The sequence below is a fragment of the Panthera leo genome, chromosome C1 (assembly GCF_018350215.1).
Source record: "Panthera leo isolate Ple1 chromosome C1, P.leo_Ple1_pat1.1, whole genome shotgun sequence".
Classification (NCBI taxonomy): Eukaryota; Metazoa; Chordata; class Mammalia; order Carnivora; family Felidae; genus Panthera; species Panthera leo.
In genome coordinates this window covers 75,007,205-75,079,293 of record NC_056686.1, presented here as the reverse complement: position 1 = coordinate 75,079,293, position 72,089 = coordinate 75,007,205, and the positions used below count along the sequence as shown (strand labels likewise).

Here is a 72,089-nt window from a genome sequence, read left to right as displayed (position 1 = left end):
TGCAAACAGCTTGCTTACATTGTTAAAAATGGAAAAAGAAAAAAATTGAAACTCGGAGTGAACAATGAAGAGGTTTAATGAAAACAGCTGCACATTTTTAGTCATAGTCTTGTACTTTGAAGGTGGATTTCTTCCTTTAGAAATAGTACTGGATTAATTGATTTTCACTTCTTGGCTCACACTCATTCCTTAAAGCTTTTTGTGCTAGGTTCTATTTCTACTACTCTATTGCCTCTACTATTATGGAATCACTTCAGTCCAGTTGCCCAACTCGACCCGTCCATAGTGTCTGGAAATTTTGATCGCTCCTTAGAACTCACACCTTTGAATTTCTTATCATGGCACATACTTCAGGCATCTCCTTCTTGTTTGATTTCCGCTTGTCTCCTTGCTAAGAGCTTTTCCTCCTCCTCCAAACTCAAACCAAAAACAACACAAAAGCAAAAAGCAACAATTACAAACAAAACCAACTAGACTTGTTTGGCTGAAAACAGATGGTTTCTTCTAGATACCTCATCACTTAGTACTTCTGAACTTTTTCTCCTATATTTCCTCACATTTTCCTTCTTTATACTTTTTCCCCATCTCCTGCAGCTCTCTTTTTTTAAGCTAGCAGTTATACTGGTACATACAACTATTTTATTTACTTCCATTTTTTCACAAACAGGCTAAGAGTGTTGAGTAGAAATGCCAGTATCATACAGATAGCCAGTTGTAGGGCTGGTACTGAAAATCAAGTCTGCCTTACTTCAAAGCCAAAATGTATATTTGTGTGTGTTTGTGTGCGTATCCATTCTTGCACTGTTTTTATTTACAAAAGTTTATGAGGCTCTAACAAAATTAAGAAGGATGCATCTCAGAGCACACATCACAGTTCGGGTTAGGGATGGCAAAACAATAGTTATATGTCGGTGTGAACACATTGAATTTGCAAAGATATTTTGGAGACTGGGCTCTCCTAAAGTATTAAGATGCCACCCAGATATCATTTGGGAGCAATGTGTAAAATACTTCTATTAATAGAAATACACAGTACTAAATTATTCCTCAGGAGTTCTCAATATTCAGACAAATCTACTCCCTCTCCCATGAGCGACATCATCCCAAAGCACAACAGCTTGTAAGCCTCCAACATCTGCAGACTGATTGTGTATCTTCTGTTTTCCTAGATAATTGTTGTAGATCATCACTGCCAGTTCCCCATACCTTTGTAGTCTAAAAATGATTATGATCCCTGCTTTATACAAATCAGGCAACCAGAAATCTACAAATGTAAGGTACTAATACTGTATTGGATATATGTCAGAATGGAAAGAGACTTGGCATATGAGTCTGTAAAATCATGGAATCCCTCTCTGGGTTCAGGTTGGCCTGGGTATTTCCTGGCTTCCGAGTCCATGATGCTATCTCATTTGCAAAGGATCACCTATGATCTGCTCATAACCAGTTTGTTTTTATTTGTCACCTGAATAGTTTCCAGTGCATTAGCTATAAGGAAGAGGGAAGAAGGGGGTTTTATAATTTTTAAAAAGCAGTTTTACCACTGGCTAATAAGGGAATCCATAATTTTTCATTGCATGATTTTAGTGAAAGAAAAAGCCAAGCAGATGTTGGGTTTTTAGCTTCTGTAGTAAATAACCATGTCTACAATGGAAGAAAATTGCCCTTTATAAGGCAAAGCAGAAAAGCAAACATTTGCTTGAGTATCAGATAGCCTAAAATGCTTTAGCAGGAACTCTTCAGGTTAGAGGAATTGATGCCTAGAAGTTAGAAAATAAATGGTCAAGTATTCTTTAAGAAGTATTTTCACTTACTCCCTCATTCATAAAACAATTATGCACTGAAGTTTTGGTTGAAGGCACTACTATAGCTATACAAAAAAATTCCTTAAAAGTACAGCTACAAGTAAACAATTATGATTTGTTAGTGCTACATAATGACATGGCAAGATTTAACATAATATGGTTTGACTAGACATAGCCCTAAATGAGAGTGAAGCAAGCTGATAAAGGCCAAGCAAGCGTAATATGGCAAATAGTGGTCCTAAAGATTCAATCTAAGGATTCACGGAGGTAAAAACTAAGAAACATAAGTAAGCCAGAAACCAAAGGGAAGGAGTCAGATTTAAACTAGTCAGTAGGTAAAACTCATGAAATGGATTTCCTTATGCCCATTAAACATTTAAGAACCAATGGGGCAGCCTATAATATAGTCCTCCTTAGGGCCTACAGCTTTTTTACTCTGACCCTCTTGGCTGTCCTTTTTTCAAAACTTTCTTCAGAAACTGAGGCCATTTGGGGAAGCAGTACGTCACCAAGTTCAGAAAGTAAAATGACCTTCTCTTCGGTAAGACTGGATATTTCAGTCCATCTCATCTCTTCCCTTGCAGACCAGGGAACATGGCCTCAGAGATCCGCATGCCGGCCCCAGTGTGCCTCATTGAGAACACTGAAGGGCAACTGGTGGTTAATCAGGAAGCTTTGGAGATCCTGTCGGCCACCAAGAATCCTCTCGTGGTGGTGGCTATTGTGGGCCTCTACCGCACAGGCAAATCCTACCTGATGAACAAGCTGGCTGGGAAGAACAAGGGTGAGTGGCGCCAAAAAGCTCCGCCGAGTCCCTTCTGTCCACCTACACTGCCTGCATTGAATGTGGTGATGCAAGGACGGGAAGTTAGAGAACGCGGAGGAATATTGAAAACTGATGTTTGGGTCATAGCTGGCTAATTATGTCCCGAGAAACAAAGGCAGAGGTCTTTTCCTGACATATCACCTCTTTTTTTCCCCTTAGTATTGCCTTGGGAAAAACATACTTTCCAATCTTAAGGAGTAAGACGTCAATAAAATAATTTTTTATTGTTTTTAAAATTTTAGTTTTTGGGAGAGGGAGAGAGAGAGCACAAACAGGGGTGAGGGGCAAAGGAAGGGGGGAGGGAGAGAGGGAGAGGGAGAGGGAGAGAATCTTAAGCAGGCTCCACACTCAGCACAGAGCCCAACGTGGGGCTCAATCCCACAACACTGGGATCATGACCTGAGTGGAAATCAAGAGTTGAACATTCAACCAACTGAGACATCCAGGTGCCCCAATAAAATAATTTCTATATATGCAATTATAAACTATTAAAATTTTAGCAGCATGACATTCTTGTAAAAAGGAAAAACATCAAATTTCCAACCTATGATATTTGATATTTTAATTTTTCCATTCCTCTATTCTAATTCAGATCAATATTGGTTATAGTTTTTGACGTGTCCTCATCTTGAATTTCTTAAACCCAAGTTCAGTTGTCAAGAAGGTCTCCAACTGGCAGATCCCCTCCTCTATTACAACCTCTCCCCTACCCCTTGCAGGCTTCTCTATTGGATCTACAGTGCAGTCTCACACCAAAGGAATCTGGATGTGGTGTATGCCTCATCCCAAGAAGCCAGACCACACCCTAGTTCTTCTGGACACAGAGGGTCTAGGAGATGTAGAGAAGGTAAGGAACAGGAATCCCTTTTGATTCCTCCCCACCTCTGAACATTCTTTACACAGGGAGGTTTTATGTTTTGTTTTGTTTTTCTAAATTTGTACTTCTACTTGACGGAGTATACCTTTTTTTCCTTTTCTATTATTTTTAATAGTCAAGACTTGGAAATCTCAGATGAGAAAAATATATTTATAAGCCAGAATCATGACTGGGACAAGACACTAAAATATGGAGTTAGGAAGTTAACTGAAATACGGAAAAGATGATACAAATAAAACCACTGTCCTAAGTCTGATCCTGCAGAGAAGAGTGATTAGGAGTGAGCTCTGGGTCAGAGGATCTTGGATTCAAATCAGGGTTCTGGCACTTGTAGCTCTCTGACTTTGACAAGCAAAACTCCCCCAAATCTTTTATTTCCTCTTTGGTCTTATCCAACTTAACATTTGAACAGTAGACACATGGACTTTTTTCCAGTTCTATGCTGGTATTTAACAACCAGCCCACTGAGTCCGCGGGGGGGGGGGCGAAGCCTTGACTGGTAGCACCTGCCAGTTTTCTAAATACTCCCATCATGGCTGATTCCAACAAACTGCAGGTTCAGAATAGATGTATACAGTTAGCTCCTGTGACCTAGTAAGAACTGGCTCTAGCACATAACTGAATCTTTCCCTTGAACTTCCCTAGTCTTTTATGTTTTCATTTTGCTTTTGATTTATCACAAAATCAAAACAGTCACCTCATTTTGTGCTTTAGTTTTTCTCATCTATAACAATTGGAGATAGTAGTTATAAAGCTATCTTATGGCACTGTTTTGAGTATTGGATAAGATCAGTAATATGAATTAGTGTGTGTTTTTTAAATTCTTTTTTAAAAAATATTTATTCATTCTGAGAGAGATAGCACACACAGGGGAGGAGCAGAGACAGACGAAGACAGAATCCCAAGCGGGGCCACACTGTCAACATGAAGCCTGATGTGGAGCTCGAACTCATGAACTGTGAGATCATGATCTGAGCCAAAATCAAGAGTTGGGACACTTAACTGACTGAGTCACCCAGGCATTCCTGAATTACTGTGCATTGTACTGTAATAACTAGTCAATAAAATAAATAACTAGTCAATAAAATAGATACATGCATGTGTGTACAGGCCAAATTTGTTTTACACAATTGAAAATCTTGATTTTTTTAATGCCAGTATAATTAATGTATACTGTTATATTAGTTTCAGGTGTTGAATCAGAGATTCAACAATTCTATACATTACTCAGTGCACATCACTATATGATGTGATCAACAATAATGTATACTGTTATATTAGTTTCAGGTGTTGAATCAGAGATTCAACAATTCTATACATTACTCAGTGCTCATCACTATAAGTGTACTCTTAGTCCTCTTCAGCTATTTCATCCATCTACCCACCCACCCACCTCCCCTCTGGTAACCTTCTGTTTGTTCTCTATAGTTAAGAGTCTGGTTTTTATTTTTGTCTCTTTTTTCTTTGTTTTATTTCTTAAATTCCACGTGAGTGAAATCATATGTCTTTATGAAATTATTTAAGAAATTACTTGTCTTTCTCTGACTGACTTATTTCACTTAGCATTATATCCTCTAGATCCATGTTGTTGCAAATGGCAAGAATTCATTCTTTTTTTACAGATGAGTAATGTTCCGTTGTATATAAATTCCACATATTCTTTATCCATTCATCTATCAACACTTGAGGAGCTTCCATATTTTGGCTACTGTAAATAATGTCACACTAAACATGGGGTGCATATATCTTTTCAAATTAGTTTCTTTTGTATTATTTGGGTAAATACCCAATAATAGAATCACTAGATCATATGGTAATTCTATTTTTAACTTTTTTTTAAATGTTTATTTGTTTTTGAGATAGAGACAGAGAGACGAAGCATGAGCAGGGGAAGGGCAGAGAGAGGGAGACACAGAATTTGAAGCTGGCTCCAGGCTCTGAGCTGTCAGCACAGAGCCCAACGTGAGGATCAGACTCACAAACCATGAGATTATGACTGGAGCCGACGTCAAATGCTTAACCAATGAGCCACCCAGGCATTCCTCTATTTTTAACTTAAAAATTTTTTTTAATGTTTATTTATTTTTGAGAGACAGAGAGACAGAGGATGAGCAGGGGAAGAGCAGAGAGAGAGGGAGACACAGAATTTGAAGCAGGCTCCAGGCTCTGAGCTGTCAGCACAGAGCCCGACACGGGGCTTGAACTCACAAACTGTGAGATCATGACCTGAGCCGAAGTCCGACGCTTAACCAACTAAGTCACCCAGGCTCCCCTATTTTTAACTTTTTAAGGAATCTCCATACTTTTTTCCACAATAGTTGCACCAGTTTGCATTCCCATCAACAGTGTACAAGGGTTCCTTTTTCTCCACATCCTCACCAATACTTGTTTTTGTGTTTTTGATGTAAATCTTGATTTTAAGTATTCTAGTTACTCCACAAACTTTGACTATCCATTTTTCAAATACCTAACTAGTTATAAAAGGAAGTGATGAATTAAAAATATATGGTTCTGTATAAAAATTATCAATGTTAATAGAACTATTCTATTCAAAGTTCATATGTTTCTCACAATCATTTTTGTTGGTCTTGTTTAACATTTGTAGGTCAAGGGACTATTTTTAATGATTGCTCATCTGGGAATACCATGAGACATGACTTAAATTTGTTCTTCTAGGGTGACAAGAAGAATGATACCCAGATATTTGCACTGGCAATACTACTGAGTAGTACCTTTGTATACAATACTATGAACAAAATTGACCAGAGGGCTATGGACTTGTTGCAGTATCCTTTTGTGGTCCAAGATGGCACCAAAGCCAGAGAGAACTCTATTCACCAGTTGTGTTTGTGAGTCTTTGTGAATCAAACACAAAAATGAAAACATAATAAGTGTTAAGGTACAAGAAAAAGAGTCCTTATATTTACAAATGAAATGAGGAGTTGGTTAAGACCCAAAGGGGAAATAAAAGTACAGGGAGACATGGAATTAAATATGGGCTTAAAGTAGTCCTATATCCATGAGTTTTCCTTAACTGCATCCCAGCTATGTGACAGAACTGTCAAATCTGCTCTGGACAGTATCCTCACCTGATCTTGATGGGGTTGAAGATACAACTAACTTTGCTAACTTCTATCCAGACTTAGTGTGGACTCTGAGAGATTTCTACCTAGACCTAGAAATAGACGGGCAACCTATCACAGCAGATGAATACCTGGAGAAATCACTGAAGCTAAAGGAAGGTAACAGGGACTTCAGTTTTGGGAAGAGAGAGACAGAATTAATACAAGAAATTACCTCTCATGTATAGGCAGTTAAATTCATTGTCACCTGGCTAAACTACCAAATAAATATTAATTTATAGTGAACTAATAGACTCATCAATATTAAACTGTATTATTCCTCTGTTCTTAGAGCAAATTTTCTTTTCCTTTCCCTGATTAGTTACCTTTTAGCTTTTTGCCTAGGTTCTGTGAACATGTATTGAAATAAATAATCAGGTGGAAGGCACACTTAATTGAAGAGAATAAATTAACACAAATGTTAATATTATACTAAATGAATCCTACTTTTCCTTCCCCAGGCACCGATAAAAGCCTTCAAAATTTCAATTTGCCCCGTCTATGTATAAAAGAATTCTTTCCAATAAGGAAATGCTTTATCTTTGACTCTCCTGCTCACTGGAAGAAGTTTGCCCAGCTTGAGACACTGCGTAATGATGAGCTGGATCCTGATTTTGTGCAACAAGTGGCAGCATTCTGTTCCTACATCTTCAACCGTTCCAAGACTAAGACTCTTTCAGGAGGCATCAAGGTCAATGGACCCCGTGAGTACCTTTTTTAGGTTTTTCCTTCAATTCAACATATAGAATAGGGTACTGTTAAAAGTTTCTCCTTCCATTGTCAATGTTGAAAATGCATTTCACAAAATTCCAGTGCGTACCAAAAATATTTCTAGTCCATTTTTAGTAATGCCTCCAAAGTAGAACAAAATAGAAACATACCCTGAAAAAAAGGTCAAGGTAAAGAAGTTCTCCCCATAAGTGGTCCACCATTGAACTAGACTAACCCACATGGGTTGGCATCATTTGTTTCACCAATAGAGCACATTATATATCACAGCCTTTGGGAGACACAAGATGAGGATATATTCTCTGTAGAAATGAAGTAAGCTCACATAAACATTAAACAGAGGCCCAGGTTGTCTAGAACCCTAAAAGAAATCTAAGCAGAATTTTAGGTCCAGTTTCTCCTACAATCTGTACGTCTCAGAAGTCTGTAAATTATTACTGCACTCTGGAAGGAAGTTGAGTGCAAACAAAAGTATGCAAAGGACAAGGGAGACAAACAGGAAAGTTCCAACAAAGGGTAGAGGAGACGTAATCTAATGTGCTTACTTTGTGCTTTTCTAGAGCAGGATAACACTCATGCCAGCTTTACATACTGAAGTGAAAAACTGAAGGTAATTCTGAAGAGAATAGAAACCTGAGGAAGAGGGAAATAAAGGGAAGAGTAAAGAGGCAAAAGGCCCATAGCCTTCTAATCAAATGAAAATGCCTAACTTTATATAACCGTTTTCTCATTCCACAATGGGAAAAAGATGAAACGTGGATGATCACACACATCTTGAGTCTTCCCCTTTGAATACTTTCTTTTCAATCTTAAAAAGAACAATCTTGCTTCTTGGTCACATAATTTCCCAAAGGAACTTATTTGGGCCACACGAACAGTGTGCAGAATGCTAAGAAAATGCAGGCAATGTGTTGGGAAATTAACATGCACAGAATTACCCAGTGTGCCACATGCCCTCTTTCTTGCAAATAATATAAGCATCTCTTCCCCCTGTGAAGATCTGAAGAGCCTAGTGCAGACCTGTGTTAATGCCATCAGCCGTGGGGATCTGCCCTACATGGAGAACTCAGTTGTGGCCTTGGCCCAGATCAAGAACTCAGCAGCAGTGAAAAAGGCCATTGCCCACTATGACCAGCAGATGGACCAGAAGGTGCAGCTGCCCACAGAAACTCTCTCTGATCTCCTGGACCTACACGGGGCCTGTGAAAGGGAGGCCACAGAAATCTTCATGAAGAACTCTTTCAAGGATGTGAACCAAAAGTTCCAGAAGCAATTAGAGGTAATTATCTTTTTCCCCCCTCTAGTTCATGGGACTTATGAGCCATAAGAGGCAAAGTTGATTTTTATTGCTATGAAAGGCAAACAGGGGATGAATGATGAAAAGCAGTCCTCACTAGACTGAAAAAATAATAATTACCACTTCTGTGATCAAGTTATCACTGTTATTCTGAAAACAAACAAACATGTGACTACTCTGGGCCCTACAGATTCTGAAGCTTCCACATACACACAACCCACCTTACCACGTTACACCTATGTAGAGTCATCTTTTCCCTTAAAACATTTTATGCATAAGGTATTCATTAGCTTTCCTTTTTTTATTAAATAAGCATACAGAATTGCCAAATGGGCCTACTAAAAGATTATGTCTCCAGGTTTAATAGCACATACTATATCATTCCAGCCAGGTATTGCATTCCCCTTACTCACTGGTAACCCCAGAAATGTTGTCAAATAGTAGGTTGCATTTAAAATTAAGGCTTGAGGCTAGAGATCTGTAGTCTAAAGACAACATCCAAAGCAGAAATAGCAAAATAAAGAGGTTTTAGGGGATTCCATACACAAAAGCAAAGTAATTTTTCTACAGTGTATCATCTTTGGAACCTTTCTAGGTTTTGGTGGGAAGGATATAGTCTTACTTGTAGTCCTCCAGTTTCTAGAAAAAATATAAAGATTCTTCTTGAGAACCATTTCTAGAAATGCTGAAGTGCTGCTAACAGTTTTTCCATGGCCGCTTATCCCTTTGAAGACTCTGCTAGAAGCCAGAAAGGATGACTTTTGTAACCAGAATATGGAGGCATCATGGAACCGTTGCTCAGCTTTACTTCAGGCTATATTTGGTCCTCTAGAAAATGAGGTGACGCAGGGGATTTATTCAAAGCCAGGAGGACATTTTCTCTTCATTCAGAAGACAGAAGAGCTGAAAGCAAGGTACTATCAGCAGCCCAGGAAAGGAATGCAGGTATTCTGAGTTTTATCTATCAATTGCAGGAAAGTGTTAAGGGGCTTCTTTCAAAAATCAATGAGGACAGGAAGGAAGTATTTATACTCTAATCATAGCTGTGGAATTAAACTGAAGTATGTCACCATACTCACCAGACTTTTATTGCAACCATGAACATTCACAGTAATGAAGGGACTGTCTTGGTTACATGGCACAGAATCCCAATAATCGAAGCTAGCTTGAGAAAAAATGGTAATTCCTTGGCTCACTTAAACTAAAAGCAAGACATTTAAATGTCGTTGCAAGTATAGCTATGTTCAGGAGTTGAAACAGTGTCATAGATTTCCCCCCTTCCTTCTTTCTTTTCAATCTCCACTTCAGTTTTTTGTTCTGTTTTCCTTACTTTTGGTTTCATTCTCAGGCAGGCTCACCCCGCATGGCAGCAGGGTGACACCAACAGTTCCAAGCATAACTAGTCTTTCCTGCCTTCAGTCTCAGGAGAGAGTATATTTGCCCAGCATCCATACCCGCCTCTAACACATCCGCGTGTTATTTCCCCACCTGTACCCAAATTCTTTGCACCTAGTGGCCTTGGATGCTCTGATTGGCCAGCCCAGGGCTTGTACCCACCCCTGTGACAGAAGAGACTTGACTGGCAGTTTTAGCAAGTATGGGGCTGAGCACTTACATGAAGGAAAAGATCCTGGGACAAAAAAGAAATAAAGGCTTGTAACATTCCTTGTCACGGTTTCCTACTTCTAACTACATGTTTTTGGGGTTCCTAGGCTGAGAAAGCTCTGCAGAAATATTTGCAGTCCAAACAGTCTACAAGTGATACCATCCTACAGACAGACCTGGCTCTCACAGTGAGGCAAAAGGTGATAGAAGGTGAGACGAAAACGAAGGAGATGCAAGACAGACATTTCTACAGATTTTAACTTAATTTCGCCTGGTTCACCTGCGATCAGAAAACTGGAGCAAGAATGCCAAAGATGATTCCTAAATGTGAACAGGGCACATACAGTCAGCTGCAATATGGTTTCCTGGAAGGGAAACACAGTTCCAGGCAATCACAAGAGTGGGAAGCAGAAGGAAGAGGCCCTTTAATCCTAGAGAGGGTTGTCATTTTCTTTTTTCCTCAGAGGCACGTATGAAAGCAGAGGCTGCAAGGATTGAAGCACAAAGGTTGGAGGCAATTCAAAGGTATAACCAGCAAGTGATGGAGCAAAGGCAGCGACTCCATCTGGAACAAGTGAGACAAATGGAAATGTTCCAAGAGTACCAGTTAAGACAACAGCAGAGGGTCCTGCAACTTCGATTCCAGGTATTCATCAATTATTGCATCTCAGGGTTTTCTCACATCTCCCCTCCCTGTATTGATGACAGCAGGAAGCAGTGACAAAGGGGAGGGGCAGCATAGTATTATGGCTCAGGACAAGGACTCTGGAGTTAAATATCCCGGGTATGAATCCCAGCTCCCACCTCCTAAATATATGTTCTGTGCCTCGGTTTCCTCTTGTGGAAAACAGAGACAGTAATAATACCCACTTGATAGGGTTATTTTGATAATTAAGTGAGAACATTTGCGTTTTGAACTGTGCATGGCCCAGAATAAGCACTAATATGTGTGAAACGCCCGGGAGCTTTCTAACCCCTGGTAATTAGCACTTGTTTGTTTTTGTTGCTGTTGGTATCTTGGTCATTGCTCTAGATAGTCTTCTTTGGTTGTGATTACCTTATTAAATTAATTCATCTTTTTGTGTCTATGCCCTGTCCTTGCCTTAATCATCACTGGTTCTGAAGGCCTTTACTTGCAGTTTGTTTCATTCAGTCCTTTACTATTATCATTGCTCACAAAGCAGTAGCTCCTATTTATTTCGCACTATACAAAGCACTTTGCATTCATGCTCTCACCTATCCTGTTCATTGCGAAGCACAAGTATTAGGTCCCTATTTCTGCAATGAGAAAAATGAAGTTCCAAAGAGAGAGAACACAATGTCAATATCGACTCAGCAAGTTACCTAAACTGCCTTCCCAGAGAGGAGGATCTGCAATGGTTTGTTTCTGCAAACCTGGTGGAAAAATCTTAGGTGAATACTCTTCCGAGACAACACTTCCCCAGGGTGGCCCGTCGACCAGCAGGTCCCAGTTTCCCAGGCACAAGCTCCAAGCCCTCTTGAGATTACAGCTCTGCACTGAAGGGCGGTATAGTCAACCTGAGGCTCTTGGTCCCCTCGCTCTCCTTGTACTTCTGCCCCGTAACTGTGAAGACCTAGAAAAAATTGCCTCATCAGAGACTCAGACTCCTCACGTGATTGTAGAGATCACCTACACACCCTCCTACACACCTACACACCCTCCTCTGCAAGCTAGAGCTGACATTCCTTTCTGTATAGATGAGAATTAAAGTTGAGGTGTGACAAAGATCACCTGAGGAGGATGTATAAAATAAGGGGAGAAGGAGGAGGGGGCCTCAGGGTATATTTCTTGGGACACCAATATTTCAGGGATCGGGAGATGATGTTCCTGGAACTAGAGAGAGAGGTATGGGAGAGGGATTAGACAATAGGAGACCAAGAATGAGAAATGCACATGAATGGGAAAGAATTCAGGGACTGTCTTCGGTTATTTACTGATGGATTAAAATAAACAAAGAAAAATCAATGATTTGGGCTTTTTCCCCTCAAGTGATCTGGACATGAGTGTCTGCTAAACTCAATTGTTTTACTTATCACTCTTTAGGAACAGACCGTAAATCTCAATAGGGAAATCGAAGATGAACGCAGAAGACTTCACAACGAAATCCAGGATCTCCAGAGGAATATTGTCTCACAAGATGATACATGTATCTTACTTTAAAGAGCTAAACATCAGAACTAAAGAGAAAAAAGAATGAGAAACTATAGAACTTGGGACAATCACCACTTAAATAAACTTCATAATTATTGTATCAAACTTTTGTACAGTTATATAGTTTCAAGGCTTGTAATTAGTAAAATGTACATTTCAATAATTCCATAGTTTAATTGATTATCGCTTCCTTAAAGAGACTGTGAATTGTGTCATAAGGGAATTTTATCAATGTCTCTATTTGGGGTGATACTGGGTTGGTTCCATCAGGGAAAACTTTGTCTTATAACTCAAATTCATCCCTCCAATTTTCCATTTTTGCATTGGGGGGATTAGAAGTGGCCTAAGGGGTGTTATTCACAATGAGCTAAGTCAAGTAGAATTTGGCCAAAGTCATGGGCTGAGTTGAGTATCACCCCTGCCAAGTGGTCTTATGCTGGATGTCATCAGAGGGAGGCACCAATGGTAAGGACAACTAACCTCGCTTCTTAGGGAAATAATGTATGGTTCTCAAGTGCGTGTAGGCTCTAGGGGCAATGATGTGAATCCTAGGTACAGTTAGTAAACAGTCTGCTTAGATTTTAAGCTGAAAAAAAAAAACCCACATGGTAATAAAATAGGGGTACTCCAGAAGATGGAAAGAACTACCAGCATAGAAACTATGCCATAAGCTGAGGGCTAAATAAGACTTTTCTTTGTTCATCCTCACAAAGGGTATAACTTAAATAGGAAAGTTTATATCATGAGGCAATTTATATTAGACTTAATGACTGTGTGTCACATGTTTATAATCCTTTAAGGCCTATAAATAAAAGGTATATGGAATGCTAGATAAGGTGTCAAAAAATCTGATGGGGATCATTTAATTTTATGCTTACCTTAGTGCTTAAGTTAAATCATTGTAATTTTTTGCAATAACATATAAAAGCCTACTGATTTTTTTCTAAAATTATGGATTGTGTAAACATATTTGTTCGCATATATTTTTAACTGTAAATAACGATTAAATTTTTCAAAAACGTAACTGTACTCCTTTGTTTCTATTTTCTACAAAATTGGAAAAATTTGGAAGGTCCTAAATGTTTCAGACACAAGGTTATCCACTTGTACCCACTGCTCTCTCTCTCTCTCTACATGCACCAAACATGGCCTCTGAACAGCAGGACACTCTCTCATGGCTAGCTTCCAAGACAGAGTGCTCCAAAGAGCAAAATAAGAAATTAAAGATCTCTTAAGACCCAGTGAACTCAACAGCCCTTTCGTTGCATTCTGTTGATCAGGATAGTTCCTAGGGACAGCCCAAGGCAGGAGAAATGAAATCTACCTCACTCTGTGAAGTATGGCAATATATTTGCAGCCATTTTTAATCCATCACTGATTTATGTATAGAGCAAAGGTGGTACATTGATCTCAGCATTCAAAAATTATGTAAGACTGAAGCTGATGGGCTATTTGGAATACTGACTATGTACAGACACAACTGCATTGTTGAGGGATTTCTTACTACTCAGATTCACAATGGAAAGCTGGTTCACAGACTCAAGGAAGTAAAGGCCACTCCTTAGCTTCTGCCAATCCATAGCAAACTGCTATAATGACAGTCTTGTCTGCTGTCCTAGCAGCAGCAAGGCTTGAACTGAGAAGAAGGAAAAGAAGCAGCAGCAGCAGCAAGGGGCGCTTGGGTGGCTCAGTCGGTTAAGTGTCCCACATTGGCTCAGGTCACAATCTCACAGTTCGTGAGTTTGAGCCCCGCGTCAGTCTCTGTGCTGACAGCTCAGAACCTGGAGCCTGCTTCAGATTCTGTGTCTCCCTCTCTCTCTCTACCCCTCCCCTCATTCACACACACTTTCTCTCTGTCTCTCTCTCTCTCTCAAAAATAGATTAACATTAAAAAAAAAAAAAAAAAGGCAGCAGTGGCTGCGGCAGGTTGCCCTTGCGTATGTCACATTGGCGCACTGGCTATAGTTGCTTCCCAAGTGCTCAGCATGCCACATGCATGCCTCAGATTGTGCAGGCAGAGAGAGAACCTGCAGATAACCTTCTCATCACCTGAAGAATTTTGCCTAAGATAGAATGCCAGCTGGACATTCTGAGTCCTGTTTTATTTACGTGGAATTTTAATTGAGATTCTATGTAAAGACATAGGCCTCAACTTATTTACACTCGACTAAAGTAGAGGTCACACGAGAGAAGAACTGCTATTAGGCTGGCATTACAACAACTACTTTGCTTTCGACTTAACCACTTATCTATATTCCTTGAAATTTTCCCCATTTTCACTCACTTGCTATGTATCGAAAAGTGGTTTCTGTTCCTTTTGTAAAAACTCTAATTTTAGGCTGCTTACAGTTGTGTGGTATGGTAAAGTCTCTATGCCCACGTTCGTTACGTCCAAGCATTTATACATTGACTAAACTATCATTGAACTGGCTAAGTCTTCACAATGAGAAATCCAGACCAAAGGCTTTCATGGTATTAGAGGAGTAAGTATACATATAGTTTTCAAGAGTTTCACAATGCCTCTCATTAGCAGGTATATATACACTGTGTACTTATACATAAACACTGTGTCAAGTCTATATATACACACATATGTATATTCATATGTATATATACATATATATATACACACATATACATATACATACTGTGTAGCTACATACACATACTGTTTCAAGCATGCAATATATACATACATATATGTATCTATATGCTGAGTAGCAATGGTTCAAGCTGAAATACATTAGGTGATACATTAGATAATCTTCAAAACTACAATGATTTTTGAAACAGAAATAGCTTTCCAGAAGTGCTTTACTTTAACAAAAGTGGAAAAAGTATATATACATATATATTTCTATGATTATAAAAATAATTCAATCACTGAAAAGAAATTCATAATATACAGAAAAGTATAAAAACAAAATATACCCTCTAATCCTTTGAAACTAGCAAAAAATGCATGGGATATACTTTGTTATAAAACATATTGCTGAACTAGAAATACTGTTAATTTTGGACTATATATCCTTCTAGGAATATATATTTATATATTATTGATTTATAGGGCTTTTTTTTTCAGGGACAGAATGATCTTATACACACCATGAATTATTCTTTTTATTATTTATGTATTTATTTATGCATTTATTTATTTTTATAATGTTTATTCACTTCTTGAGAGACAGAGACAGAGTATGAGCAGGGCAGGGGCAGAGGAGAGGGAGACACAGAATCTGAAGCAGGCTCCAGGCTCTGAGCTGTCAGCACAGAGCCCGATGTGGGCCTCCAACTCACGAACCATGAGATCATGACCTGAGCTGAAGTCAGATGCTTAACTGACTGAGCCACCCAGGCACCCCATGAATTATTCTTTAAAAAAAAAAATGTTTAAGAAAGAGAGAGCATGAGCTATGGAGGGGCAGAGAGAGAGACAAACAGAATTCCAAGCAGGTTCCGTACTGTCATGCAGAGTCCAACTCAGGGCTCCATCTTGCGAACTGTGAGATCATGACCTGAGCCAAAATCAAGAGTCAGACACTTAACCAACTGAGCCATCCAGGTGCCCCCACCTGTTGATGAATTATTCTTCATCAACATTTCCAAATTTGTCTACAGACAATATGTTTATCAGAAAGCAGTTTGAAGGATGCACAAGAAATTCAGCTCTTCTACACACAAAATTCACAAAACATTCAATTGTCCCTGGAATTCTTTTTAGTTCTCTGGAATAAACAGTAGATTGTAATGAATAGGAAAAAGCAGCTGATTTCTCAGCATTAGACCAATTTCAAAGTAGCCCTGCCCTATTGTCACTTTCAGTCTCAACTATATTAATAGAAAATAAAGTTTTAAACTTTGTCTTGAAATTAGAACCACACATTTATGGAGAGACAAGGAACTTTGGAAATTACCAATTGCAAAAAAATTACCAGACAGAAACTTAGGGAGACAACAGGAAAGACAGACAGAATCAATGAGTCCTTGACTAATATCACTCAAATTATTGTGGAATATAACTGCAAACTCTTTTGATGCAATGACCATTTTAAGATCTGAAACTATTTTCTTATGGCGTGGGTAAGAATCCTAATTTATATCAGACTTTATATTATCCAGTAATCCTCCAGTGTCCTGACTTTATTAGATAACTTTGACATAGAAGAGGTAGAAGTTTAGAGCATGTTTCTTTTTGTCTTTCTTTTCTTTTTTTTTTCTTTGTGATTAAGACAAATATTGGTAACTAAAGGTCTCAAGCAGACTTTGTATTAATATAAGGACTTCTAAGAGAAATTTTTTTAACTTTTCAATTAAACTATAACATAGGGACTATAGAATGCTCAGGTGAAAAGTATACAGTCGGTGAAATATCACAAAATGTACATATCCCTATAATTATTACCCAGATCAAGAAAACAAAGACCTTTTTTTGCTAAGAAAAGTAACATTCACAGGTTATGGGAATTAGGACATGGATATGCCTTTGATAGGTCATTTTTTTAAACCTATCACGCTGTTCCAGTATGGATGAGCACTTAAGATATTACACTAGCTAGGGGTGCCTGGGTGGCTCAGTCGGGTAAGCATCCGACTTCAGCTCAGGTCATAATCTCACAATGTGTGGGTTTGAGCATCAGCTTGGAGCCTGGTGCCTGCTTCGATATTCTGTGTCTTCCCCCCCACCGCCGCCCCCTGCCTCTCCTTCTGCCTCTTCCCTGCTAATGTCTTTCTCTTTCAAAAATAAATATTTAAAAAGATACTAAAGTAGCTATATTATAAATAAACACTTCTATGATTATTCTGCTTTGGAGGGAATGTGTATATGTGCCTGTTGACTATATAATTAGGAGGGAAATAGGCAGGCAATTGGCTACTTACACTCAACTTTAGGGTTTATGGCTTTAGGGGTGCCTGGGTGGTTCAGTCAATTAAGTTTCCAACTTCCACTCAAGTCATGATCCGTGGTTTGTGGATTCAAGCCCTGTGTTGGGCTCTGTGCTGACAGCTCAGAACCTGGAGCCTGCTTCAGATTCTATGTCTCCCTCTCTCTGCCCCTCCCCTGCTCATGCTCTTTCTGTCTCTCTCTCAAAAATAAACATTAAAAAAAATTTTTTAAATGACTTCAAATAAAAAAATGACTTCAAATCATCCTCAAAATTATAATGATTTCTAAAACAGAAACAGATTTTCAGGAGTAGCATTTTTACTACCATACCCATTTGTGTGTTTAATTAGCCTATTCATAGTAGATATATCGGTTTACAAATGATACACTCCTGCAAAATAGCCAAATAATGTGAAGAATACATTTTGTAATAAATACACATTTCTGATTCAACAGGCTGTGCATGACACCCTATGAAGAGGAGGAGCTGTTTGGCTTCAGAGAAGGAGAAAAAGAGGAGGGAAAGAAGGAACGGACGCTGATTCTGCCAAACCTCTCTGAAACATGCTGGGCACACCACCTCAGCAAAAAGTGGCATCACTGTAATAATAACAGCTCTCCTCAGTTGCAAGGGGTTGATACTCTCCTTCATGTTTGCTCATTACTCCCACAGTGGGAAGGATTCCCATATTGGAGAAGGATTTTTTCCTAAGTAGCTGGTCCAATTAATGATCTAACTCTGGTGTTTAGGTTCTGGCTGGCACACCTCAAGTAATATTGGGAAGCCTCTCTAACTACCAGACTCCAGGATATCCTTAGACCTTGAACCCTTCAAAGAGCACTCAGGGGATCTAGATCAGGGAATTCAGAGCCTTGTACACTTCCTAGTATGAGCCTTTTTCTTAGATTATGCTGTATCTATTAATTCTGTTTCATCAACACAAATGCTGGTTTTGAGATCCTTGGAGCTATAATAATGACAAATAGGCAAAATGCAAGTCAATTGCTTTTAACAGTGGATTTTGACTGACATGATACCAAATTCATAAATTTGAAACTTCCTTAACCTTAAATGAACTATCCTTGAAAAGTTTTAAAAATGTATAACAGATACATGCAATTTTACAAGAATCTACCCACATGTAATATTCACCACCTGGAAACCAATGTCAAGTCCAAACAGTTACTGTTTTAATTTCACAGTTTGGATCTTGAGACCAAAGGTGAAGATGTTCTTTCCAACTGGCCTCACTTACAAATCACTAAATCTGTTCTTGGGGAAAGAGGCCAAGGCAAGCGAAGGAAAGACCGAGTCTGGGCAGTCCCTGCAGGTAGTACCTGTGGTCACCATCGACGATGTGGCATGAAATGAATAGAAGGAGTTAGGTGTAAAAGAGGAAAAAAGGTACAGTCAGCTGAACCTGTGCCAAGGAACAAGGAACCCAAGTTTTTCTCAGAGAGTGACATAAAAGATCTTTTTCTTTTTCATATTTACAAATAGGTGATACCATATTTGGAAGGAAGCTATTTTTGTTCTCTAACCATTCATCCTACAAACAGGAAATCTTCCTAAATTTTCATCTTAGTGGTCTGCCATTCATTTCCCTTAAGGCTGCTGCTGATGAAACCTTGGCTGAGGACAGCAGGAGTTCTCATTACTGCTTCCAATATGGCCTCTGCTGTTACTCACAGTTTGGTGGCCTCCTTACCCCTGAAAGTCCACTATACCTTCTCTGACACCACCCAGTGAGAAGGGGGAAGGGTGCCTCATGATCACACAAAAAGAATGAGAGCCTAGGGGAGCCTGGGTGGCGGGGTTGGTTAGGCATCCCACAGGTCATGATCTCACTGTTTCTAAGTTTGAGCTTGGGATTCTCTCTCTGACTCCCTCCCCCCTCTACTCTCTCTCTCTCTCTTTCAGTATAAATAGAAACTTAAAAAAAAAAAAAAAAAGAATGAGAGTCTACATTCCTAGTGGATTTTCTGACACCATTTAGGCAGTGGATAATGGTACCTCTTTACTCCTAGGTGAGGCAGAAGTCTAGGCCTTTCCTTGCTGTATGGGAGTCTGGAGGTTGGTCCACAGATTTTACTGTGCTGTTGGGCTGGAACAAAGTGCTTTGTCTAGAATTTTCTTGTCTTACCAAGTTGCCTCTTTTGTAGGCCTCTGGCTAAAGAAAATGTGCTTTGCTGAGGTTTTTTTGTTTGGGAGCCTACTGATATTTATGGGTTGTCAGCTTTTCCAGCACTAAAACTGGTACACAGCTAATTTGCCTTCTCCTCCCCTTCCAGAATCTTCTAAGGTTTGTTATGCCAACAATATCCAGGACAGTTAGTGGTAATTAGTGGGGGGAATAGGGAAAGCATTTCTCCTTTATCTTTCTGGAAACAGAAGTCTTCTCCTCAACACTGAATATTTTTTACTTAGGGTAAAAATAGTGGGGAAGATAAAAAGGAAAAGGCGCAGGAAAAAAATCCTCTCTTGACCCGTATTTCAATCACAACACAATCTTTTGCTCCTTTTCAAAGCAATATTTTGACAAATGGCATCCCCGTTTTTGAAGATTTTGAAATATGACACATACGTAAGAGTGCACAGAACATAAATGTAAAATATACAATATAAATATAATTTTAAAACAAATACCTAAATTACCACTAGGTATAGAAATTGAACATTTCTAAAATTCTAAAGGCACACATTTCAACTTCTGACAACCCTGCTAAGGGCCAACTAACATCACACATTTCACAATCCCTTTCTAGGATCTGATCATGTACATCTGAGCCCTAAATAACATTATTTACTTTGGCCTGCTTTCAGGCTTCACATAACTAGAATTACATTGTATGCATTGTATCTTGCTTCATTTGTTCAATAAGCTATTTGTAAAAGTCTCCTAGTTCATCGTGTGAATTGTAAGCTGCAAACGTTGAGCTGTACGAAGATAATTTATTCATTCTACGAAGATAATTTATTCATTCTACTATCAATAAGTATTTGGATTTTCAGGTTTATTTTTTATGAAATAGTAAAGATTTGTTGAACACAGGTATAAAACTCCCTTGCATAATAAACTCAGAAGTGGCATCCTTGGTCATAGAGGAAGGTTTGTCTTGGTATTGCTGAGTAGAAGGACCAGAAAATGCTTTCTAAGCTGTACCAAAGCCTCCTGAATAAGCTCTCTCTCCGGTGTCCCCTCTCTATTCCCCCTCCCTCTTCTCCTCCCATCAGGGTGATAGAACTCAAGCACAGCTCTGAACGTGTCTAACAATCTTCAAAGACTACCTGCCCTGGAATAAAGTGTATGATCCAGGTAGCAATTGATATATTTTTTAATTTTTTTAATGTTTATTTATTTTTGACAGAGCGCGCAAAGCGGGGGAGGAGTAGAGAGAGAGGGAGACACGGAATCGGAAACAAGCTCCAGGCTCTGTCAGCACAGAACCCAACATGGGGCTGGAACTCATGAACCGTGAGATCATGACCTGAGCCAAAGTTGAACATTTAACTGACTGAGCCACCCAGGCACCCCAGCAATTGATCTTTCAACCTCAACCTCAAAGAGCCCGCTGGCTACAATAGACTCCAGCTGATTCCTAGCATTTACTCACTACCTTTACATATTTGCTCATTCCCTTCCTTTGCTTTCCAATCTCTGTTTGATGAAATCAAAGTCGTCCTCCAAGATCCAGCAGAAATGGTACCTTCTTGTGAAGCCATCTACATACAATTTTTCCAAGTACAATTAATTGTTGCTCTGAAAAAGACTCAAATGTTTCATTTGTAACATATTAGCACTGATCACTTCTTATTTAATTTACAGTATCTGCCCCTTCAAGGTATGGTTTTACCAAGAGTAAGAACTCTGCTTTGGTCGTTTTTAAATATCCATTAACAATGAGTTCCATATTGGGTTACACGCACTAGTAAAATGTGCCCTGGAGCGTTGCAGAAGGAAAAAAAAAAAAAAACACCTCATTGCCCAATTTGAATAATCCCAAATAAAGACAACTGAAAAAAATAAGAATTTAATTTCACCATGATACTACCTAAGAAGAGTACACTTTAATATTTAATATGAGGAAGTACGGTATACAGGCTCGTTGAGGTCAACTTTCCAATAAGAATGTGATTAATAGCATTACATAATACATCAAAAAAAAAGAGATTTTAAAACAATATGAAATTTCATATTGAAATTCCTTTTATATGGTGGGGTACACTGTTATGATACAAGTTTGTCACATTAGGAACTTTAAAAAGCTATGAAAGTGAATCTCTAATATCTAAATGTTGGTACTTAGTTTCTACCTCATTATTGTCAGTCAATTTCACAAAAATATACTGGTGAAATTGGGTAAATCCTTAGTATCTTCTCAATTCACTCAGAACATTCTGGACATAAAAAAGCAGCAGACGAACCAGAGACCACATGGGTCTATTAAAACAGCTCCTACCTATGTCCATCCAGAAGACAACATAATGTCGTGAAAGACTAATTTCAGTTCCTGTTCTGTTGCTCAGTATAAGGGAATACAATTTTAAGATGCATTCAAATAGTTCACCTGTATGCCTCAACTTTATATGCCAGAATTATTGCTCAAACTGAAATTCAAATATGACAGGAAGGAAGCACCCTAACAGAACTAAAAACTGGAAACGAAGATAAAATGTTTGTAGCATTTGTCAGCTTAAAAAAAAAAAAAAAAAAGTTGCTTATGATTCCTTTGCTCGTTTTAAATATTTAGAGTTTTTATTCGTTATTTTCTTTAAAGCAGAACCCGAAATTATATAAGCTTCATGATACCAAAACTCATATGAACACGTAGAGTAAAATTCAAGAAAAATATGCAACAAAATCATAGTGATTACCTCTGGACTGTTAATACTAGGTGTTTTATAAACGCATGTGCATATATGTATTTTATTATGAAAACAATACTCACGTTAACTACAAGCGTACTTTTTAAGGTAAGCGTGAGAAGAGAGAAAAAATAAGAAATAAGTAAATATTACAACCCCCACCCCAAGCCCATTCAAGGAAACCAGCCCCAAGGCATCCCGGGAAACCAGCGGTTTCCGGAGGAGCCAGACGCTGGCGGAGCGCGCGAGGGGCGAGCGAGAGCTGCTGAGAACTTGTCCCCTGACCGCAGCGCCAGCGCCGCGTAAGTTCGCTCCTAAACCCCGCTTTCCGCGCGCGCTTCGGCTACCAGACTAACAACACAGGCCCACGCGCAGGCTCCGCGCCGCCCGCGGGAAGGCAGCGGGAGGCCGGCGCGGGGCGCTTTGCTCCCGCCACTCGGCGAGTGCGCGTCCACGCGGGCGCCTGGGGGGCGACGGCGCGCGCGCGCCACCGTCCCGGGAGGTGCTGCTCCCCCTCGGGCGTCCCGGGGAGCCCGGCGCGGGAAAAGGACCTGTGCCGGCCGCCGTGGCTGCGGAAGTGGGGGCCGTAGCCTTCCTCCGGCTGGCTGGCGGACAGACCCCCGACCCCTCCTCGCAGGGACGCCCGGTGGGGTCACTCCCTCCGGGCAGCCCCTCCCTCCTCAGGCCGCCACGACGGTCCTCAGCTCCCCAACAACTTCAATCCCAAAAGATGGTTTCTGGTTTATTTTGTATTGACTATATTGAATTACATAGAGGCTACAAAGCTGTGTTATATGGAACAATTCAGTCTCGTTTACACTGATCAACTGTTAAAAAGATAAAGTTTATTCATGTTTATGTATCATGTTCTTTTTAAATACATGGTCCATGCACAAACTACATCAGAATTAAGTGGTTGCAAATACGGATGGAACACTTTAAAAAAAATTTTTTAAAACATTTATTCATTTTTAAGAGACCGAGATCACGAGTGGGGGAGGGCAGAGAGAGAGGGATACCCAAAACCCGAAGCAGGCTCCAGGCTCCGAGCTGTCAGCACAGAGCCAGACAGGGGGCTCGAACCAAGAACCGTGAGATCACGACCTGAGCCGAAGTCAGAAAGCCTAACCAACTCAGCCACGCAGGTGCCTCATGGATGGAACATTTTTAATCATCACTCTAGATTACTCTTATGAAAAGTTTCTTTTGCAACTGTTGATTGGCTACAGATCTAATAGAATTATCTCATTCTACTTGCATAATTTGGCGTTAAACGCTTCTTTGCTTGGATATCTCAGCCCTCCAATAATATTTAATGTTATTGATCACTGCCTCCTTCCGGACATCCGCTCCAACAAGGCTTCTGAGGCATGTTCTCCTGGAACTCATAAGACCATTTCTGACCACTCCTTCTCAGTTTCCCTCATGTCTTATTCTGTCTGTAGTAACACCCAAAATATTAGTGTTCTCAGGGCTCCATCACCATTCCTTTGCTTTTCTCATTCCAACTTTATGCATCCTCTGGGCAAAGTGTTATAAGGATATTCCTACTGTTTCCATGCATACACTAGAGTCTTACAGATATAGAATGCATGTGTATCTAACTTCCCTGGGAGAACTTTCTCCTAAGCCACACATTAGTTCATGATAGCAATGTTTATTTAGTATCCTGTATGAACTGAGAATTGGCTTCACATCACAGAACAATACATATAGCCTCTGCCCCCTTGAACTAACTATCAGGAGATACCGATAAGTATTATAAACTGTGAATAAATGCTTTTCTATCAGGAGATACTTGTATTCAGGGTTATGTAATTCCATTTGAATGTTCCTTGAATATACAAGAAATTAAACATTTCTAGAAAAAATTCAACATCGACTGAATTTTATTTTTGTTACTTTTTGCTAACAAAGTTATTCAAGCTAAAAACCTAGGAATCATTTAGATACCTTCTAATCATCTTAATCCTTTAAATCATTCTATATTCTGTTACTTTTCAATTTTAACTCTCTTCATCTTTACTAACTTGCTCCTTCTAGAAACTTTTTTTGCTCAGTTTTCTTTCAGTGATATTAGATTATCCTTTTTTGAGTATAGTTGTCACACAATGTTAGTTTTGGGTGTACAACTTACTGATTTGGCAAGTTTATACGTTCTGCTATGTTCATCACAAGTGCAGCCACCATCTGTCCTGCTACATTGCTATTACAGTATCATTGATGGCTTCTTTTGAAGCTGTTCCAAAAAATAGATACACAAAGAAAACTTCCAAACTCATTCTATGAAGCCAGGATTACCTTGATTCCAAAACCAGACAAAGACCCCACTAAAAAGGAGAACTACAGACCAATTTCTCTGATGAACATGGATGCAAAAATCCTCAACAAGATACTAACTAGCCCACTGGATTCGAAAATACATTAAAAAAATTATTCACCACGACCAAGTGGGATTTATGCCTGGGATGCAAGGCTGGTTCAATATTTGCAAAACAATCAGTGTGATACATCACATCAATAAAAGAAAGAATATGAACCACATGATCCTCTCAATAGATGCAGAGAAAATATTTGACAAAATACAGCATCCTTTCTTGATAAAAAACCCTCTAGAATGTAGGGATAGAAGGATCATGACTCAGGATCATAAAAGCCATATATGAAACACCCACTGCTAATATCATCCTCAATGGGGAAAAACTGAGAACTTTCCCCCTAAGGTCAGGAACACGACAGGGATGTCCATTCTCACCACTATTATTCAACATAAGTGGAAGTCCTAGCCTCAGCAATCAGACAACACAAAGAAATAAAAGGCAGCCAAATTGGCAAGAAGGAAGTCAAACTTTCACTCTTCACAGATGACATAATACTCTATATGGAAAACCCAGAAGATTACACCATAAAACTGCTAGAACAAATCCATGAATTCAGCAAAGAGCAAAGTCTCAGGATATAAAATCAATGCACAGAAATCGGTTGCATTCATATACATCAATAATGAAGCAACAGAAAGAGAAATCAAGGAATCGATCCCATTTACAATTGCACACACACACAAAAAAAACATAAAATACCTAGGAATAAACCTAACCAAAGAGGTGAAAAATCTATACACTGAAAACTATAGAAAGCCTATGAAAGAAACTGAAGAAGACACACAAAAAATGGAAAAACATTCCATGCTCATGGATTAGAAGAACAAATATCGTTAAAATGTTGATACTACCCAAAGCAATCTACATATTCAATGCAATCCTTACCAAAATAACACCAGAATTCTTCACAGAGCTAGAACAAACAATCCTAAAATTTGTATGGAACCACAATAGACCCGAATAGACAAAGCAATTCTGAAAAAGAAAACCAAAGCTGGATGCATCACAACTCTGGACTTCAAGCTGTATTACAAAGTTGTAATCATCAAGACAGTATGGTACTGGCACAAAAACAGACTCATAGATCAATGTAACAGAATAGAGAACCCAGAAATGGACCCACAAACATATGGCCAACTAATCTTTGACAAAGCAGGAAAGAACATCCAGTGGAATACAGTCTCTCCAGCAAATGGTGCTGGGAAAACTGGACAGCAACATGCAGAAAAATGAACGTGGACCACTTTCTGACACCATAACACAAAAATAAACTCAAAATGGATGAAAGACCTAAACATAAGACAGGAAGCCATCAAAATCCTAGAAGAGAAAGCAGGCAAAAACCTCTTTGACCTCGGCCACAGCAACTTCTTACTCAACACGTCTCTCAAGTCAAGGGAGACAAAAGCAAATATGAACTATTGGGACCTCATCAGGATAAAAAGCTTCTACACAGGGAAGGAAACAATCGGCAAAACTAAAAGGCAACTGACAGAATGGGAGAAGATATTTGCAAATGACATATCAGATAAAGGGTTAGTATCCAAAATCTATAAAGAATTTATCAAACTCAACACCTAAATAACAAATAATCCAGTGAAGAAATGAGCAGAAGACATGAATAGACACTCTTCCAAAGAAGACATCCAGAGGGCTAACAGACACATGAAAAAATGCTCAACATCACTCATCATCAGGGGAATAAAATCAAAACTACAATGAGATACCACCTCACACCAGTCAGAATGGCTAAAATTAACAACTTGGGCAATAACAGATGTTAGCGAGGATATAGAGAAAGAGGATCTCTTTTGCACTGCTGGTGAGAATGTAAACTGGTGCAGCCATTCTGGAAAACAGTATGGAGGGAGATTCCTCAAAAAATTAAACATAGAACTACCCTATGATGCAGCAATTACACCACTAGGTATGTATCCAAGGGATACAGGTGTGCTGTTTCTAAGGGGCACATATACCCCAATGTTTATAGCAGTGCTATTGACAATAGCCAAAGTACAGAAAGATCCCAAATGTCCATTGATGGATGAATGGATAAAAAAAGATGTGGTATGTATGTATATATATACACATATATACATATATATGTATATGTGTGTATGTGTGTGTGTACACACACACATACACACATAATGGAGTATTACTTGGCAATCAAAAAGAATGAAATCTTCCATTTGCAACTACATGGATGGAACTGAGGGTATTATGCTAAGCGAACTTAGCCAGAGAAAGACAAATACCATATGACTTCACTTATATAAGGAATTTAAGATACAAAACAGATGAACATAAGGGAAGGGAAGCAAAAATAATATAAAAACAAGGAGGGGGACAAAACATAAGAGGCTCTTAAATACAGAGAACAAACTGAGGGTTACTGGAGGGGTTGTGGGGGGGGGCTAAATGGGTAAGGGGCATTAGGGAGGACACTTGTTGGGATGAGCACTGGTTGTTATATACAGGGATGAATCACTGGAATCTATTCCTGAAATAGTATATTATAATCAGGAATTATAGTACTATAAGCTAACTAACTTGGATGTAAATTTAAAAGTAAATAAGTAAATTTAAAAAATAAAATTAATTTTTCAGGTGTGGAGTTTGGTGAGTTCTTTATAGATTTTGGATACTAGCCCTTTGTCCAATATGTCATTTGCAAATATCTTTTCCCATACCACCGGTTGCCTTTTAGTTTTGTTGTTTCCTTTGCAGTGCAGATCTTATGTGGATCTTGAGAAACTTAACAGAAGACCATGGAGGAGGGGAAGGGGAAAAACAAAGTTACAGAGAGGGAGGGAGGCAAACCGTAAGAGACTCTTAAGGACTGAGAACAAGCTAAGGGTAGATGGGGGGTAATGGTGAGGGGAAAGTAGGTGATGGGCAGGGAGGAGGGCACTTGTTGGGATAAGCAATGTGTGTTGTATGGAAACCAATTTGACAGTAAATTATATTTTTAAAATAATAATAAAAAAATAAAATTAATAAAATAAAAAAATAAAAAACAACACCCAATTTTTACCTGGGCACATGACACATAGGTTGCAATGACAATGAGAAATTAGAATTTCTAATTTAAGTAGAATAAGAAATTACAACTAGAGAGATTAAACTCCCCAGGCTTCTTTGCAGATAATCTTGCCATGAGATGTAATTCTAGTAAATAATTGTAAGGAGATGTTATTATACATAATCATTTAAGAAATGTATTAAAGGGAGGAAACATTGCCTCTTTTTCCCTATATTCTTCTGCTGAGTTGAAGGTACATGTGAAGATAAGAAAATTTTGACCATGATGTGGCATGTTAAACAGCTAAGGCAGCATATGAAAGGAACCAGGGATGTTCAATTCTTATAAGAGAGGGGGAGAAAAAAAACACATACACACACATTAGGCCACCACGGCCAGCTGAATGGGTGCGGACTGCACGTGCATTGGACTCTAAAGTAAGGGGAGCCAGGGACCAGGAACAGGATGAGTGTCAACAAAGCCTAATCACAGGAGCAAGCTCTTAGGGCTATAAAGTATCAACCTAATTCCAAGACATGACCTACAGAAAAGCCCATATTCTCCATGAAGGCAAAGCAGAAGGAATCAGAGCTCAATCCCAGTATAAGGCAGGGGGAGCTGACAAGGGGTTTTATCCAGTAAAACAAGCTAATCAGAAAGGTCCAAAAGGGGGACAGCTGTAACCCATTTGCAGCAGCCCTTTCGGAACAACTTTTGGGGAGTGGCCTCCCTCCCTGAATCCATGCTGGTGGTTGGGGCCATGCTGGAATGTCACAGGCATGAAGGACCCCTGGGAGCAAGGCAGTGGGAACAAGGCCTCCCACTGATCACAAACCCTGGCTACCCAGTGGGGAATATTGCTCCTGAAGGCAGAATTGGAGTCAGTGGCCTTGCCAGGGAGGTGCCAGGGCCTGCTGGCCAGGTGACCCTCTAATAAGTGACACCTGGGGGCCCTGGCTGCTGGAGAAGCCTGTGACCTCTCTAGTGCACAAATCCAAATGGGGATTGGCTGTTGCCAGTTTAAAGCCACCCCTCAGAATGATTTTCACCAAGTGAACTTCCTCCACCCTGGAGTCTCTGAGGGGGCTAGAGACTGGCCCAAGCCCCACAGACAAGGAGGGCTTAGGCTGCCCCAAGCCAGCTGATGAAGTGTCTACTACCTATGTGTGGTCTGAGCGGGGCAGGGTAGCCAGGCACCTGGAGCAGGGTTAGTGCGGGCAGAGGCTGACTCACAGGGCACACTCTTGGAAGTACAAGTCATCTGCCTAATTCCAAGCCCTAAATTACACAAATGTGCACATTCCCCCTGAAAGCAGAGCTGGAGGAATCTGGATTGCCTTACCTGGTTCTGGATGGACTGGCTAGTGCACTGACCTTCCATTAAGATATACCTGGGAAGGGCGCCTGGGTGGCTCAGTCGGTTAAGCGGCCAACTTGGGCTCAGGTCACGATCTCGCGGTCCGTGAGTTCGAGCCCCACGTCAGGCTCTGTGTTGACAGCTCAGAGCCTGGAGCCTGTTTCAGATTCTGTGTCTCCCTCTCTCTGACCCTCCCCTGTTCATGCTCTGTCTCTCTCCGTCTCAAAAATAAATAAAAATGTTAAAAAAAAAAAAAAAAAAAAAGATATACCTGGGAGACTTGAATCTTGGAGAAGCCAGGACTCCATTATGCAGCAGGTTCAAACGGAACCTGTCGCCCAGTAGCACCTGAAACCTCAGGATTTTCAGGAGATGGGCTGCTTCCACCGTGGAGGGTACACCAGTAGTCACGGAGAGTCGAGCTCTACAGGTCGGGAGAGCCTAGGCGCCCCAGGCCAGCTAATTGGGTGCTTTATGCGCGTGCGCAGTCTGCAAGGAGCCAAGAACCAGCAGCCGGCAATTGGCCAACTAAACATGTGCATATCACAAACTCTACCTACCCAATGGGGTATAGTTTCTTTGAAGCCAGAGCTGGGGCAATCTCCGTTGCCTTCCCAGGTTCGGGCGGCACTGCCTGGCTGAGATTCCTCCCGTGACAGACTCCTGCAAACCTTGATTGCTGGAGAATCCTTGGATCGTATCAGGCAGCCAGTCTAAATGAGAACTCACTGTGGCCAGTTTAAAGCTACTGCCTCAAAAAGGTTTCAGGATATGGACTCTCTCTGCCCTGGAAGCTACGGAGGTGGCTGGGGCCTGGAGGAAGTTCTACAGGTACGGAGGACCCTGGCTACCTAAGGGTAGCTGATGGGAGGCTTACTGTGCATGCGCAGGCATTGCAGGGTAGCATAGCCCTGGGCCTTGGAATAGTGCAAGTGTAGGCAGGTGTCCGGTCTCAAGAACAGGCTTTTGGAGGTGCAAGGCAGCTGTCTAATCCTACGCACTAGGTACCCAATAGGGAATATTTCTGAAGGCAAACTGGAGATTTTTCACAGCTGCCTTGCCAGGGAGGGGCCGGGCAGGCAGGATAGGGTATCCTCTGTTAGGAAAAACCTGGGAGTCCTGGTTCCAGGAGAAGCCTGGGTCTCCATTAGGTGGGAAGGCCACATGGGGACTGACTATTGCCAGTTGAAAGCTCCTCCCTCAGAAAAATTTTCTTGTGGTCAACTTTCTCTACCCTGAGACTATGCAAGTGTTTGGGGATCAGCTTGAGCCACACAAGCATGAAAGGGACAAGCTGTCCGAAGCAGCCTATGGATTGCATAGTTCACATGCATGTGCCCTTGCAGAACAGGGTAGTCAGGGGTCTGGATAAGAGTGTCAGGATAGGCCAGGTGACAGAAATGGGCTCTTTGGGAAACTAGGCATCTGCCTCATTCCAAATATTAAACTACACAAACGTGCATATTCTCTCTGAAGGCAGACCTGGAGGAATCTGGGCTGCCTTGCCAGGCAGACTTGTCATGATATCCTCTAATAAGAGACACCTGGGACTCTTAACCGGTGGAAAAGCCCAGAACTCCATCAGGCAGAAAATCCAAATAGAGACTGACTGTCACCAGTTTAAGGCTCCCGCCTCAGAAAGATTTTTAATGACCCAGTTTCTTCCACATTTGAGGTTATGCAGGTGATTGGGGACAGGCCTGAGTCTCTCAGCTGCCCAAGGCTGGTTGACAGAGTGTGTACTGTTCGGACATGGGCCAGAAGGTCAGAGTAGCCAGGGACATGGATCAAGCAAGTGTAGAAAAAGGCTGGGTCACAGGAACAGGTCTTAGGCGTTGCGGGCATCGGCCTAATTCCAACCTCTCACTTAAACAAATGAGCATATTCCCCCACCTGAAGGCAATACTGGAGGATACTATGCTGCTGACTTGCCAGGGAAGACGTGGCTGGCTTTCCAGTCTATTCCAATAAATTATACCTTGGAGCTCTGGTGGGGAAAGTCTGGTCTGCAATCAACAGCAAGTCTAAATGGAAAATGACTGTAGCCCACTTGCAGCTGCCACCTCAAGAGTAGCACCTTTTGAGATGTGGGCTCCTTACATCCTGGGAAGCAATACAAATGTTTGGGCCCAGGCCCTAGATTCCCAGTTCTAGTAAGTCCCAGCTGCCCAGTTTACTAAAGGGGTGTGTACTGTACATACACTTGCAGCTCATTTCAGTATTGTCAGTGATGTGGAATATAGCAAGGGTTGGGAGAGGTTGATCACTAGGAGCAGAATCTTGGGTAAGTAAGGCATCTGCCTAATCATAAGCCCTAAACTACCTACTGGTTAATATTCCCCCTGAAGGCAAAATGTGAGGTTACTGGCGTGGAGGTGCTTGGCTGGTTCATCCTGGTTTCCTCCAACAAGAAATACCTGGGATTATGGGAGAAGCCTGGGACACAATCAGACAGCAAGTCCATTGGCACCTGGGTGGCTCAGTCGGTTGAGCATTTGACTTCAGCTCTGGTCATGATCTAGTGGTTCTTGAGTTCAAGCCCCACATCAGGTTTGCTGCTGTCAGCCTGTCAGCACAGAGCTCACTACAGATCCTCTGTTCCCCTCTTTCTGCCCCTCCTCTGCTTGAGCTCTCCCCAAATAAATATTTTAAAAAAAGACAGCAAGTCCAAATAAAGACTGACTGTTGCCGGTTTAAAACTGTTGCCTCAAAACAATTTTTAGCAGGCTCTCCATCCTGGAGTCTATACAGATAGTTAATCATGCGCCTGAGCTCCACAGGCCTAGGGACCCTGGATTCCCAAGGCCATAGGATGGAATATGTACTGTGTTTGGGAGAACAAGGCATCTGCCATTCATAAGCTCTAACATACCCAGTGGATAATGTTACCTATGAAGGTGAAAGAGGAGTTTACTTGACTGTCTTGCCAGGGAGTTGAGTGGACTGGCTATAGTAACCTTCAAAAGGAGACACCTGTATGCCTTGATGGGCATAGTCTCATGGGAGTAGGTAATGGCAACCTGGGTAACTTCCATTTCTGAAAGTCGATTTGTATCGTGTAACCTAATCGTGGGTTGAAAATCCAACAAATTCTCAGGGATGATACAAATGCTTTCTTTGACTTAACCTGGAGCTTGATAACTAGTGTTCTATACAGGATCAACAGTTCTTATTATTTGTTATATGCATGAGCTTATGCTACCTCAGTGGAATTGAGACTTAATTAGGATCAAACTTACAGTCCCTCCCCAACAGGAATAACATATTAAGGGGATGGTACTTAGGCCTGACCCAGACCCAGCTTCTCCCCACTCTCAGTGGGATGGTACCGACGATATCATGGGAAGGTATAAACCCTGGACACTCCCACTTTTCATGTGCAGTCATATGCAAATATTGGACAAACTCATCAAAGAGCACCCTAAAGTGGTAGAGAAATAGACATAGTACTTGTTGAAATTGTTAAATATGAAATCTTGACTCTTCATAACTAGGGGTTTTCAAAAGTGGACCCTTTCTCTTTTATAGAACTGCTTAATGAAGAACTGCTTAATGAAAGATTTAAAAAACTGAGCAGTAGGGGTGCCTGGGTGGCTCAGTTGGTTAAGCCTCTGACTTCAGCTCAGGTCATGATCTCACAGTTTGTGGTTTGTGAGTTCAAGCCCCGCATCAGGCTTTCTGCTGTCAGCACAGAGCCTGCTGCAGATCCTCTGTCTCCCTCTCTCTCTGCTCGTCCCCAGCTTGCATGTGTGCATGCTCCTTCTCTTAAAAATAAACAAGCATTTTAAAAAGTCTAAAAAAATAATAAAAACTGAGGAGTTGCATTTAGAGATACATTGACTAAAAGAAGAAATTGAAACAACTAAAAAAATAAGTGGTTATTGATTTCAAAGGTCATTGATATGTCTGGCAGTGTTATAATTGTTTTACTATTTGGTGTTGGGATAAAAATTTTCAGTTCACTAACAAAACAGGTGTATATTTCCTGGCACGGATATTATAAAATGAAGTGTCTTTTATATTAATAACATAATACTGTAGCTCATTTTTGAAGTCTGTACGTCCTGCGACTTTCATTCAACAAGAGTTCAAAAATAAAGAAATTGTAACAAAAAATATTAGTATATTATAATTATTAATATTATCAGCACTTTGCTTAATTTCTCTTTTTATATTTAATACACATTTGTAAAGTCTATTCGACTTTATTGCAGACCTTATTGCAGAGTTTTCTTCTTTGTAAAATAATAATCTTCTAAATACAAGTTGTTAGAACCATGGATTTATAGACACCATATTCTAATTAAATGACTTTCCTGTTTTTGTCCAATGGTCATAGGTGAAAACAGCACAGGGGAACAGCACAGTGAACACTCAAAAATGTTCACTGACAGGCTAAGCTGATAGAGAATGTGACTCTTGATCTTGGGGTTGTAAGTTCAAGTCCCATGCTGGGTGGAGAAATTACTTAAAAATAAAATCTTTAGGGGTGCCAGAGTGGCTCAGTTAGTTATGCATCCCAGTCTTGATCTCAGCCCAGGTCTTGATCTCAGGGTCATGAGTGCAAGCCCTACATTGGGCTCTGTGCTGGGTGTGAAACCTACTTAAAAAATAAAATAAAATCTTTAATAAAAAATGTTGGAATCCTTCTCTATTGGAAGTTTATCCTCCTATGATGTTGGTTCATCAGTATGGATTTGGTCAGGAAAAAAGGGCTACCACCATGCATTAGAGAATTAGGGAATTATGTCAATATAGGACTAAATGATGCAGGAGATCTGGGGTGTGAAGGTCTGTATAGGGGAGACATGGTGGGATAAAGAGTTACTAAGCACTTCTGCCCGAAGCTTTTGTGCAGCTATAAAAAGTGGAGTTTGTAAGAAAGTCCAAAAACCTGTGCCCATCTGACTATCAACATAACACTGGAGAGATCTTCTGAACAGTTGCATCTGACCAGCACTGTGAATGAAGAAGCCAAAATTGCTCTAGAATAATGGTGTTGGCTCCCCATCTGCCTTCCAAATAACCCTTGAAACTTGTATCTAGAATGTATAAAGAGCTCTTACAACTCAATAATAAAAAGAGAAATTACCCAAAGAACACATGGGCAAAAAATATGCATAAACATTTCTCCAAAGAAGAAGATATACATGTGGCCAACAAACACATGAAAAAATGCTCAACATCATTAGCCATTAGGAAGATTAAATCCAAACCACAATGCGATACCACCTCACACTCACTAGGACGGTAATAACCAAAAAGACAGTAACATGTGTTGGTGAGGATGCAGAGCAATTGTGACCTTCATACATTCCTAGTAAACGCAAAGGGGGACGGTCACTTTGGAAAACAGACTGGCATCTTCTCAAAAGATGAGACGTACAATTCTCATATGACCCAGCAATTCCAATTCTAGCTGTATACTAAGAGTAATTAAGTCAGGCACACAAAACCTCATATTGTATAATTCCATTTATGTGAAGTTAAGGTTGAGATACATTTAATTTGGTTTCAGTTTGGGATGATGAAAAAGTTCTGTAGATGGATAGTGATGATGGTTGCATGACAATGTGAATGTACTCAATGCCACTGAACTATATATTTAAAAATGGTAAAATGGTAAGCTTAATGTTACATGTATTTTACCACAATGGAAAATTAAAGAATCTGTTTACAGCTTTATTGGGCCAGCAACACCTAAATGGTCTGTTTTATGGTAGAATCCATTGAGTCCATGGTCACATGAATTTAAACTCATTCTGTATTGTATCAGTACCCAAGTTCATCTGCAAGAATTGAAGAGAAGCACACCTTGAGAGGAAGCCGTTGATGTTATGTTGTCCTCCTGGTATCCAGTGTAGAAAAGGAGCTAGCCAAAGAGCTATGGCTTTAACAGCAAATTAATAAGATGACTTTTAAGAATGAGCTACTTTTATTTTCTTATCATTTTGATGTGCTAGAACATGTGTGGAGGAAAAAATAAAGAGTCAATATAAGTTGAAGATAATATTGATAATATTGAAGAATTGAACATGCTGAAAATATTGAAGAGTTGGGGGTGCTGAAAATAAAACTATCTGATTCCTAATCAAAGTACACCTCTGGCAGGTCATTAGTGCAGTTTCTGTTTTTTTCATACTCTAGGAAATGTAACAACCAAGACAAAGGAGGTTGGGTTTAGTGATGTCTCTAATTTCCTCCCACTGAAGGAATTGTGTGAAATGATAAAATGTAGTCTAAGTGCTGCACTCTACTTCTATATTTGTGACGTGATTGTTAGAAACAGTATTTTGAAAGAGTAGTGGAGATGAGTAAGAAAGCAGGCACTCTTGCTGGTGTATGTCTTGAGCTAGGAGGCTTAATGGAACCCATGGAACTGAATGTGAAATTTCCATTACATTATGAGCTCTTTATGGTGAAGAGGACAAACACTTAGGTCTTCAGGTTTTGTATTAGATTTGTTTTATCATCATTATTGTGGTAGGAATACTCAATATGAAGTATACCCTCTTAACAAATCTTTTTTTTTTTTAATTAATTGTCAAGTTGGCTAACATACAGTGTGTACAGTGTGGTCTTGGGTTTTGGGGGTAGATTCCCATGACTCATTGCTTACATATAACACCCAGTGCTCATCCCAACAAGTGCCTTCCTCAATGCCCATCACCCACTTTCCCCTCTCCCCTGCGCCCCCCATGAGCCCTCAGTTTGTTCTCTGTATTTAAAAGCCTCTTATGGTTTGCCTCCCTCCCTCTCTGTTTGTAACTATTTTTTCCCCTTCCCCTCCCCCATGGTCTTCTGTTAAGTTTCTCAAGTTCCACATATGAGTGAAAACATATGGTATCTTTCTCTGACTGACTTATTTCACTTAGAATAATACCCTCCAGTTCCATCCACGTTGCTGCAAATGGCAGGATTTCTTTCCTTCTCATTGTCAAGTAGTATTCCATTGTATATATAAGCCACATCTTCTTTATCCATTCGTCAGTTAATGGACATTTAGGCTCTTTCCATACTTTGGCTATTGTTGAAAGCATGGCTATGAACATTGGGGTACATGTGCACCTATGAATCAGCATTCCTGTGTCCTTCGGATAAATTCCTAGTAGTGCTATTGCTGGTCATAGGGTAGTTCTATTTTTAATTTTTTGAGGAACCTCCACACTGTTTTCCAGAGAGGCTGCACCAGTTTGCATTCCCACCAACAGTGCAAAAAGATTTCTGTTTCTCCACATCCTCACCAGCATCTGTTGTTTCCCAAGTTATTAATTTTAGCCACTGTGACTGGTGTGAGGTGGTATCTCAGTGTGATTTTGATTTGTATTTCCCTGATGATGAGTGATGTTGAGCATCTTTTCATGTGTCTGTTGGCCATATGGATGTCTTCTTTGGAAAAGTGTCTATGCATGTCTTCTGCCCATTTCTTCACTGGATTATTTGTTTTTCCAGTGTTGAGTTTGGTGAGTTCTTTAGAGATTTTGGATACTAACCCTTTATCCAATGTCATTTGCAAATATCTTTTCCCATTCCATCAGTTGCCTTTTAATTTTGTTGATTGTTTCCTTTGCAGTGCAGAAGCTTTTTATCATGATGAGGTCCCAATAGTTCATTTTTGCTTTTAATTCCCTTTGGAGATGTGTCAAGTAAGAAATTGCTGTGGCTGAGGTCAGAGAGGTTTTTTCCTGCTTTCTCCTCTAGGGTTTTGATGGTGTCCTATCTCACATTCAGGTCCTTCATCCATTTTGAGTTATTTTTGTGAATGGTGTAAGAAAGTGGTCTAGTTTCATTTTTCTGCATGTTGCTGTCCAGTTCTCCCAGCACCATTTGCTAAAGAGACTGTCTTTTTTCCATTGGATACTCTTTCCTGCTTTGTCAAAGATTAGTTGGCCATATATTTGTGGTCCAATTCTGGAAGATATACATGTGGCCAACAAGCACATGTTCTGTATTCTATTCCATTGGTCTATGTGTCTGTTTTTGTGCCAATACCATACTGTCTTGATGATTACAGCTTTGTAGTTGAGGCTAAAGTCTGGAATTGTGATGCCTCCTTTTTTCGTTTTCTTTTTCAACATTACTTTGGCTATTCGGGTCTTTTATGGTTCCATACAAATTTCAGGACTGTTTGTTCTAGCTTTGAGAAGAATTCTGGTGTTCTTTTCATTGAAATTGCATTGAATGTGTAGATTGCTTTGGGTAGTATTGGCATTTTAACAATATTTGTCCTTCTAACCCATGAGCATGGAATATTTTTCCATTTCTTTGTGTCTTCTTCAATTTCCCTCATAAGTTTTCTACAGTTTTCAGCACACAGATCTTTTACATCTTTGGTTAAGTTTATTCCTAGGTATTTTATGGTTCTTTGTGCAATTGTAAATGGGATCAATTTCTTGATTTCTCTTTCTGTTGCTTCATTATTGGTGTATAGAAATGCAACCAATTTTGGTACATTGATTTTGTATCCTGCAACTCTGCTGAATTCATGTATCAGTTCTAGCAGCTTTTTGGTGGAGTCTTTTGGGTTTTCCATGTAGAGTATCATGTTATCTGCAAAAAGTGAAAGTTTGACTTCTTCTTTGCCAATTTGGATGCCTTTTATTTCATTTTGTTGTCTGATTGCTGATGCTAAGACTTCCAAAACTATGTTAAACAATAGTGGTGAGAGATGACATCCCTGTCATGTTCCTGATCTGGGGTGGGGGGGACTCTCAGTTTTTCCCCATTGAGGATATTAGCAGTGGGTCTTTCCTATATGGCTTTTATGATCTTGAGGTATGATCCTTCTATTCCTACTTTCTTGAGGGTTTTTATCGAGAAAGGTGCTATATTTTGTCAAATACTTTTTCTGCATCTATTGACAGGATCATATAGTTCTTGTCCTTGCTTTTATTAATGTGATGTATCACATTAATTGATTAGTGAATATTGAACCAGCCCTGTAGCCCAGGAATGAATCCCACCTGATCATGGTGAATAATTCTTTTTATTTGTTGTTGAATTCAACTTGCTAGTATCTTGTTGAGAAGTTTTGCATCCATGTTCATCAGGGATATGGGCCTGTAATTCTCTTTTTTTGTGGGGTCTCTGTCTGGTTTGGGAATCAAGGTAATGCTGGCTTCATAGAATGAGTCCAGAATTTTTCCTTCTGGTTCTATTTTTTAGAACAGCTTGAGAAGGATAGGTATTAACTCTGCTTTAAATATCTGGTAGAATTCCCCTGGGAAGCCATCTGGCCCAAGACTGTTATTTGTTGGGAGATTTTTAATAACTGATTCAATTTCTTCATAGTTGTGGGTCTGTTCAAATTTTCTATTTCTTCCCGTTTGAGTTTTGGTAGTGTGTGGGTGTCTAGGAATTTGTCCATTTCTTCCAGGTTGTCTAGTTTGTTGGCATGTAATTTTTCATATTATTCTCTGATAATTGCTTGTATTTCTGAGGGCTTGGTTGTGATAAATCCATTTTCATTCAATGATTTTATCTATTTGGGTCCTCTCTCTTTTCTTTTTGAGAAGCCTGGCTAGAGGTTTATCAATTTTGTTTATTTTTTTTAAAAGCTAGCTCTTAGTTTCATTGATCTGTTATACTGGTTTTTGGGAAATCTATATTGTTTATTTCTGCTCTGATCTTTATTATTTCTCTTCTTCTGCTGGGTTGGGGGTATCTTTGTTATTCTGCTTCTAGTTCCTTTAGGTGTGCTGTTAGATTTTGTATTGGGGATTTTTCTTGTTTCTTGAGATAGGCCTGTATTGCAATGTATTTTCCTCTTAGGACTGCCTTTGCTATATCCCAAAGGATTTGGATTTTTGTGTTTTCATTTTCATTTGTTTCCATATATTTTTAAATTTCATCTTTAATTGCCTTGTTGACCCATTCATTCTTTAGTAAGATGTTCTTTAACCTCCATGCATTTGGAGGTTTTCCAAACTTTTTCCTGTTGTTGATTTCAAGTTTCATAGCATTGTGATCTGAAAATGCGCATGGTATGATCTCAATTCTTTTATAGTTACTGAGGGCTCTTTTGTGACCCAGTATGCATTCTGTCTTGGAGAATGTTCCATGTTCATTTGAGAAGAATGTGTATTCAGCTGCTTTTGGATGAAATGTTATAAATATATCTGTTAAGTCCATCTAGTCCAGTGTGTCATTCAGGGCCATTGTCTCTTTATTGATTTTCTGCCCAGATAATCTGTCCATTGTTGTAAGTGGAGTATTAAAGTCCCCTGCAGTTACCATATTCTTATCAACAAGATTCCTTATGTTTGTGATTAATTGTTTTATATATTTGGGTATTTCCGAACTGGGTGCATAAACGTTTATAATTGTTAGTTCTTCTTGATGGGTAGACCCCATAATTATGATATAATGCCTTTCTTCATCTCTTGTTACAGCCTTTAGTTTAAAATAATTTGTCTTATATAAGTATGGCTACTCCGGCTTTCTTTTGACTTCCAGTAGCATGGAAGATAGTTCTCCATCCCTCACTTTCAATATGAAGGTATCCTCACTTCTAAAATGAGTCTCTTATAGACAACATATAGATGGGTCTTGTTTTTTATCCATTCTGATACCCTATGTCTTTTGATTGCAGCATTTAGTCCATTTACATTCAGAGTTATTAATGAAAGATATGGATTTAGTGTCCTTATGCTATCTGTAGGTTTCATGCTTGTGGTGATGTTTCTGGTCTTTTGTAGTCTTTGCAACATTTCACTCACAGAGTCCTCCTTAGGATCTCTTATAGGACTGGTTTAGTGGTAATGAACTCCTTCAGTTTTTGTTTGTCTAGGAAAACCTTTATTTCTCCTTCTATTCTGAATGACAGCTTTGCTGGATAAAGGATTCTTGACTGCATATTTTTCCTATTCAGCACATTGAATATTTCCTGCCACTCCCTTCTGGCCTGCTAAGTTTCAGATGATAGGTCTACTACTAGCCTTATGTGTCTACCCTTGTACGTTAAGACCCGTTTGTCCCATGCTGCTTTCAGAATTCTCTCCTTATCTTTGTATTTTGCCAGTTTCACTATGCTATGTCATGCAGAAGATCGATTCCTGTTACGTCTGAAGGGAGTTCTCTGTGCCTCCTGGATTTCAATATCTTTTTCCTTCCTCAGATTGGGGAAGCTCTCAGCTATAATTTGTTCAAGTACACCTTCTGCCCCTTTCTCTCCTTTTTCTTCTTCTGGAATTCCTATGATACGTTTATTATTACGTTTCATTGAATCGCTAAGTTCTCTAGTTCTCCCCTCATGGTCTAGAATTTTTTTTATCTTTCTTTTGCTCAGCTTCATCTTTTCCATACTTTTATGTTCTATTTCACTTATTCTCCCCTCTGCCTCTTCAATCCTCACTGTCACCACATCTAGTTTTTTTGCACCTCATTTACAGCATTTCTTAATTTGTCATGATTATTTTTTAGTTCCTTGATCTCTGCAGCAATAGATTCCCTGCTGTCTTCTGTGCTTTTTTCAAGCCCCACAATTAATCTTATGACTATTATTTTAAATTCTTGATCAGATATATTGTTTATATCTGATTTGAGCAATTCTTTAGCTGTCATTTTTTCCTGGAATTTCTTTTGAGGAGAATTCTTCCATTTCATCATTTTGGCTAGTTTTCTGTCCCTTATATGTTTTTTTAAATTTTTTTTAATGTTCATTTATTTTTGAGACAGAGAGAGACAGAGCATGAGCAGGGGAGGGGCAGAGAGAGAGGGAGACACAGAATCCGAAGCAGGCTTCAGGCTCTGAACTGTCAGCACAAAGCCTGATGCGGGGCTCGAACTCATCAACCACGAGATCATGACCTGAGCCAAAGTTGGACGCTCAACCGACTGAGCCACCCAGGCTCCCCATGTCCCTTGTGTGTTTTAAAAGCTTGTTATGTGTCCTGCACTTACAAGCACTACTATATTAAAGAGGGGGTCATACAGTGTCCACAGCCTGGCCCTTCAGGAGGTGGTTTTTGGAGTGTGTTACTTGCTCTCTGTTGTTGTGACTCTGGTTGCTTTATCTCCCTTCTCATAGTGATGTTTTGGGCTCTCCACCAGGTGTGCTTTGATTTGTTCATTGAAGGGAGCCCTTTGTATTTCCAGTCATAATCACAGAGCCAGGTCCAGGTGCTCCAAAAAGGATGCACAGGTGAATGATTAGCCCTTTGGTGGCCTCAGCCAGTTTTCCCAGAATACCTTCTGCTGGCTGTGGAGGGAGCAGGATACTCTGCATTTTCATCCTGGTGACCAGATACTTTAGAAAAGGAACAAAAATTTTCCCTCTGCCCTTAATGGTGAGTGCTTGGCTGAGACACCTTTTCCTGTAGGGCACCTCATAGATGCATGAGCTTATCTAGGACAGAAGTTCTCCACCATGGCCGCTGTAACTCAAGATTGTCTTTGGTGGGGTTAACCTGCTATTTCAGCCTTCCAACAAAGACTCACTGGAGGCCTCACACCAGATCCACTCTGGCACTGGAACCAGTCAGTTTTTAAAGTGGACGCAGAATAACCCTTACCCTCTTAACAAATCTTTAAGTGCACAGTACATTACTGTCAGCCATAGGCATGTAGTTACACATCAGATCTCTAGAACTGATTCATTTTGTAAAACTGAGACTTTATGTGTGTTAAGCAGCAACTCCCTGTTACCTCCTTTTATTAGATCCTGCTTTTTCCTCTGGGGTGGCTCTAAATACAACCTTTCCAAAGTCTATCAACTTTTATTATGTGAACTCTCTGATACTCAAGAAATGGTAACATTAATCCAGGGATAACATTTTCTCCCTTATAAATTGGGCGTGAAGAGGCTTTAGAGTGAGTACTGCCTAACAGTGAGACCTGAAACCAAAGTCAAAAATTTCAAAATTTCTCAACTTAAAGTGAACCAGCCCTGACAAGTGTTGCAAACATGTAAGGGGGAGTACTTCTTGAGGTGTGGCCCAACAACAGTGCACTTACATATGTCTTCACAGCAAAACAGATGTGCTGGGCCATGGTGGGGCCACACAGCTGACTGTTGTAAAGGTATTTTCCAGATTGGGTCTCTGGGACAAGGAAGAAATGTTTTTTTCACTTCAGGCCCACTTATAGTCACTGAATTGTTCTCTGGGGGAGTCAAGGCAGTGTCTCTGAAGGGTGACCCTGAAGCAAGAATAACCAGGTACTTGGAGCTATAGCCCAGGGAGTGCAGTGATATGGCACCAGACTAAGTCTCACATCATTTAAGGGTGAATGAATGAAGGGAACACACTGGACTGAACTAGTGTGGAAAAAGGGAACAGGGGATCTCCCAGGGCCTCTCAGAGAGTGACACGAGAGGTACTTTGGACTTTGATAAACTCATAAATATGTAATAATAGCTTTCCAGTGTCCAGACATTCCTCATGGCTCTTTTTTCTCCTAAATATCTATCCTACTAATTAAAATCCTCTGTAATTTTAGTGTCCATGTGTTCCAAAAACATCATCACTGAATTGAATATGTACCCTTCCCTCTAGTGATGTAACCGTTGCTCTAGCTTCCTGGCAAGGCGACATATTTATTATAATCAACACCCAAGCAAGATCCATTGCCTTACATTTTGCATAGTTCTGAATTCTTTTCTTTTATTGTGTTTTTCTTTTTGTGTGTGTGTGGCAAAAATGCCATCTATCCTTTAAGCAAATTTCAACAATAGGATACAGTATTGTTAGCTATAGTCACATTGTGGTAAATTAGATCTCCACAACTTATCTTGCACGGCTGAAATGTTGTACTCCTTGACCAGTATCTCCCCATTTCCCCTCCCCCAGCTCCCAGCAACCTCCATTCTACTCTCTGCTTCTATGATATTATTTTCGATTTTACACATATAAGTGAGATCATGCAGTATTTGTATTTCTGCATCTAGCTTATTTAAGATTTGTCCTCTAGTTCATTCCATGTTGTCACAAATGTCAGGATTTCCTTCTTTTTTTTTTTTTGTTTTTTAACGTTTTTATTTATTTTTGAGACAGAGAGAGACAGAGCATGAAGGGGGGAGGGGCAGAGAGAGAAGGAGACACAGAATTGGAAGCAGGCTCCAGGCTCTGAGCCATCAGCCCAGAGCCCGATGCGGGGCTCGAACTCACGGACCGCGAGATCGTGACCTGAGCTGAAGTCGGACGCTTAACCGACTGCGCCACCCAGGGGCCCCTCCTTCTTTTTTTTAAAATGAATAATATTCCATTTCATTTATATGCCACATTTTCTTTATCCATTTATTGAGTAATGGGCATTTAAACTGTTTTCATATCTTGGCTATTGTGAATAATGCTGCAGCGAACATGGGGGTGCAGATATGTCTTTGAGATCCTGATTTCATTTCCTTTGGACATATATCCAGAAGCTGGGTTGGTGGGTAATATAGTAGTTCTGTTTTTAATATTTTGAGGAACCTCCAATTCATAATAGCAATGAAAATAATAAAATACTGAGAAATAAACTTTACCAAAGAGGGGGAATATTTGTACACTGAAACTTATAAAACATTACTGAAGGAAAATAAAGAAAACACATATAAATGGAAATATATACTACATTCATGGGTTGGAAGAATTAATATTGTTAAAAGGTCTGTACTACCCAAAGTGATCTACATAGTCAAAGCAATTCCTATTCAAATCCCAGTGGCATTCTGTGCAGAAATAGAAAAATTATCCTAAAATTTGTGTAGAGTCACAAAAGACTCTGAATAGCCAAAGCAATCTTGAGCAAGAAGAACTAAGCTAGAAGCATCACATCTCCTGGTTTCAAAATATATTTTAAATCTAACAGTAATAAAAAGAGTATATACTGGCATAAAAGCAGACATATAGACTAATGTAACAGAATATAGAGGCCAGAAAGAAACACACATGTTTAAGGCCAACTAATCTTTTACGAAGGCACCAAAAACACACAATATGAAAAGGATAGTCTCCTTTAAAATGACGTTTTGGGGGCACCTGGGTGGCTCAGTTGGTTGAGCATCTGATTTTGGCTTAGGTCATGATCTCGTGGTTCCTGAGTTCAAGCCCCACATTGAGCTCACTGATGTCAGCCTGTCAGCACAGAGCCCACTTCAGATCCTCTGTACGCATCTCTCTGCTCTTCTCCCACTTGGGATCTCCCCCAAAATAAATATTTTTAAAAAATAAAATAATAAAATAAAATGATGATGTGAAAACTGGGTATTCATATGCAGAAGAATGAAATTGGACCCTTACCTTACATCAGATGCAAAAATAAACTCAACATGGATTAAAGGCTTAAACGCTGTGGTTTTTAATGCTCAAAAACACCCAACATGCTTAGTTTGCAGTTGATTTTTATAGTAATATCACAGTGCCTACCCTTTATGATTCTAGAATTCTTTAAGCCCTGTGCATCTTGTCTCTAAAGGACCCACATTCCTTTGCACACACATTTTTCTCAGCAACAGAATTGCATTAAACAGATTTCTAAACAAAAACTACTATAAGCTTGTGTTCCTTCGGAAGGGCTAGGACATCCGTAGATTTATCACCAAGCTTGGTGTAGCAGGATGTTACAATGAAACTCTTCCTGTCTGAGAATTTCCATCAAATAAACAGTTCCTAAAACACCCCATTATTTTTGGAGTTAAAGTAGTATAACATGAAAAAATTTTCACTTTAGCTAACCTGTTTCATTAACTTCCATAAGTTTAGGAAACTATTCAACCATTCTTTCATTACTAACATTATACTCTCATTATTACTTGGACTATAATTTTAAATTTAAACCTTCAGAGATTTTTTTTTTTGCAGTAATTACAAACCTGGAAAGCTGGAAGAAAGACTCAAAATTAATTTTCTTCCATTGCTGAATAATAATTATTATTACCTTATTATTATAATTTTTAAAGTAAATATATATTTTACTTAAATATATAAAATATAAACATCAAATTTAAAAGATATAAAATAATAAATTAAAATAACTTCTTAGATCTTTTAGGCAAAAATAACTAGCTTGAAATTCTTTATCCCTAGATTTGCATTTTTATAGCCTCATGAGCAAAAACAAAAGAGACAGAGAGAAGCTTTTAATCAAGTTGGCTGAAGGATTGTACTCATGGGACTTGGCTCATGTGCCCACCCCTCCTCCAACACAAACCTCCGTTTCTCAAGATATACATGGTCGTTGTACTTAGCCCAGCTAGGGTTCAAGTTTTGAAGCTGCCATGTTCAATTTCACAACTTAAAAACATCTGTCTGTGATATTTTTGCATAGGCTTTTGAATGATAACCGACCATTAAATTCTAAATTTTGTATTTTTCTATTTTACCAAGTATCCCGCCCCCCAGCAAAAAACCTGAATCCATCCTAATATAAGCTGAGAAGAAAACTGGAAGACAATGAAACAAAATATTGATGAATATCTCTGGAGTATAAAATTAGGGATCTTATATATACACACATGTATTTTTTTGTTACATATGGAAAAAAAGCAGTATTAAAATAAGAGTACTTCTGGGGCGCCTGGGTGGCGCAGTCGGTTAAGCGTCCGACTTCAGCCAGGTCACGATCTCGCGGTCTGTGAGTTCGAGCCCCGCGTCAGGCTCTGGGCTGATGGCTCGGAGCCTGGAGCCTGTTTCCAATTCTGTGTGTCTCCCTCTCTCTCTGCCCCTCCCCCGTTCATGCTCTGTCTCTCTCTGTCCCAAAAATAAATTAAAAAAAATAATAATAAAAAAAAAAAATAAATAAATAAAATAAAATAAGAGTACTTCTGAAAAGGGGGGGGGGAAGAGAAAAGAAATTACTAGGTAAAATCTTTTTTAAAAAATGCCTTCTCACTAACAAAAAATACTCTCAAGAGAGACGCTGTAGAAATCTTCTCAACCTGCCACTATTTTGTTCACATTCACACCTGGTTCTCTAGATGTATTGTGCTAGATGAGGATGTCTAAGGCACTTGTGGAAATTCCATAATACTTCTTTGTAATGGGCAGAGACAAGAAAACAGGGGTAAATACTAATGTACAAAGAAGACTTTAATAGACTGCAAGAGACAAAGAAGGACATTAAATAATAATGAAAGTATCAATTCACCAAGAAGATATAACAATTATGAATATGTATGTACCCAACATCCGAGCTCCTAAATATATGAAACAAACATTGACAGAATTGAAGGAAGAAACATTTACATAATAATAGGAGAATCAATACCTCCCTTTCAAGAATGAATAGAATAATCAGACAGAAGATCAATAAGGAAAGAAGGACCTGAGCAACATTAGAGGCCAATTGCACCTAACAAACATTTATAAAACGCTACACCCAACAACAGAATGCACATTTTTCTCAAGTGCATATGGAACATTGTCAGGGTAGACCTTATGTTAGGACACAAAATAAATCTTAAAACACTTAAAATTATTGAAATCATACCACCCGTCCTGATCATAGTGGAATGGAACTAGAAATAAACAGCTGAGGGAAAATCGGAAAATTCACAAACATGTGGAAACTACACAACACATACCTAAACAACAAATGGCCTAAGATGAAATCACAAGAGAAATTAGAGACAAATGAAAAGTAAAACATAACATACCAATAAATAAATAAATAAATAAATAAATAAATAAATAAACAAACAAATAATAAAACATAACATACCAATGCTTATAGATACAGCAAAATAAGTGTAACAAGGGAAAGTTATGGCTTTAAATGCTTACATTAAGAAATAAAGAAGATCTCAAACTAACCACCTACCTGTACACTTTGAGAAACTGTAAAAAGAAGAACAAACTAAATCCAAACTAGCAGAAGGAAGTAATAAAAATGGGAGCAAAGACAAATGAGATAGAGAATAGAAAACACAGAAAATCAACAAAATCAAGAGTTGGGTTTCAAAAATATCAACAAATTTGACAAATGTTTAGGTAAAGTAACCAGATAAGAAAAAAGGAGAGAAGACTCAATTAAAATCAGAAATGAAGGAAAAGACATTACAACCAATTTTATAGAAATAAGAAGGATTATAAAGAATGAAAAATTGTATGCCAACAAATTAAATAGCCCACATGAAATGGATAAGTTCCTAGAAACACAAGGCCCACCAAGACTGAATCATGAAGAAATAGAAAATCTGAACAGACCTCTAATTTGCAAGGAGATTGAATCATTAAACAAAAACCTCCCAACGAAGAAAAGCCTAGGACCAGATGGCTTCACTGGTGGCCACTACCAAATACCATTACATTCTTTAAAGAAGTAAAACCAAACCTCTTCAAACTCTTCCAAAAAATTAGGAGGGAACATCTCCAAGCTCATTCTATAAGTCTAACATTATTCTGATATTAAAACCAAACATCAAACATACAGAGAAATTGAATCACTCTGTTATACATCTGAAAGTAACATAACATTTTGTGTCAACTATTCTCAAAAAGACCAATATCCCTGATGAATATTTATACAAAGGTCTTCAACAAAATACCATCAAACAAAATTCAAAAGCACATTAGGAGGAATATATGCCAAGTGCGATTGACTCCTGCAATGCACAGATGGTTCACATTTGAAAATCAAGCAATGTAACATACCACATAAACAAAAAGAGGAAGAAAACCACCTAAAAATATCAATTAATGCAAAAAGTATTTGCCAAAATTTGACAGCCTTTCATGATAAAAACACACAACAAACTGGGAATAGAAGAAAACTACCTCGACATACTAAAGCCCACATATGAAAAGCCCACAGGTAATATCATACTCAAAGGTGAAAAACTGATTTTCCTCTAAGATCAGGAAAAAGACAAGGACCCTCACTTTTGCCACTTCTGTTCAGCATAGTACTGGAAATCTTAGCCAAACAATTAGGCAAACAAAACAAATAATAGCTGCTAAAATTGAAAAGGAGGAGACAAAATTATCCCTGTTTGAAGACAATATAATCTTATATGTAGAAAACCCCAAATATTCCACACACACAAAAAAAGATGTTGGAATTAATTCATTCAGCAAAGTTTCGGGATACAAAATTAACACTCAAAACCAGTGGCATTTTTATAAGTTTATAACGAACAAATCGTAAAGGGAGTTAGGAAAACAGTTCCATTTACAATAGCACCCAAAACCAATAAATTCTTAGGAATAAACTTAAATAAGAAAACTGAAGATGTATACACTCAAAAACTACAAAACATTGCTGAAAGAAATTAAAGAAGACAACAATAAATGGAAATACATCTTGTGTACATGGATTGATTGCAAGAGTTAGGATTGTTAAACTGTCAAGACCATCCAAAGAGATGTATACATTCAGGGCAATTCCCATCACAATCTCAATGTCACTTTTTGCAAAATTAGAAACACAAACAACAAAGCATAATAAACATCCTAAAATTTGCATGGAATCTCAAGGAACACAGAATATCCAAAACAATCTTGAAAAGAAACAATGAAGTTGGAGGTCTCACAGTTCCTGATTTCAAAATTTATTTTAAAACCACAGTAATCAAAACAGTGTGATACTGGCATAATGACATATAGACCAATGGAAAAGAAGAGGGAGCCTAGAGAGAAACCCGGCTTATATGGTCAAATGATTTTCACCAATGGTGCCAATACCATTTAATGGGAAAAGAGCAGTCTTTTCAATAAATGATGTTGTGAAAACTGCATTTCCACATGTAAAAGAATGAAATTAGACCCTTACCATATACAAAAAATAATTTAAAATGAATCAAAGACCTAAACATAAACATAAAACCTAAAAGTGTAACTCTTAAAAGAAAACATAAGCAAAATGCCTCATGACATTGGCTTTGGCAAAGATTTCTTGAAAATGCACAAAAAGCAAAGACAAAAAATAGCATATGAAAATTAAAAAGTCAAACATCTGTGCATCAAAGGACACAATCAACAGAGTGAAACACAACTTTCAGAATGGGAGAAAATATTTGCAAACCATATTTTTGATAAGGGGTTAACATTTAGAATATATAAAGAATTCCTACAACTCAACAACAAAAAACAACCCAATTTTTAAAATGGGGAAAGGACTTGAGTACACATTTTTCCATAGATGATACACAAATTGCCAACAAGCATATGAAAGGATACTCAACATCCCTAATCATTAGAGAAATGCAAATCAAAACCACAATTTTACCTCACACCGTTAGGATGTCTAGTATCAGGGGGGAAAAGACTATAACAAGTGTTAGCAAGGATTTAGGAAAATTAGAACCCTTGTGCACTGTTGGTGAGAATGTAAAATGGTGCAGCTACTATGGGAAACAGTATGGTACTGCCTTAAAAAAGAATTACTATATGACCTAGCAATACCATTTCTGGGTATACATACAAAAGTCTTGAAAGAAGGATCTTTTTTTTCAATGTTTGTTTGTTTGTTTATTTATTTATTTATTTATTTAGGGAAAGGAGGGGGCAGAGAGAGAGAGAGAGAGAGAGAGAGAGAGAATCCTAAGCAGGCTCTGTAAAGTAGGATTTTAAAGAGACTTGCACACCCATGTTCACAATATTATTCAAAATAGCCAAGAGATGTAAACAACCCAAATGTCCATCAATGGATGAAAAGACAAACATAATGTGGCATTATACATGAAATAAAATATTATTCAGACTAAAAAAGGAAGGTAATTCACATGCTACAATATGTGGAAATTATGCTAGGGAAATAAACCAATCCCAAGGTTTATATGGGGTATCTAGAATAATCAAATTCACAGAAAGAGAATGTAGAATGGTGGTTGCCAGGGACTGAGGGAGAGGGAAATTCGGAATTACTGTTTAATGGGTATAGTTTTGCGCGATGAAAAGAGTTCTGGAAACTGATCTTTAACACTATTGAACTTGACGCTTAAAAAATAGTTAAGATAGTTATGTTATATATATTTTTACCACAATTAAAAAGAAATGTGATTGGCTGCATTCCATCAAATATCACAGGAAATGGATCTATTCAAAATTGACAATTAAAAATTTGTTTTCTGATACTCCATGTACTTTCTTGATTCAAATCTGTGATTTTAAGAAGCCATTTTTGATAGCGTTATAAACAATGAATCTCTAACATCTCTTAGTACTTCGTTTTTACCATGTTATTTTCAAAGAGCCAATTTCACACAAACATATTAGCAAAAACGTAATTAATACTCTTAACATCTTTTCAATTCACTCAGAACGTTTTAGGCAGAGGAAAGCCGTCAATGAACCAAAGCGCACAGATTCCATGGCACAGCTCCTGTCTATATTCATCCAGAAGGCAACACACTGTAAAAACAGAGTAATCTGTTACACAGTCCAGTTCTGTAGCTCCATACTATGGAATGCCTTAAATTAACATATTTTGTTATGTTAATAACATTTTGTTATGTTCCAGAATTTGGAACATTTTGTTATGTTCCAGAATTCTTGCTCATACTAAAGTTCAAATACGACAGGGAGTACCCTAATAGAAGAAACACTGAAAATGGGGGGGGGGGGGGGGGGGGGAATGCAGCATTTGTTAGATTTAACTTTTTTTTGTTCTTATTTCTTTGTTCGTTTTAAATAAATACCTGCTTCTGAAATTTTCCTGATATTTGAGTGACCCCCCCCCCCTCCCAAATATATAAGCTCCAGTTTCCCAAAATCTGCATCCACCTAGGGAAAAAAAATTGGAAAAACATGACTTAAAATAATAGTGATTATTTCTGAACTATAATTATTTCTAAACTACATGTACATATCCCCCAATTTTATACGTACACATACATATTTTATTATTATTTTTAAAGTACTTACGTTAATACCAAAAAGACTTTTTTTAAAGCAGTGGGATAAGAAATAACCAAGTAAAAACTTAAAACAGACAAACAAAAACTTGTTCCCTGACAAAGTACCGCTGCGAAAACCGGCTGTTGAAATATTCACAACCTACTGTTACTTCGCTCACATTCGCTCCTACTGCTCTGTATTTACTGGGGGACCAGGGAAGCCCAAGCCAACTGTACAGGAGGGACCGGTGTGGAAGCTTCTACTTCTAGGATTTCCTGCTTCGCCTCATTCACACACTCCAGAGTCCTGACTTAGCTAAAAGTGAAAATCCACCGCAGTTGAAACACGACTAAGCATGTCGTTTCGATTTCAGGTCTCCTTCATCCCGAACCTGCAAAGAATGGCTGTAATATCCGGTTTGCTTTTCACTTCTAAAGAGAACGGTCCAGATCCGTAGAAGGCAGACGCTGCAGGAGCGCGAAAGGATAGGCGAGGGCAGCTGAGAACTTGTCCCTGACCGCAGCGCCCGCCCTAGGTAAGTTCGCTCCTAAACCTGGTCTTCCATGCACAAATCCATTAACTAACAACAACAAATTCCCAAGCGAGACCCCACGCGGGCAGGCGGCAAAGACAGCATAAGAACGGCGAGGGTGCTCCGCGGTGTGTGGCCCTTGGGATGGTTTGCTCTGCCTGAAAAGCGACAGCGCCTGCACCGTGTCCCCGGGATGCGCTGCCCCTCTTCTGGCACCCACCCGGGTTTGCACCAAAAGCCCTGCATGGAAGGACTGCATCCGACTGCATCTTTAGAAAGGGGGATTGAAGTCCTTTCTTAGACTGAGGGACCAAACCCCGACCCAGTCACAGAGGTGCGGCGTAGACTCGCCCACTCCCTTCCCAACGCCCTTTTTCAGACAGGTCCTGCCTGCGCCCCTGCTGGGCATTGGGAAAACAGAGAGAAAAGATGATCCATACCTTAGGGACCGTGTAAATCTAAATTTTGGACTGTTGGTTGTTCTTTCATTAATTACACTAAATATTCTGAAGTTGCTACAAAGCTATATTACATGAAATAATTCAACATTCTTCCTAATCGATTGTTAATCAACTGTTAAAAATAACCGTATGACCGAACTATATGGTTTGCTCATCACGCACTGTTTCTAAACGCACCATCCACACAAATAATAACCTGCAGTATTTATTAAAAATACAGGTTTGAAGCATTTTTAACCATCACTCTAGATAACTCTTACAGTCAGTAACTTTGGAAAATAATGATCATTTATCAGTATATAATACAGCTATCTCATTCTACTTTTTATTTTGGAGAGAAAAGCTTCTTGCCTTGCTTCCACAGTCCTGCTTTGCATTAAACATTTTTTAAAAGAAAATCACTTTGTAAGATCATCTCTTTCCCAAAGCTTTTCATAACATTAACCATGAGAACTCCACATTTCCTCCTAACACGGCATTACAAAGGCTCATGTTTTACTTCTAATTTCTCCTTGAACAACCATAGAAGTCTCATGAGAATCAGGGTGAATTTTTTACCAAAAAATATTATAGTTACCCTCTTACTCCTTGGTAATTTCCAGTTTACAGAATCCTATTGACACAGAACTTGTCTCACTATTCTGTGGCTTCACAGGCTCATTATTGAAACAGTACATTAATTGTGGAAAATTTAATGTATTGAGAGGTTTTGTCATTGGTCCAGACAGTAATGAATTAACCAGGAATTACCGTTTTACCCATAACACTGATAAGAAAGTTGTAATTTACCGAGGCGAGTTCCTTTTTCAAGGTGTCCAGGCAATAGATGACTAGAGCTCTAGGTGTTAATTCATAGCAGTCTCCCTCCAGAATCTGTACTGTGACATCCCAGGTGTCTCTGGGTTGCCCCTGCCTAACACTCTCCACAGTGCCCTCCTTGGCTGTGGTTCCTGTGGGGTCTGATTCTGCCAGCTCATACTTCTCATGGGATAGTTTGTTTGTGATAATCCTTCCTTCCTTCATACCAGCTTTAACTTGTGGGAAGGAGTTGTCACCATTTCTACCCAAACCAATTCTTTGCCTTCTTTTGGAATTTCACCCTTCCTGCCTCCTTCAATACTTATTTTTTAAGCAATACTTACATAGCATTATTACGTATCAAATATAATTTTAAGTGGTTCATATGTATGCAATCTGGGATACTTTTTATTCTAGTGGCCCTACAATTTAGTTATTATAAGAATTCCCATTTCACAGATGAAAAAAAAGGAGACAGAGAGATATCTTTCCAGTAATCACTCAGCTTGGAAAGTATGAATCCAGTGTTTGAGCCCAGGCAGTTGAGCCCCAAACAAACAGTATGATGCTGTCTCTCTTTAACTTATCAGTCATCCATTTCTTTCCAGGATCTTCAAACAATCTCTCTTTCTCTGTCTGTCTGTCTGTCTGTCTGTCTCAATCTTTATCTCCTTGCTCTTGGTCTAATTTTACTTCTACTCTACATCTCCCCCTCTGTCATCAACACCTTTGACAAATCCCTTTTATGGGCCCGAAAATTCATGGATATCTGCCATGTAATTAATCATTTTTGTTTCTCATAAGAAACAAATGGACAATATTTTCTATTCCCCCCAAATGTGGAGAGTAAATATAATATTGAAAAGTTATGTAAGGATGCATTCTTTATTCAGAAATTATCCTTAGTTGCAGACTGCTATTTCAATTAATATCTCGAATTAGCTAAGAAAGTTGTAATTGCGTGTTACCACCTGTCCCAAACTATACTGGATCATATTATCCAGACTCACCTATAATGATACAGGAGTGGTGAGCTCACTTCTGTCTCCTGAAGGAGGTGTCCAATTGTGCCCAATGAGCATTTACTTTACTTGAGGGCATGCCCTTGTAGGGGCACCTTTTTGCATGAGACCTCCTACCACTTTGGGTCCCGTACTGCCTAAATGACTATTCAAGTAACCCCACCTTAGGCAGAGGACTGGAACCAGTGTGGAGACATGTGAATGTTGCTTAGCGTTATCTTAGAATAAAGGCACAGTAAATGTTCTTTGGATGGTCTCTATCTTTTGGTATGATGAAATGTTCCATTCATTTAGATGACAACAATCAAAGCAGAGTCTAGCTCAGATGTGGAGCTCTGTCAGATCCGGGAAGATCCTCAAACATCCTCACAACTGGCTCTCTTTGCTGTAAACTTATAAACGAGAAGTGTTTTTCAGTACATGAATGAATCCTGGCCCCATATATTTCTTTTTTTAATGTTTCTTTCTTTCTTTCTTCCTTTCTTCCTTTCTTTCTTTCTTTCTTTCTTTCTTTCTTTCTTTCTTTTTCTTTCTTTCGAGAATGAGCAGGAGAGGGACAGAGAGAGAGATTGAGAATCCCAAGCAGGCTTCTCACTGTCAGCTCAGAGCCCAACATAGGGCTCGTTCTCATAAGTCCTAAGCGTCTGACGCTTATCACCAACAGAGCCACCCAGGAACCCCTGGACCCATATATTTCTTTAAGCACTGTGTATAAAGGTTTTGGATATTGAGACAAGCTGCATTATTTCTTTTCCCTTCTTCTACGCTCACTCCCCCAACCAATCTACCTCCTGTCCTCTTCCTTTCACTAAATCTATCCTTATCATGGGCACTGTTCACCTTCATTTTCTCTTTCTCAGAATATTTTGTGTATAATTCAACCCCCAATAACCCTATCTATTGCCGTGTATTTCATCTCCTGCTTACTCTTCTCCAGACCACTTACCATCATCTAACACATGTAGATCTTTTCTCATTTGTTTTGTTAATTACCTGACTGCCCCTACTAGACTGGAGCTCCACGAGGCAAGAATCTTATCCATTTTGTTCATTTCTGGATACTGAGCACCTAGAACAGTGCAGCATACAGTAGATACTCAATAAATATTTGCAGAATTGATGAGCCACTGTATTGTCCTGGAATTCTTAGAAACTCTATGACCACTCTTCTCATTTCCTTCGTGTCTCATTCTGCCTTACCCCCAAAATGTTGGTTTTCTCAGGACTCTATCATCAGTCCTTTGCTTTCTTCATTCTGTTCATTTTATGCATCTCTTGGATATGATTATTTTAGGATTCACTTTAAGAACAATTAAGATAATAGATACAGGTTTTCTGTACCAAGCCTTAAGGCACTAACTAGGGTACACACTTTTCCCTTAGGAATGATGTCTATATTCCATAAGCAGAAAGTTGATATGTGTGTAATTTGTACAACCATTAGAGGTGACTTCACGGGGCGCCTGGGTGGCTCAGTCGGTTTAGCATCCCACTTCGGCTCAGGTCATGATCTCGTGGTCCGTGAGTTCAAGCCCCATGGTGGGCGCTGTGCTGACAGCTTGGAGCCTGTTTCAGAATCTGTGTGTCTCTGTCTCTCTGACCCTCCCTCGTTCATGTTCTGTCTCTCTCTGTCTCAAAAATAAATAAACGTTAAACAAAAAAAAATTTTTAGAGGTGATCTTGTGTTTTTAGAGGTGATCTAGATCACCTCTGAATAGAGGTGATTTAGAGGTGATCTTCAGGATCTTGTGTTATATTGAACAGTTCTTCTGGATTACAGGTTACCATGGCATCTGAACTCACCATGGAAGCCCCCATTTGCCTGATAAAAAACAAGGAAGAGGAGCTGGTGGTGAATCCAGAAGCACTAGAGATTCTTGACAAGATATCTCAGCCTGTGGTGGTGGTGGGCATTGCAGGGCTGTCTCGGACAGGAAAATCCTACCTGATGAACCGCCTGGCAGGACAGAACCATGGTGAGTGTTGTCCTGGGACCAGGGCCATTTGCTTGGAACCATCAATATAACAGGCTGTTCAGGCCTCCTCTAGTGTCGTCTCAAGGAAGAGCCTAACCCTTCCCACTGAAGAAAAATTCTAATTCTCACCATCAAATTTACAACCTAACCCTATCTATCCACAAAATCTTACTCTTGTATCTAGTAAAAAAGAAGAGTCTCCAACCCTGCTTGTTCTCTGGAACCCATCCACTCTCATCAGCTCAGCTCCTGTCGTGATTCCCTTTCTTTCTTTTGTGTCACTTTTGCCCAAATTACAGGGCCATTCCCAGCAGCATAAAATTTTAGTTTATTGTGTCTTCTTTTTAAAAGAGATAGAAAAAGGGGCGCCTGGGTGGCTCAGTCGGTTGAGCGGCCGACTTCGGCTCAGGTCATGATCTCACGGTCCGTGAGTTCAAGCCCCGCATCAGGCTCTGTGCTGACAGCCTGGAGACTGTTTCAGATTCTGTGTCTCCCTCTCTCTGACCCTCCCCTGTTCATGCTCTGTCTCTCCCTGTCTCAAAAATAAAAATAAAAAAACATTAAATTGTTTTAAAAAAATTTTTTTTAAAAATAAAAGAGATAGAAAAAAAGAGGAAGGAAGGAATGAAGGAGGGAGGGAGGAAGGAAGAACCTGTTATTCCCAAATCTCAAGGGAGCTAAGATTAAATTTTTTCTTCCATTTCATAACAAAAGTTTGATAAATTGTGCTCCCTCTCTTTCTGTATTCAGTGTTTTCTAATGTGAAAACTGTAATATGCCCAGAAAAGTTTGTAAAACATACATGTACTATAAAGTTATTAAATGTAAGATGGTCACCTGATCAGGTAAAGAAATTTAATATTACCAACACTCAAAGCCCAAATCACACCCTCTCACACTCTTATCTGTGCTCACCAGTATTTTTAATTTTGATGGCACTTCTTTGCTTTTTAAAGATGGTTTCAGGGGCACCTGGGTGGCTTGGTCAGTTGACTGTCCAACTACTGATTTTGGCTCAGGTCGTGATACCAAGGTCATGAAATAGAGCACTGCGTCAGGCTGTGTGCTGAACCCTCTCTCTCTCTCTCTCTCTCTCTCTCTCTGCCCCTCTATCCTGTTTGTGTGTGCGCGCGCTCTCTCTCTAAAAAAAAAAAAAAAAGAAAGAAAGAAAGAAAGAAAGAAAGAAAGAAAGAAAGAAAGAAATGGTTTTATAGTCTATGCATTTCAAAAAAGTTTAATTTGGTCTGCTTTTAAAGTTTATATAAATGAAATTGTACCATGTGTATTCTTTTGTGTTTTTCTTGTATGTATTTGTAATTTATTTCTAACTGCTGCATAGTGTACAATCATATGAAGATATCAGAATTTGTTTCTCCATTTATTATTAATGAATGTTGAGATTGGTCCCAGATTTTCTTGTTTATGAATTCAACTATCATAAATGGTTTTGTACTTAAATTCCAGTACACACTTACTCAAACTTCCCCCGTTGATTATACCCAGAATTGGACTCACAGGGTGACAGGCTATCTGTGTTTTCAGCCATTCTGGACAGTATCAAACAGCTTTTTAACTTTTATGTACAATTTACATGACTGTTAGCAGTCACTGAGATTTTCCCACATCCTTATCACCATTTCGTAATGTTAGACATTTTGGCTTTTGCTAACCTCGTGACTATATAGTCACATAGTCTATGTCTCACTATGAATCAGTTTGAGAACCTTTTCATATATTTATTTGCTGCTTGTATTTCTTATTTTTTTCAGTGCAATAAAGTTTTTTTTCCTTTTAAGGGTCAGCTAAAACTACACAGGTTAGTAGAGTTTACATTAATCTGTCCTATGACCTATTTGAGCCTATACAGGTACAAGATGAATAGGGGGCCCAAAGTGTTTCCTCAGAAAATCCTTAATGTCTGTAAACAGTAGATTGTCACTGAAATGGAAGAAACTCCTTTCCCTGCTGGACCCTGAAATGGAAGACATTTATAAGTTTCACCACTGTAGCTCCTGGGGAACCTGAACTATCTACTGTCCCTGTATGTTGTTAACTCCTCCCTCACAGGTTTCCGCATGAACGCCACAGTGAGATCTGAAACCAAGGGCATCTGGATGTGGTGTGTGCCCCACTTCTCCAAGAAGAACCACATCCTTGTCCTTCTAGACACTGAGGGCCTGGGGGATGTGAAAAAGGTAAGGAAGAAAGTTGAGTAAACTTCCTTGCTCTTGCCTATTAATTCACTACCTCAATTCCACTTCTGTGACCTATTCCTACAAATAGCAAGTGCAAATTATAGATAATGAGGTTAAATTCTCTTATCTTGAACTTTTTTCCTTGAGAGCACAAATATTTTGATATTTTGAGTTAAGATATTCATCTTACTTTTAACACCAGGGTTAATGACACAATTTAATAAACACTTTTGAGTAGCTACATCCAGGCCTCTCTGCTAAGTACTACAGACACAGCAGGGAAGAAAGTAAAGACCCAGAGGTTAGCGGGGAGACCTCAAGTACTTAGTACAATCAGTACAAGGTGCCATGGATGCAACCTCGTAGTGGGTAGGGATTAGATTTCAACTTTCCTGGTGAAATAACACGAAAACTGACTGAAGTGTAACCCATCAGGTCAATGGGACTACCAGTTAAATTGTATGGATTGGTGAGTTTGAATATAGTAGCCTCAAAAATAGGTTTGAACAAAGTAATATATTTAAATAAACTCCATAAAAGCTTTGGCTGTTCCAAGAACATCCATAATGATTTTAGTCTAAGTTTCTTCACTGACTTCTAAAAAGCATGATCTTGACCAATAGAAAATATTGTAAACAGGATACTTGTAGGCGTGTTGTCTTCCCAGTATTAGGCACAATCAGTAGTTTCTCCTTACTTCATATAAGTCTGAGTCTACATTGTAGCAGCAGAAGATGGGTTGATTCTGATACTGCCCCTCAAAAAATAAAGGAGAGACTTAGAAATTCTGAATTAAAATTTTTTAATGTTTTAAAACTTTAAGTTTTAAAGTCCTCAGTATAAAATAAAGTGTAAAATAAAACAGAAGAGAAACTAAAACAAAACCTATCAGGCCTCATGAATTCATCTCACCATATGTTTGGATTTTAACAAGTTTATCCCTTCTTTGAATGTACCAGCAACTTCTCAAACTAAGAAAAAAGAACAAAAGTACCAACTTGTTACTTATCATTCAAGGGCCCTGCAACTTAATTCCTAGTGAGTTAGATCTACTCTAATTACCACCCCCCACCCAAAAAATGAAGAGGGACTCTTGATGGTGAAATATATTATATTTTGGCCAAAACTTGTTTCTTTTTATCTAATTACACTTGTTTAAGGGACCCAAACATACCATATTATTAATAACTGGTGGCAATAGAGAACAACTCACTAAATTTAGATTTAGGTAGTGTCTAATTCTGTTTTCCTGGCCTTCAATGCCCCTCCCATCTTGTCTTGAATCTCCTTCCCAGTCTTGTCATCTACTCTCACACATTTATACATTGCTTCAGCCAAATGGAGTAATTCTATAATACATTTATATGATTGTGCTTTTTAATTCCGTCTTGGCTTGTGTTGGTCCTCCCATGATCTTTTCATTTCCACAAATCCACACTGCGTCATTTCTTTAAAACCCACCTATTTTTTTTTACCTACTGCCATCATTTCGCAGTCAGATGTAATCTCTTGCTCAGAATTCGCAGGGCACTTTTCTTTTTTACGTTTTTGGTTTCTACCCCTTTTCCTTTTACATTTTAGGCTTCTGGTTCTACTCCTGGCAGAGATCATTAACTTGTTTAATGTTTCTTGGTTGTATGTTTACTCATTGGTTGACCAACCCAGAAAGTCAACTTCTTGAGGGCAACGACTATCATATGGGTGGTTGTGTCCACCCAACCAAATGTATTGCCTGACATTTAGAAGACAACCGATGAATAGTTGTTGAATTTAACTGAATGACATTGTGTTTTTAATGTTGTCCATGACGCATAAAGTTTGCTGTAGGAATAATTTCCTGCTTATTGGCATATATCTACTGTGTTCTAGTCACTGTGTTAATGAATGGAAATGTTAACAAGTAAATGAAGGGGAGACTCTTTAGTCTTTTGCTCTAATGTGCTTTCCAGGTCAACCCTAAGAATGACTCATGGATCTTTGCCCTGACTGTGCTTCTGAGCAGCACCTTGATCTATAACAGCAAAGGCACCATCAACCACCAGGCCCTGGAGCAGCTGCAGTATCCTTCCAGGGACCAAACCACCACGTTTTATTGAGTTTACAGGAATGGCAACTGAGACTGTCATCTTAATTGTCTGGTTGAGGAGAAGGGACATGGGAAATAAGTTAATGTTTATAAAATTTGTTTTTATAAGACCTGGAAATTGTGGTATAAATCATTTCTCCTTCCTTAGCTGAATTCTCAGCTACGTGGCTGAACTAACGCAGCTCATCAGGGCAAAATCCTCAACACCTGATGAAGTAGAGGACTCCACCGAGTTTGTGAGTTTCTTTCCAGACTTTGTTTGGACTGTCCGGGATTTCACTCTGGAGTTGAAGATAGATGAATCCTCAATCACTGAAGATGAGTACCTGGAGGATGCCTTGAAGCTAATTCCAGGTCTCAGAGCATGGCATGGGTGACGGAGGTTCCAGAGGGAGTGGGAGCAACTAAGCCCTGTCCTTCAGGACTTGAAATCAAATTTTGTTTGCCCTTGGTTCGAGATATAGTCTATTAGTGAGGGGTGATTGGTGAATGATGTGTGGTGATTGTTTTTCATAGGTTATTAGCTGCAAAACTCCAGCTGCTGGAGTAAGCTCGCTGAGGAAATTTAAGGACCACTGTGGAACCAAATGATTTTAGACCAAATGGGTGTTGTGAGACATTTTTCTAGGTTACAGTGCTGCAGCTTCCTAAGGCCCACATACTCGTGTTCCTTTTATGTGCTCCTCTTGTTTCATACTGACAAAAATAGCTCATCAGATTAGAAGTTGGTGAACATTGAATCACAAGAAATAAACGGACATAAATTGTTTGTTATGGAAAAATATACAAAACATAAAATTTACCATCTTAACCATTTTTGAGCTTATACTTCTGTGGCAATAAATGCATTCACATTGTTGTACAAGCATCACCACCCACCAACTCCGCAAACTTTTTATATTCCCCATCCAAAGTTGTGTACCTGCTAAACACTAACTCCCTGATACCCCTTACCCACAGCCCTTGGCAACCACCATTCTACTCTCTGTCTCCATCTAGGTACCTCATAGAAATGGAATCATACACTACTTATCTTTTTGTGACTGGCTTATTTCAGTTACCATAATGTCCTCAAGATTCATTCATGCTGTAGCAGGTGTTAGAATTTCTTCCTCTCTGAGACTAAATAGTATTCTACTATGTATATACCATATTTAAATGACTGTATTTTAAAAATATATTTCATGTTTCTATGAAATATTCTATGAATACTTTACTAGTGCCTGGACAGTTACAAATTTCAGAGAAAGGATATTTACACATTAAGAGTCCAGAAAAAAAAAAAAAAAAAGATGTCCTTCTAGTAAGACTTTCAGATCCACATCTATCTGTCACATGATTTCACTTTCTTCTTTCTTACGGTCTTGTACATTATGTTACCATTTTAATATCATTAATTCACTACATGTTAATTTTACTTGCATTTTATTTTTACTTTATTTTAGCAGAGTGAATAATTGATGGCACCTGGAAATAATACAAGTTTTTATTTAATCATTCATGTATTCATTTTTCCAAAAAAATTTTATTGAACATCTTATATATCCTCCAAAATCATTCTATGAAGTACTTCCAAGTCAGATCTAGCCTGATATAGTGTTAAGACCTCCAAATTACCTGCAGGTTAACCTTACCACGTGGACACTTCCACTAAAAGAGCTCCAAACATATTTTTTTAGTGTGATTTTTTTTTTACTCTGAATTTTAGAAATTTTTTTCTTCCCTTGGTATTATTTGTCCATCTCCTGTTATTTTCACAAACAATGTCTTACTCTTCTTTCTGGCATTACTTTATTTTAGGAATTTTCACTACTTTTGTTCATTCATCAGTCATTTGATAAACATTTTATAAATACTTAAACCACTAAACTCCATACCAATGCTAAGGAAACCAATTATAAGTTTGTTCAGTTGAGCCTCATGCCTTTCTTTCTTCTCCCATAGTATTTTCTTGACTCTGCTCCATGCAGAAATGGATTTTCCATACCTGTGGTGATGGCCCAGGTTGGTTAGAAATGATTGGATGAAAGGAGATTTACAGACACAGGAGCTGCAATGATGGAAAAATTCCTGGAAATGAAGTCCTCACTCCTCTACCTGAAGGCTGCCATTCAGTGATCACCTTTTTTCCACCTTTGCAGGCACAAATCCCAAAATCCAAAATTCCAACATTCCCAGAGAGTGTATCAGACAGTTCTTTCCAAAACGGAAGTGCTTCATCTTTGACCGGCCTACAAATGACAAAAATCTCTTAGCCCATATTGAGAACGTGCCAGAAGACCAGCTGGACAGTAGTTTCCGGGAGCAATCAAACAAATTCTGCACCTATATTTTCACTCATACAAAGACCAAGACCCTACGAGAGGGAATCATTGTCACTGGGAACCGTGAGTCACCTTTGTCCTACAGCATGTCTCTGTATCAGTGTGCGTGGTGGAGCTTTGAGTATACTCTGACTTTGGCAGTAATTTTGTTGACATCTGTGTGTAATGATGGGGAAGCAGATATTCATGCCATGAAAAGGTATCCATACATGTTCCTTAATTAGTCTCCCTATGTGAGGGTTTGCTGAGACTTAATATATCTCAAAACCCTAATTCACTAATTATAAAAAGGCAAGACAGAGTTAAAGAGAGGACGTCTGCAGATTGAGAAATCCTATGGGATATCTTCTGGTCTTTAAGGATATAGTAGATACTTTGTAAACTTACATGAGTCAGATCATGAATAGGAAGCTATAAGTTCCGGCAAGCCCATTGACAAAGAAAATTATGTATAGTCTTATATGCAGGGCCGGCTTCATGGTCATGTGACTTATACAGTCCGGTAATACCTTGTGCAGAGATGAGCCAATACTCTCTGTGTGTTTTGTTTTAAGTTTCCTTATTTATTTTGGGAGAGAGAATTCTAAGCTGTCAGCGCAGAGTTTGATCTGGGGCTTCAACTCAAACCATGAGATCATGATCTGAGTGGAAATCAAGAGTCGATTGCTTCACCAGCTGAGCCACCCAGGCACCCATCTATCTGTGTTTTGAATTCTTGATCATTTTCAACTAGGAGCCCACATTTTCATTTTGTCCTGGGCCACACAAATTATGTAGCTGGTCTTGTTTGTGTATACTACTTCACCTGTATAATCTATTCCTTTTTATTCTCATTGAATGGGAAACTATTTTTCCAGTGACCCATGAGCATATTAATTGCAATTAATCAATTATTAAACAAATTGTTTTAATGTTTATTTTTGAGAGAGAGAGAGAGAGAGACAGAGCGCGAGCGGGGAAGGGGCAGAGAGAGATGGAGATACAGAATCCGAAGCAGGCTCCAGGCTCCAAGCTGTCAGCACAGAACCCTGCCCAGAGCTTGAACCCATGAGCTACAAGATCATGTCCTCAGCCAAAATTGGATGCTCAAATGACTGAGCCACACAGGCGCTCCTGTAATTGATCATTTAAATTATAATATGAAGAAATGGAGAACAATAAAAGAAAGAATAGGAAAACAATGTTGTTAGAAAGAAATAGATTCCCAAAGAAGAAAATAAAGTTTGTTTCTAAATAAGGTGGGGTTTTTGTGATCTCAGGATGATGCTCCATAAAAACTGGAAGCCAATGATTAAGACCTCGCTATTTATCCTCAAATTTCCTGCCTTATTCAGGGCTGGGGACTCTGTTGAAAGCCTATGTGGATGCCATCAAGACGGGAGAAGTTCCTTGCTTGGAGAACGTGGTGACAGCTCTTGCCCAGCGTGAGAACTCAGTGGCTGTGCAGAAGGCAGCCGACCACTACAGCGAGCAGATGGCCCAACGAGTGAGCTTCCCCACAGACACGCTCCAGGAGCTGCTGGATGTGCATACAGACTGCGAGAGGGAAGCCATTGCAGTCTTCATGGAGCATTCCTTTAAGGATGACAAGCGGTCTTTCCAGAAAAAGCTTGTGGTAGTGTGTCTTAGCATTTATCCTTCCTAATTCCTACCCTTCTGGATGAATGCTTACAGTACATTTTTTTGACTCCGCAGCTCTTCTACCTCTCATGGTGGATGGAACCTGGGTTCTTGTGAGTGACAGGGCACTACAGGGTTACTAGTCACCTTTCTACTAAAAGATGGGCATTCTATTAATTTTCTATTGCTACATTTGAAAATTACCATTAATTTAGCACACTGTAATAATAAATATATATTTGTATATATATATTATTCATATATAATATATATAATACATATATAATATACATGCATAAGCTTACCATTCTGTAGGTCAGAACATAGGCATAGGATGGCGCCATCCTCTGCTCAGAGTGTCACAGACTAAAAACAAGATGTTGGCCAAAATGAGTTCTCAGCTGCAGGCTCTGGAGTGGCTCCAAGTTCCTTCAGGCTGCTGACTGAATCCCCTTCCTTTTGGTTGTAGGATTCATGTTCCCTTTTTTGTTGGCTTTCAGACAGGCGGTGCCTCCAGCTCCTAGAAGCATTTTTTGTACATCTCCATGTTCTCCTTTCATCTTCAGGACAACAATGACACATAAAATTCTTTTCATATTTTAGTTTTTTTTTACTTCCTCTTCTACCAAGAGCTTGGGAGAACTCTCTGCTTTAAAAGAATATATGGTCTTATCTAAGCTTTCTCCAATCCTACCCTCTAGTAATCTCCATTTCTTAAAGTTAACTTGTACCATGTAATATCTAACCACTGGAATAAAATTCAGCAAATTCATAGGCTCCAGGACCATGCAAGGGGTATACATCAGAAGAAGGAAATCTTGGAGGAGAGTTTAATTCCTGGGGACAATTAATTACCATTGGCATCTTTCTGGAAGTTTGTCTTTCAGTCTATGACCACCCTACAGTGAAAAAAATCTCTTTGTTCATATTGAGAAAATGCCAGAAAGTCAGCTGTATTGTAATTTTCAAGAGCAGGGGAAATGTTTATTTTTTCCTCTTTACACACTCAAATTCTTGTTAAAAGAATTCATGGAGAGTTCCAAAGTCTGCTCAGAATACACTTTAGTCATTACCAGATGATTGTTTGGGGGGCAGGGGGATGTACATTTTCATCCATAACAACCCAAACTCTCTGAGGAAACTCTACTTCTAGCCACAATTCAACTTCCTATTGCTCATTGTTGATGATTGGGTCACTGTTAATCATACTACAGCAGAAGGAACCATGGAGTTCATGTCTTCCAACCCCAGGGAAGTAAAGGGACTTTCCACAGGTCACACAGAGAACTGGTCAGAACTAGGGCTAAAAGTCTCTTGACTCCTGGTCTGTCCCATGTTTCATTGTACTCTTAGGTAATCAGGATGCTTTTTCTAAAAGGATGACAGTTGAACTTTCCCTCCTAACAGCTTCTTCCCATTGGATTTCTCTACATTTCCCTGGCAGGACACCATAGAGAAAAAGAAGGATGGTTTCTTGATGCAAAATGAAGATGTATCTTTCAAATATTGTCAGGCTGCAATGGAGCAGCTTTCAGAGCCTCTGAAGGAAAGCATTTCAAAAGGAACTTTCTGTGTTTCTGGAGGATATGATCTGTACTTAAAAGCAAAGAGAAATGTTGAACTTGGTTATAAAGAGGTACACAGGAAAGGAGTTAAGGTAAGGAATAAAGGGAAAGAGGTTGAACAGTAGAGTGGAGTCAGGTGGCTTTTGTTGCACCTTCTGAATATCTAAGACCCTAGTACCAATTATGGGGAAAAACAAGAGCAAGGCAATAATTCCCTATGGAGCATATGATAATATTTGTGCTAAGTCCCTGGGGAATACAAATATTAGAGACACAACTTTGCTCCCAAGATGCTGATTTTACCAGAGATACAAATAGTGAACAGGATAGGGTATGATAAAGGTTATACTGGTATGCTAATAGACTAATGATAATGGTAATGATGATAATAATGGTTAACACATTGAACACTGACTCTCTCTACCACACATGGTCTTTAGGTGCTTTTGTTGGGTTATTAATTTAATCATCAGAGTAATATTGTGAATTAGGTATACTACCATCTACATTATACACTTGAGAAATGTGATGCACAGAGAAGTTAATAAATTGCCTAAGCCCATGCCACAGTAAGTGGTAGAGCTGGTAGGGCAAATCAGTATCTTGGTGGCCATTCAAAGCTCAGATGGCAGCTTAGGAAACATTACAGAAGGTTGCTCCTAGAAGTTTAAGATGAAGTATTCATAGATGTTAGCTTTATTAAGAAAAGCTAGAAGAGCTTCCAGGAAGAAGAAAAGAATGTCCAAATACATATGAACAAAGTTTTAATATGTTTGTAGAATCAGGAGTCTGGTTGGCTGTAACCCATGGTGGGGCTTGGGGGTGGGCATCAGTTAAAAAAGGGTCTCAAGAACTAAGAAGACTATGATGGAGTTTTTTCATTCTCATAAATAGATTAGAATTTATGCTGTGGACATAGAAGGAAGGGAATCACTCAGGGATACACAATTTACTGGGCCACATTTGAGGTTTTGTTGAACAATTATTTCTGCAACCAGAGACAAGATCTTTGTTGCCTGACATGTATTTGCTCCTTGTTGGTTGGTTCCTCAGGCAAATGAGATCCTCCAGAACTTCCTACAGTCACAGGCAGCAGTAGAGGAATCCATCATGCATTTAGACAAAGCCCTCACTGCTGGGGACAAGGCCAAAGCAGGTACAGGGGAGGGCTCAACTCACAGCGGGATGGGTAGATTCCTGCAGTGCCCACTGACAGATCTGACCAAAGACCTTCTTGCAACAAGGAGTTTCCTCTTCTACCACAGAAAACATGCTCTGTTCAATTTCCTCTTCTACCACAGAAAACATGCTCTGTTCAATCAATTCTGAAAATAACAAGACAAGTGGTAGTTGTACATCAGCCAGCCAGGCAGAGTCTCTAACTTCAAAGTGAGAAACCTGTCAATGGTGTGGCCATCTGGTGAAATTACACATTTCCCAGTCACCTTTGCAAAGTCAGTTTAGTCTCTAAGCTCAGGAGGGTCAGACCTGACCTGTTATTTTATTCCCTTTAAAAACTTTCATGGGGCAGTGGAGCAGGCCAAAAGGGAGGCCTCTGAGAAGGAACAGGAGCAGCTAAAACAGAAAGAAAATGAACAACAGCAAAAAATGGAGGCTCAAGAGAGGAGCCTCAAGGAAAACCTAAGCCAGCTGGAAGAGAAGATAAAGAAGGAAAAAGAAAACGTTCAGGAAATGCTGGAAAGGATGTTGAAACATTATCTGAAGGTAAGTCTGGCCTGGATTTGGGCAGATCCTCACTCCTCAGGAAGAGAAGGACAAAATTTTAAGCAAAGTCATGATCCAAGAGTAAAACACAAATGGCATGTGATTTACTAACTGCCTCAGTCCATGTGGATCCTGCTGTAACCCTTAAAGCCATAATACATCTGCCCCTTCCATAGTGCTAGACTTTCGAGTATACAAATAACACCCCTTGAGGAATGGTTTGCTATTTGGAGTGGTTATGGAATGGTCTTGTGAACCCCAATTGAGTAGGGTCTTTGCCTTCTAGTCCTATAGTCCTTAGGATTCTTGATACAACCATCAGAGAGATCAGAAATAGATTTTTTTTTTTTGTCTTGAAAGTATCCAATTAGGTCTGATATGAAATGAAAAGGCTCCAAAACTTGCTGCATTTTTTTCCAGATCTGTCTGAATATCCTGGGATTATTATAAAACATAGAGGAAAATCTTTCCTTGGTCCAACCTGCAGCTTGATAAGCAATATTCTGTACAGAGTCAGTAGTTACCATGTTTTATTAGATGATTGTGGCCATGCAACCTCAAATAGAACTGAGAATTAATTAGAATTAAAACTGTATTCCTACCCAAAGAGCATTGTTTGGGCTAGAATGCGTTATGGGGAAAGTTCTCATGTCTGATCTAGGCCCAACACCTACCCACCCCCAGAGAGATGATGCTGAGGACATCTTAGGATGTTATAAACCATGGATACTCTCATTATCCAGGTCAAAATGTATGGACACATTGGATATCCTCCAAACAGCAGTCTAAAGTGGCAGAAAAATAGACACCTACGTTTGCTGCTGGCTGAATCCTGATAATGGTGATTTTCACAAGTGGACTCTTTTCATTTTATAGGTCCAAGAAGAATTGCTTAATGAAAGATTTGGAAAGAAATCCGAGGAGTTGAATAAGGAGATAAATCGACTACAAAAAGAGATTGAAAGAAACAAAAAAACTGATCCGTTATTGATTTCAAAGGCGATTGATGTGGCTGGGAATGTATTAATTGTGGCACTACCTGAAATTTTTAGGCTAGTCCGTCAAGGGAGGAAAATTCTCAATGAAAACAATTAAATAAGCTTAGATGTCTTGTTAAGGATACTATAAAATGAGGCTTCTTTTGTTTTAGTAGTGTAATACTGTGTTTATTTTTGAAATACATGTGTCATGCCACTTTCATACAACAAAAGTTTAAAAATAAAAAGCGATTGCAAAAAACATCAGCTCATGGCATATACAAGATAAACTTAATTTTGACTGAATGAAATAATTTAGTGAAATGGGAACCAAGTTGAAAAATACAATGGAAGAAAAGGCTAAATTTTCAATGCCATTGTAACAAAATAATTCTGAATAAGATTATAAAGACATTTGTAAAATTTACATAGAGATATATTTTAAGTGTTACTGAAGAACACAAAAATTTATAAAATGAACCAAAGTAAATAAGACGTATATGGTGTATGTGTGTGTCTGTACATATATACATATATGTATACGTATGTGTATATGTATGTATGTACATGTACACATATATGTACATGATTCCAACAAATATGTCAGAAATGTTTTGAAAGTAGACAAATTTGTTTTACAGTATACATTGAAAAACTGTAAGCAAAAATATCCAATGCAATTCCATAAAGAGAAAAATAATGAGAGGCAGTTATCTCTAACTGTGTGTTAAAACATCCCAACAAGTAGCACAATGAATATTGAATGAATGGCACAATGGTGCTGGCACCTGAATATTTAAACATCAGTAAAATAGTGTTGAAAGTTTGGACATCAGTAAAAATTCAGATAGAAATTTATTATACAATAAGTTTGGCACTTCACATTGGTGAAGGGATAAGGAATATTCTGTAAGTGTAATTTGGACTCTACATACCCATCTGGAAAAAAAATTTCAAGTCTTCCTTTCACTTCATACCAAAGCAAATTTCAGATGTATCAAAGATTTTTAAATGAAAATTAAATTGTAAAAGATTAAAAAGTAGTTTTGTGGTAGAAAAGTCCTTTTTCAGTGTGAATATGATGATTAAAAAGAAAAGATTAATATATTCAACTACATAAAAATAATGAAATTATTCATAGAAAAGAAAAAGCAAGGCAAGAAGACAAATACCAATATGAATATAAATTAACAACTTCTATCACAACGAGTATATTTCATGAAGCTATAGGAGCCCTTATAAATCAGTGAGAAAAGATAAACAACCCCATTAAAAATGTGCAGAACGGTAAGTAGAAAATATAGTTGGTCAATTCTGCTGATAATAAGAGCTATGTAAAGTAAAACTGTCAGCTACCCGTTTCACCTCTATGATTTGCAGGGAAGAACACATTTGACAGAAGACTAGGTTGTAAAAATATGGAGAAGCAGGAAGAGTCTGCTCAGTAGAGCAAGGAACTAGAAAGACACAGAGATGCTCCCAAATCTTGTTTTCATTAGGACTTTTCAATAAAGCCTGAAAAATCCAGCCCCTCGTTTCTTTTTAGATAAAAATTCACTTAGGAAGTCTTCTGGAGTAGCCTCTGAATTCCAATTCAAATTGATAACATGGGTAAAAGAAAAGGAAATTTTTCTTTGAGGTCAATACAACTTTTATGGAATTCCTTTCCATGTCTCTGTAGATTCTGTAAATTCTGCTCTGGCTAGAATGAATTCCTTCTGATTCTCCAAGCTTCATGTGTTTTATCTGGACTCTGGGCTTTTGCACAATACATATACTTATTTAAATAACCCTGCTTGATATTCTTTATATGTTAGCCTCTGTTCCTCCTTCTGGTCTCCTATTTCCTGACTTCCTGAGACTAGATGAGGTGACCCTTCTCTATGCTGCCATTGTGCCTTGTCACTCCTACCATAGCACTTTTTATATAATTGTAAAATGAAACTGACCTATTTACCGCTGTCTCTCCTACTGTCTCTTGATCTCAGGTACTCACTCTTCTTCATCATCTTATCTTTAGTTCCCAACAGGCCCACCATATAATCACCCAGCGTTCAAAAAATGTTGATTGAATAACTACATGAGCTGCCATCCAAAAGGACTCCAATTTACCGTGTTCTAACTACATTATCTGATCTCTGGGGTCTAAACATAAAAGATGTAGCAGTTTCAAGGCACAGCTGACATGAGCTACTGGCCCTGCCATGTGATATGTCGTATTCATACAAGGGTATCAGATCCTTTCCCTTCTCCTAATCCATCGCATAGTTTAAACTCTACAGACTTCATTATTTAGCCAAACGTTATGCCACAGAAAAGAGTGCTTCCTGTGTTAAATCACCAGCTGTTAAGATGATCATTACAGACCAGGGCAATTCACATGCTCACTAATCACTCCAAGGGCAGAAATTGGAGTTAGCGTATAAACACATACATCACACTGCTTATTCTGGAGTATTTAAAAGTAAGTTATCACATTAATAAGGTAATTTACCCCAGTTCCAATCTACTGCTCTCATAGTTTGTCTCCTCTATTTGTTCACCAGGAAAAAGCATCCTTTTTACCCAGCAACTATATCAAAAGCTGCTGGTATCTGTTTAAACCAGAGACTGGTACAACCCTTCATCCCTAGCAACCTTTGCGATCAGAACTATCGTACTATAAGTAGCTCAAATGTGTCCAGTTGAACCCTAATATATGACAAAGTTTTATGTATAGTCATTGCTTATTAAATAATTGTCTAACAAATAAATGTCTAAAGGCACTAAACCAGTACATGGAAGGTACTCAGAAAATGTTTCTTGAAAAAAATTGGCATTCTTTTGAAAATAGAAAACACCTTGTAATTATGTGTGTATGTATATTATAAAAATACATCACATTCATTGAAAAGAAATTCATAATACGTAGAAAACTCTTAAAAAAGCTAATTCCTTCGATGAGCTACTAAATTTCAGAATATATATGCTTTTAGAGTTTTTTCTATGCATCATTGATTTATAAGTGTTTTTCCAAATAGAATCACACTATATACTATATGTGCCAGGAATTAAATTACTCAGCCAATATTTCGAAAATTTTCCACAGAAAGTAATTTCCTTTTCCCAGAAAGGGCTTGGGAGGGTAGGCAGGAAATTCAGTCCCTTTATAAGCAAAATTCACAGGAAGATTCAACTGTTCCTATAACTGTGTTTGATTGCTCCTTATAAACAATAGACTTGGGCACCTGGGTGGCTCAGTTGGTTAAGTGTCTGACTCTTGGTTGCACCTCAGGTCATGATCTCATGGTTCGTGAGTTGGAGTCCCACGCCGGGCTCTCTGCTGTATAAGCAGAGCTTGCTTCAGATCCTCTGTCTCCCTCTCTCTCTCTGCCCAAGCCCCTCCCCCTCATAAATAACTAAACATTAAAAAAAAAAATAGACTTCATTTATCAGAAGAAAAAGCAAGTGATTTCTTAGCATTAGTCCTATTTCCAAGTAGCCCTGCCCTTATTTTCCTTTTCAAACTCACTTATAAAGAGAAACAAAGTTTCAAATTTTGTCCTAAAATGGACACCAGAACTTAAAAAAGATGGAGATAAACTATAGACTTAGTCATTACAATTCGTTAATCACAAACTGAGAAAGATAGGAGAGGCAACAGGAGAGACAAGCCCAATCAATGAGCCCTTGCCCTATTTTTCCCAGACTAGAGTTGAACATAGCCCCAATTCTACTGATACAGTGGTCATTTTAGGTTCTAAGCTTATATTGCTGGTGGTTTGGGTAAGAACCTGAGTTCTGGATCAAGCGTAAAACTGTCCAGTGACAAAGATTCTCTCTTTGACCAAACTTTAGACAGACTCCTCTGAATTCTCTTCTCAAGTAGGCCTTGACTTTGGGGCTTCATGTTTGTCTCTGCATTGTCCAATTTTAGCAAGAATCCTGCTAAGTCAGGTTAGCCAGAATTGCCCACTCCTGATATCTGATTACCCTCAATATCTGATTGGGTTCTTTATCCCCCAGGTGATGTTTGATCACGTTGACCTGCCTTTACCAAGAACCCTGTAGTGTCAGTTTAAACAAAATTCTCCCTTAGTCCTCTTAGTAATTTTCTATCCACTG

General features: G+C 38.9%; 2 protein-coding genes across 3 annotated transcripts in view; both read left to right on the top strand.

Annotated features, from left to right (window-relative positions):
- Positions 1 to 13,436, top strand: part of GBP5 (guanylate binding protein 5) — a 13,973-nt gene extending 537 nt beyond the window's left edge. For both annotated transcript variants that reach the window (XM_042952685.1, XM_042952686.1), the window contains exons 2-11: positions 2,390 to 2,589; positions 3,351 to 3,478; positions 6,185 to 6,294; positions 6,554 to 6,750; positions 7,092 to 7,334; positions 8,358 to 8,638; positions 9,389 to 9,601; positions 10,369 to 10,471; positions 10,726 to 10,907; positions 12,327 to 13,436. In XM_042952685.1, the coding sequence (XP_042808619.1) occupies positions 2,400 to 2,589; positions 3,351 to 3,478; positions 6,185 to 6,294; positions 6,554 to 6,750; positions 7,092 to 7,334; positions 8,358 to 8,638; positions 9,389 to 9,601; positions 10,369 to 10,471; positions 10,726 to 10,907; positions 12,327 to 12,443 (1,764 nt within the window). In that variant the 5' untranslated portion in view covers positions 2,390 to 2,399 and the 3' untranslated portion in view covers positions 12,444 to 13,436. The remainder of the gene's footprint in view (positions 1 to 2,389; positions 2,590 to 3,350; positions 3,479 to 6,184; positions 6,295 to 6,553; positions 6,751 to 7,091; positions 7,335 to 8,357; positions 8,639 to 9,388; positions 9,602 to 10,368; positions 10,472 to 10,725; positions 10,908 to 12,326) is intronic.
- A 37,633-nt stretch (positions 13,437 to 51,069) lies between these two features.
- LOC122227909 (guanylate-binding protein 4-like) lies at positions 51,070 to 68,157 on the top strand. The gene is made up of 11 exons (XM_042952683.1): positions 51,070 to 51,239; positions 55,298 to 55,493; positions 57,561 to 57,688; positions 59,638 to 59,747; positions 59,935 to 60,128; positions 61,916 to 62,161; positions 63,433 to 63,713; positions 65,163 to 65,375; positions 66,337 to 66,439; positions 66,815 to 67,008; positions 67,885 to 68,157. The coding sequence occupies exons 2-11, from the start codon at positions 55,304 to 55,306 to the stop codon at positions 68,101 to 68,103; spliced, it is 1,878 nt and encodes a 625-aa protein (XP_042808617.1). The 5' UTR covers positions 51,070 to 51,239; positions 55,298 to 55,303; the 3' UTR covers positions 68,104 to 68,157.
- The last annotated feature ends 3,932 nt before the right edge of the window (positions 68,158 to 72,089 follow it).

Coding starts and splice junctions, on each gene's coding strand:
- LOC122227909 (XM_042952683.1), top strand. CDS start 55,304: ATGGCATCTGAACTCACCATGGAAGCCCCCATTTGCCTGATAAAAAAC. Junction 55,494..57,560: donor CCTGGCAGGACAGAACCATG/GTGAGTGTTGTC, acceptor CCTCCCTCACAG/GTTTCCGCATGAACGCCACA. Junction 60,129..61,915: donor TGCCTTGAAGCTAATTCCAG/GTCTCAGAGCAT, acceptor CCACCTTTGCAG/GCACAAATCCCAAAATCCAA.